Source organism: Lepisma saccharinum, chromosome 12, assembly GCF_977018435.1.
Source record: "Lepisma saccharinum chromosome 12, izLepSacc3.1, whole genome shotgun sequence".
Taxonomy (NCBI): domain Eukaryota; kingdom Metazoa; phylum Arthropoda; class Insecta; order Zygentoma; family Lepismatidae; genus Lepisma; species Lepisma saccharinum.
In genome coordinates, this window is record NC_139240.1 from 43,171,172 (window position 1) to 43,243,260 (window position 72,089).

Consider the following 72,089-nt stretch of genomic DNA (forward strand, 5'->3'; position numbering starts at 1 on the left):
AAATATTTTTGAGCAAGAAGACCCAATTCAATAGGATCCAGAGTAGCTTCAATTCTTCGAGGAGCAACAGGACTAGGTGTATGAATACTGGAAAGTGGGGTGATTGGATAATCTAATATGTTTCTTGCAGCTACAGGTACAAGCTCTGTGATCAAATTTTGATTTTGCTCTGTAACAGTTTTGATAGTTTTACCTAATTCACTAATAGCATCAATAATAGGCTGTTCTGTTTGTTTGTGTTGTTCATAAATTCCTCGGTTCTGTGATTTCCATCCCTTAAATCTTTTTACAAGATAATCTCTTAATTTAAGATCATCAATGATTGGCCTTTTCATGTTTATTTATATATGTTTCAATGTCTAGAAAATTGTTGATTTTATTTCTGTATTTGCCACTATTGGGTTTTCTTGTCATATCAATTGTGACAAACCCATAACTGTCCTGGTTCCAGCACCTACTGCAAAACTTGGAAAAATCATTGTAGCTCAAGTCCCCACCTACATATTCATCATGTATGTGTTTGAGGTTGGTATGATCTTGATGAAACACACATATAAAATTGCTGTTGTCTCGGATCAGCTGCTTCGGTATTTTAGAAAAAGTCTGTGCCAGGTAGAAGCAATCAATGTTTTTGTGTCGGCCCTGTGTAAAGAAATTTCTAACCTTGTTTTGATTATCCAGTATAATGTCATCAAACACAATAACAGAATTATCGAGACATTCATGAAGTGGCTTAACATCTGATTCAAAAGTGGCAATATCCAATCCATCATATAGCTTCATCAACTGCTGATATTTTAATTGTTCCAAGCTCTTAGAAAAGACATACAAGTGCCTGTTTTTCCAGTCTAACCAGTTGGGTGCCAATAAAAAATTATCAACCATTGGTGTAGTTTTACCACAAGTTGATGGCCCAACAATAAGACATCTAATATTTTCAGGCAGCAACTTGCCATTTCTCTTAATCTGCTGTTCAGGTTCTGGCAGCCTTTTTATAACATCCCAGGTGCTCATATTATCACTTTGTCTGCATCGATCCAGCTGTGTTCTGGAAGTCCTAGCCATTTGACAAATAACTTGTTGCCTTTTCTGCGGATGATTTTTTCTATGAGATATGTGTCAGGCTGTTTAGTTTTGCTGAGTTCTTCTTCATAGAATCTGCCTTTGAGAATTTCTCCTCGGTGATCTTTTATTATATATGTGTTAAGGGTCCCAGGTTTAATTTGAACCACTGTAAATAATTCAGTGCTCCAGTTTCTTGTAAAGCCTCTTTTGAATAAGTGCTTATATTTGCTGATTCTTACTTGATCACCCACCTTGTATTTGGCCTTTCTTGTTGTTGGCTGGTATCTAGGATAATAAACAGTCCTGATCAATTTTTGCTCATCAGATGAAGTTACTTCAGAGGGTTTCATGTTGATTGTGGAATGGACCGAGTTGTTATATTTATGTAGAAGTTCTGGAAGAATATTAAGCCATTTATAATTACCTTGAAGTGTAAATTGTTTATACATAAGATTTTTTAGGGTTTTGTTGAATCTCTCTACAATTGAGGCTTTGAGATCACTGTAACTCGAATAATGTTTTATTGACTGGCTTTTAATAAATTGTTGGAACATAGAATTATAAAATTCTTTGCCATTATCTGTTTGCAAATAGCGCGGTGATCTTCCACTCTGATTGATGATTGTCCTGATGGCTTCTGTAACACATTTTCCAGTCTTGGATTTGAGTGGCACAGCCCAGGCAAATTTTGAAAATGTGTCTATGACAGTGAGTAGATACTTGTAGCCCTTGTTGATTTTATCTAAGTTTTTCAACTGTCCACTTGCCATCTCAATCAGGTCCCCTTGCCATAAATCATCTATGCCTTTTGTGACTACTGGCAGTCTCTTATAATTATATCTGGCTTGTCTGTGTAATTCATCAACAATAATTTCTCTAGACATAATATGAAAACAAGAATATTGCAACTATAGGGTGTTCAGCAGCTGATACTACAGGATTTTCTAAATATAATTTGTCCCCTATTTGTATTTTAAATTCCAGAGAGCCATCATCTTCAGCATAGGCTGTTTCTAATGTATTGGGGTCTGTAAAATCCTCTAACTCTACACTGGTGATTTTTGTTTTGTTGTCAGCATTTGTTATTGATAAGGTGGGGTAGTGGTGTGCCTGTGGCTGAAGCCAATATTTGATCTTGATTGGTCTCAGTGTGCCCCCAACAAAAAATTAGTAATAAAATTGTGCAGGGGACAGCATATATATTTTGCCACCTGGTGTAAATGGTGAATCATATTCTTTGTTGGGGATGCTGTACAATTCAAGAATTACTGTATGTTTTGGATTCTCGATTATGCCGGTTATTTCTTTTTCTGCTGTAAGCAATCTGCTTGTTACAGATTCAAGGTGCTCATTGATGGTCCTAACAACATCATCATGGCCTGGCTTGATCTTTATGTCCACAACAAGTTTCTTGTATTGTTGCACAATCTCTTGAAGCTGGGTGGCAAAAACAGACAGAGCATTTGCTTGATTGGATTCCATGGTCCCTAGCTGTTGCTTGATATTAGCTACAATTTGTTGCAAATTTTCAATAACTGCCAATTTTGAATTTTGAGCAGTAAGATCATGGACCTGTCTTCTGATATCCTCAAACAGGGCATGCAGTTCATTAATATGTTGATTGGTTGGTAGAGTGGCCACTGTCTGAGTAAGTTGTTTGATCTCTGTCTGGATATTCTTGATATCTTCTGATTTCAATATGCGATTCACTGCTCTCTTAATAGTTTTAAGTTCCTGTGATGTAGGCAGATTTGTTACAGTATTTTGCAAAGATTCAAGTGCCAATTTCACATTATTTAATTCAGAAGCATCAGCCACATTTTGCATAGCATTTTGGAGCAGGGCTATATCTGCCTGAGTGGGTGTTGATTGTTGTAAAATTTCAAGCTTTGTTTGGATATCATCGATCAAGTGATGAAAATGTGATAGCTCAGATTCAGTGTTGAGGTTTTCAAGCTTTGTGATCTGTTCCTGGACACTAACAAGGGTATCTACAATACCGGGCAGGCGGGATTCTAGAGATTCTTGTATATTTGTCAAATCACTTTGCACTGCTGCTATTGTACCCTCAAGATGGGTTATGGTACTTTGAATTTTTCCAAAATCTTCATATGTTTCAAGTTGCAGCTTGATATTTGCAACACTCCGAGTTATTGCACTCAAAGCATCAGAAGATGGCAAATTGTTCATAAAATTTTCAAGTGTCTCAATTTTTTCTTTAACCTCGGCTATGGCATTGTTCAGAGGGTCCAGATTAGGTATTTGGAGTGATTGAATCTGTTCCTTTAGAGTGGAAATCACTAGATCAAAATCTTCTTGTGATTTTATGCTTTTGACAATTGTTTGGAGCTGTGTCTGGACATTATTTATCTGCTCTTCTAATTGTTGTTTCAATTGCTCAGAGTTGGTGGCCTGGCTCTTAAATTTCGCTTGAAGAGCTGCTACAGCTTCTTCTAAACTTTGAAAATTATCTAATGTGGCCAGGTCAGTATATTTCTGAAGCAGCAATTTGAGTTCAGAATCAATTTTAAGAAGAGGGTCCATGCATTGTGATTGTAAATTTGTAATTTCTAATTGAAGACTGGCATTGAGTGTGGTTTGTAAAGCTTGTAAATCACTTCTTAATTTCTTGACTCTGACATCAAGCATCAGAATCTCATCACTGTGATCTTCATGTCTTGTATGGCCAAATATATCATTAGGCATTTTTTGTTTTAGTGGTTATTTATTATAGAGTATCTGATTCTTAATTCTATAAAAAAGGGTATAAGCTTGTCGTATGACCCAGGGACCTCAATATATAAGCAGTCACCAGCAGAAACAGTATATACAGTGCCAGAAATCATGTTTGAGTGCTTAATTCTATAAATATTTCTCCCCACTGAAATCTTGACATCACCCTCAGGGGTTGTAATAAATTGCAATTGACCACCTACAGGTAATTGGTAATGATTTAAATTATTGTTAAATATGTACAATATTTTACCTGTTTCATCATCAACATCTGTAAATATCCTCTTCAGATGAATAATTAACAAAGCACTCAGTTTAGATATCATATCAGAAGAGGGTTGTGGTGTTGGCAGCTCCATAATAGCCTGTTTTTTGAACCCAAATAAGTTCATAGGCATGTTTATTTATTTCAAATCATGCTCTGTAATTGGGCATTGATTGCCATTTTTCAAATCACAATGCCCCCATGGTAGGGTATGTATGCCACATGACAAAATGCATCTCTTATCATCATGTGGGTCCAGAGCCACTTTTCTTACAATATTGCTAGTCAATAAGTGATCCACACTCTGAATTCTATTTTCTGATGTTCTGATTAAACTCTGGGATTTGAGACAATTTTTGTAATCCTCAAATTCAAGCTCTTTGTCAACAGTTACTCTGCCAATGCCCTTGGCCTTTTTGGCAACAACACCACTACATGTTTCAAAACTATACATCTTGGCTCTTAACCCAGCAAATGCCACAATAACATCACCAAGTGTCTCAATTTTAACTTGCCAGGCACCTTTTTGTTGTGGTGTTGAATTTTTGAATGTTCAGTGGTATCAAAATATTTAAACAATTCAGGCTGTGCAATATCTTGATAAACATCTTCTGTTTGAATATCAAGAACAAAAGTATCTGTATCCATGTACATCAATTTTACACAATCACCATAAAAAGGTTTCAACACATCATAATACAATTTTAACATGTGTAATTTAGCCAATTCCAATATCACAGCCCCTACATAAATAGGCTTATCAAACTTAATATTTGTTTTTTTCATGTTGAAAAGTGCCATATTTTCATCATAAATTCTTCTGTAATTGAAGTTGGGCTTTGCAATCAATTTTTTGCTCCGGCTGGGGTCAGTAATTATTTTAACATCAATATGTTTTCTGACATTTTCAATTGTTTTGCCATACACTGAATTGACCATCAATTTAAACAAAGATTTATCAAATTGGCTCATTGCAGATGTTCGAAGCTCTGTGTTTGTATCAATATATGACTTCAACCATTTTGAGTGCCTGAACCTCAAAACTTTTCCAATTTTGGTCACTTGAACACCATGTTTCATCAGGAACTGGAGGTTTTTGTAATATATGACATAATTCTGTTTTGGCTCCAGAGTCATCATCAATTTCTTCTGTTTAGAGCCAGGTGAGCACTTAACCTCAGGAATTGGGGGCAGATCAGAAAAGTTATTGTGTAAATTATCTGGAATTGTCAGATCAACCTCTAAGAAGAGGCCATAGTTACTGTCATCAAAATCCTTAAGATCTTCAATATTAAAATCTTCAACCCATTCAAGCCCTGCATATGGCAATTTATCCATCATAGCATAACCATAGAGGCTGTTTGCATCTACATACAGTATATAATTTGATGGCAGTGCTGGATCATAATCAGGAATATACTTGTTATTTGCTCTGGCATATCTCTGAGAACATTGCACCATGCCTCCTCTTATACATTGCTCCATAAACAGATACATATCTTGATCCTGGATCAGATCCAATTGTATTTTAGTGTTTAAAAACATTGCAGACCATGCTAGGCCCGGAGCACTGTAAAAATACATTGGATCCAGTTCATAATTTTTCATGGAAGATTTTCTGAATGCCTGCAATATATCAGCTAAGAGGGTCACATCAAGTTTTAAATATGCCATGTGATAATCACCAAATGTCTGGCATTTTAAATTGTTCCACATCAACTGGGCATGGTGATAATCATCATCAGTGATTCCAGATCCTCTGATTTTGCTGTAAAACTGTTGTTTTGGTGGCAGAGAACACTCATCAAATTTAGAAAAATCTGTAACATAATCATATGGATATACCCCCTTCCGCCTAATTAATTTCAGGTCCTGATTTGGAAACAAAGCACATGTGATTTTGAATTGATCATCAGATAATTGAGTGGCCAGTGTAGCCAGGCTAGCCGATAAAATTCTGTAAGAATCAAGAAATCTTATGTGAATATGAACACCATTAACTTTAATTATTTTGCTAATGGCAATATATTTCTCATCATTTTCTGCTACAAAATTTAAATTCTGCTTGTTAAACCCCTCGTACCTGATCAAATGATGAAAATCATAATTGGATGCTCCATGGCAAAATATGGGGACAAATTTTGGTCTCTGGATCTCAATATTACAGCTTTTACACAGGGCCATTAAGAATTTACCATCTGTATGAGAATGGTGATGAACCTTGATATTTGCATCTGAAAATTCAGAATCACATACCGGGCATTTTTCTGCTTTGTTGAAATCTTCAATCTGTTTCTCTGTTAAAGGCAACATAGGTTTTGATTTTAATAAAATATTAGATGCTATGTCATGGCACTCATTTTCTATTCTATGTGCAAATTCTTTGATGGCATCTGGTCCCATGTATAAATATTTTTTACAAACAACACCATCCTGTACAACCACATAATAAAAACTGGAAGGTTCATGTAACTGGTATGGTGTAATTGAAGGTTCATCAGGATCTGGGCTACAGAATGCAAGAGGTTTGAGATTTGATTCAAAATCACAGACTATATATGCTGGGTGTTCCAACAGGGCTTCAAATGTTTTGAATTTTGCATTTTCACTTGGCTTTGGCATCACCATATGAACAGGTTTATGGTTGCCACAGTATTTCAGATGCTCAATTAACTTGTTTTTAGCAATTTCTGCATTTTCTTCCCGAACCCCATTCACCATTTTTCTACCATCAAAAACAGTTAAACATCTTCTGCACAACTTGAATATTCTATGAGTTTTGTCTAGTTGTGTTCTGACTAAAGCTTCAAGATTATGTATCAGAGTGTAATGATTTGTGCCATCCCCTTTAATTAAGAGCAGATCAATCGGAACAGCAGATTCATCATCAAGTGTACTGATTCTGAGAGGATCTATCAAGCAATTGTCACGGCCAGTAGAACAAAAAAATACATTAATAGATAATTGTTTGCCATTGACGTGCCTGGCCTTTTTTTCAAATTTATCAATATTCTGAACAGACATTGGATATTCTAAACCCTCCATTGCCTCATCGAAATTGTGCTCATGTTGCTTATAATAAGTTATTCTCTCAGGATTCCTTGAAACTGGATACAAAGCAGCTAAAATACACCACAAAAAGCATTTCTGGTCATTATTTTTTATATTAACCACGGCTGTTTTGTTTTTGATATTGGCAGGTAATGGCAGATATGTAGATCCTTGTAATGGGCTGAATTCAGAAATATTAACATATAACTTGTGTGGAGATCCGCATAGGCTCCATCCAGACTCTTTTGCAGCAAATTCAGAGTGTTTAATATTCAATTGATCTATCAAACTGCTTATTATTTTGTCTGAATTTGCATTTGAATATACAGGTACAGTTTCTGTTATGTGGGGCTGTGTAAATTTTGTGCCATTTGGCTTCTTATATTGTGTAAACAATTTGAGGGACAGCTTATAAGACCCATTTTGTGCATTTAGAATTGCCTGCACATCAGGATTTATACTGTTCAAAAAAGTCTTAATACCACATCTTGGCTCTGATACAAAACGGTGATCCCTTAATTGACCGTTAAAACTGCTATGGATGGGTTCATAGCGTGGCTGCTTTGCCGGTCCAGCATTAACAGGTGTTTCATGCTTCCTTTTTAGACCAGATGTAGATGGTTGAGGGGGCAATATTGATGACTGTGCAGAGCAAGTACCTTTATGTGTATATGTGAAGTATTGCATACTATATTCTCTATGGCATTTTGGGCATATTTTTGTGGGAGTTCTGCTTTTGTCTGGATTACAAATCTTTTGGTGCTTAGCCCAATTGGGGCTGGATATATTCTTATTGCATTGATTACAATGTTTTTGATTTGGCATTTTTGTCGTTGTTTATTATATACAATTTCCTGGGGTCCAAATCAAAATTCTATGCTTAATAAAAAATATCAGTTGGGTTCAGCAGTGCGTTTTGAATATTTTGTGTGTGTGTGTGTATGTGTGTATGTGTGTTAATATTTTTGGCTTTGGTATTTTTGTTGTTTGTTTATTATATAAAATTTCTTGGGATTCAAATCAAAATTCTATGCTTAATAAAAAATATCAGTTGGGTTCAGTGCAGACAAAAAAAACTGCATAGCTCTATGTCAATTAGTTCTTGAGATATTAATTATTTTGTATTTAGGAACCACTTTGGCCACCCTGCCAAAAATTGGCTTTTATTGTATCAGTGTATATTGTTTCTATGACCTTACTTGGGTTATTCCGCCAAATTATATGCTTCAAGTCTCCTATACTTTGGTGGAGCCTGTTCAGGTTCTATCCCCCGCGATGTGGGTTCCACTGCCGATCCAGCAATGGTGAAGAATCTGCACTGTGCTCTGGCTTATATAGATTTATAGAGCCAATAGAAACCCTGCTTATTTAAACCAATCAGAAAACACCACATCATCACATTATGTCATAGCCAATTAATCAGAAAACAACACATGCCTAATAATTTATTGCATAATATTAGGTAATAATTTGTTGCAAAACATGATGCAATATAAATAAACCAGAAATAGGCCACAAATGGACCGGAAGTGGACCGGAAGTGGGCAGAAATGGGTAGAAATTGCCAAAAATAGACCGGAAGTGGGCAGAAATGGGTAGAAATTGCCAAAAATAGACCGGAAGTGGACCGGAAGTGGGCAGAAATGGGTAGAAATGGCCAAAAATAGACCGGAAGTGGACCGGAAGTGGGCAAAAATGGGTAGAAATGGCCGAAAATAGACCGGAAGTGGACCGGAAGTGGGCAGAAATGGGTAGAAATGGCCAAAAATAGACCGGAAGTGGACCGGAAGTGGGCAGAAATGGGTAGAAATGGCCAAAAATAGACCGGAAGTGGACCAAAAGTGGGCAGAAATGGGCAGAAATGGCCAAAAATGGACCGGAAATAAATATGTGTGAATATTGGTTGGTGTGGGTGTGTATGTGTGTGTGTGGGTGTGTGTGTGTGTGTGTGTGTGTGTGTGTGTGTGTGTGTGTGTGTGTGTGTGTGTTAATACGTTTGGCGTAGTTTTAGGTGTGGCCAAAAAAAATATCAAGAGGGGCATATTTTTGACAGGTTTATGGACAACAATCTCACAGAAGTGCCTTTTATAAGTGTAGGCAAATCAATCTGAGGGGGGTCATACTTTCTCAGGAAATTCCCGAGGGCATTTTTACAAAAATCTTGGATTAGACGGGGTTCCACACTTGAGCAAAAAGCTCATATGGGCATGTTGAGCTAGTTTTAAGTGTAGACAAATCTGCCAGAAGGGGGTTCATACTTTCCGGCACTGGTTGAATCACCAATTACACTACTGACGCCATTTCATAAAAACACAGCAACAGTCATGATGGAAAGTTGGAGCGTTGAATATCGCGTTTTCTGTGTTCGTAGTTATTACGAAACGAAGTCAGTGGTTAAAGTGCAGCGATTGTTCAGAAAACAATTCATTTTTAGTCGACATGGTAACGTACCGTCTCGGAATACCATATTGGTTTGGGTGAAGAAATTTGAAGAAACTTGCTGTGTATTGGATGTGAAACTTGGAGCTCCAACAACAGTGCGTTCGCCCGAGAACTTGCAGAAAGTGAGGGAAGCATTTGAACGTAGTCCACAACGGTGTGTTATCTCTCGAAGTGGAGAGATTGCATGGCCAGCTCGGTCACCCGATCTTTTTGTCAGACTTTTTTTCTCAGGCGATTCTTGAAAGACCGTGTGTTCAGAAGGCATATCACGACTCTTCAACAACTGAAAGAAGCCATTGTTGAGAAAGTAACGGCTATTGATGAGGAACTACGGAGACGTGTGTACGTCTCGTCTGCAACAATGCATTGATGCCGAAGGAGGCCACCTGTCTGATGTAATTTTCAAAAAATGAACTTGTAAGTTGTTAGTATTAAAATTGCATACTTCAATGCACCATTACATACGGGTTTCCTTATTCTCCTTCTTTTTTTCCATCATCTATGAGCATATCAAATGTGTCAGTCGGCTCCGCGCCACCCTGTACATGTAGAGGGACTTACTTAATCCTTTTCGTTCAATCTTACTCTCTCGATCCTGTTGCAGTTATGTCCACGCTTCTCAGAAGCCGAGATTGTGCCTCATCCATCGCTCTCTGTTCCATAGACTGCCCAGTGAATACAATAATCTAGGAAGCGAAATAGATATTTTTGAAAATCTGGACCGTTTTAGAAGAAAGTTAGCTAAAAGTATGTAAGTCTCTTAACCACATGTAATTTTTCTATGTTATTTTTTTTTGTTGTATTATGTTATTTTTTTGTCCTTATGTTCTATAAAATCGTTCCAATGTAAAATGGCTAACACTGTATTTGGAATCTTCTATTAAATAAATAAATAAATTAATTAATTAAGTTAGTAAACTATTTGCATGAAAATATGCGCACGAGACTCTACCCCCACCCCCCCTCCAGCACACACAGGCATTTCAAATTGTTTCACTTTACGATTTTTCGGGTGTTCTCTATTGTGCTCGTCTCAAGATGAGACTCTCATCTAATAATCATTTAACTTCATTGCTGTGTCTCGTAATCAAGGGGTCCCGGGGGTGAAGGCACATGGTGGTTCAAATTCCACTTTAACATGTAGGTCCAGTCCCGATTAGCCTTACTGTGCATAAAGTGGACTTAAAACACCAAATCAACCAATCAACCAACCAAACAACTTTATTGCTCCGTGTAGAAGTGTAGACAAATAGTGTTAAAGAACCAAAGACATTGATTCCCTTTTTGCTGAATTCAGCATGAATTTGTTCGTTTGCCATCCTCAGTTAACTTGAGAAGGTACGGGAAAGCAGTGAAGAAGAACTACATGTTATAAACATTGCTTCCCAAGAGTTATAATCGCCTCTATGAGGCGATAAACTTGCATGATTTTACATGTTATTAAGCGGCCAGCAGCTGAGGGATCCCCTTTTTGACGTCACTCTAGCAGAAGACCTTCACGTGCCGCCGTAGCGCGGGAAGCCGGAATAGCACCCCCTTGCATAACTCGCAGTGCAGATGTAATCTGACTCGGTCACGTCATTTCCACACTCCTTGTTCGTTTGTTTAAAATCGCGGAGATAGAAAGCCAGCAAGACAGGTTGAATATACGTTATGGGTCAGCAAGTTGTTGGTTGAAGTGCTTCTAATGTGTGGAAATGTATGTGTACGAACATTTGAAAATGCAACGTGATTTCTATGGTGAAAAACAAGTGTTTAAAACGTGGGGAAAACAACGAGTACTCAGTTTTATCTACTGATTGTATTTGGCACTGCAGTCGAAGTGCAATTCAAAAGACTTTCACTTCCAGTCCACGACTTCAAGACCGCACTTCAAGACCATACTCGGAGGATGCTCGCTTCAAGTACGGTCTTGCACCTTTGGGACACGGCCAAAGACATTAAAAAAGCTGCAACTTTGGCTAGAAATCGCTTAAAGGCGCCGGTGTGAGCCAATAAAAGAAGAAGAAGAACAAGCATGGAGGCAACTTCAAGATGGCATATAATAAGACACGTCAGGTGAAATGATCTGATTCATATTTAAAAGTATGTATTTCGATTTTTGACATTTAGAGAAGGCCATGCCATATAGTAAAATGTATTGCACAGTTGTTCTTACCAGTTGAGCCTTCTTTAGGAAGGCCACTCATGTGCAAGAATTAGGCCGCTACTATTTTCACCAGGTGGTGAGAACAGCATATGGGGCTATTTTCACCAGCAGAAGTAATTACATGAATCATACCATAAAATTGTATATTATCTTATTTTATTATATTCATTGGCAGTGTTCTGAACTTGCGGTACCAGTTAGATATAGTGAAAACACATTTAACTCGTTTATTTCCGAATTATTTACATTTGTACTTACCTTATATGCATAGCGGAACATTTTTCAACTTGGGATTATGTTTTTTTCACTGAAAAAAGCGTAATTTTTCACATTACAAGTATTTATTGGTCGTTGCTAATTCGCTTACGTTACACACAATATGGCGGGCAAATCTTGATTCACGTTGTCTATCGTCAGCTGATATGCAGTATTTCACAACTTATGAACCGAAAAATGCCGCACGAACTATTCACAAAAGGTTTTTAAGCGAAAATTGATCCACAAACCATTCACGGAAGGTTAGGTTCAGTTAGGTTAGGCAAACTGAAAATTAAATTGGGGAAAGAAAACCCCCTCACACGTTATCTTGTAAAAGTACCGCGTGGTTGCTGCACTAACACTTATTAACTGACAAATGATGGTTTTTAGGCTAACATTGATCCACAAACCATTCACGGAAGGTACATGTCATCTGGTAAAACTACCGCGTGGTTGTTACACTGACAGGGGGTTACATATTCGAAGGCACGGAACATTTGATTCACGTAGTCGACGGTAACAGTGGCACTCGCTATCGTGCAATGGAGATACATTCATGTCAAAAGTAACATTATTTACCGGCCGAATAAGTTGCACGAATGGAAAAAACACTATTCGCAGCTTCCAAAAGTCCAACAGGAACTCAATTCCGTAACTACTTTCCCATCATTTCTCCTGTAAATTTGAAGAAATGTGTTTTCACTATATCTAACTGTTACCGAACTTGCTACTAAGAAGTCATGGTAAAACTGTCAAAGCCGGAAATCTGATTTCTTCAAATTTACAGGAGAAAGTACTTACAGAATTGAGTTTCTGTGTAATTTTGGAAGGTCGTAGAAGTGTTTTCTCGCATTTTTCAATGTATTTGGCCGCTAATTCATGTATTTTTCTATAATAATGTCTGTCCGATGCACGAAAGCTGTTGCTTGCATTTCCACCCATGTACTTGAACCGGATGTTCCGAGCATCTGATGACATAATCCCTGGTAATTTCAAAACACGCAGTTTTGAACCTAACCTTACTGTGATGGTGTGTGGGCTATCGTCAATGGTTTTTGGGGCTATTCGTGGATGGTCATACTATCCCGAATGGTTTTTGGGGCTATGCGGGAATTTTTCTGTTAAGAAGGTTGAAACACTGCTTTGCCGTTTGAAACACAACGCTAGTCAAGATTTGCCCGCCATTTTGCATGTTCAGGAAGCGAGAAAAGAACGAACAATAAGTACTCGATGTATCGACAATAGGTACTAATTTCGTTAAAAAAAAGCGAAATCCCTTGTTAAACAATCTTTCGCAACGCAGAATAAGTAAGTACGAATGTGAACAATTACAGAATAAGCGAGTTACAGCCGATTCTCAGCTTTGACAGTTTCACCGAAGTCATTTTAAATTAAAAATGGTGAGACTGTCGTCAGGTAGTGAGAATAGCACAAAGTACCGAAGACCAATACAGAAGTATATACAGTAGTACTTTTCATGCTAATAGCTCTAAAACTGACGTGCCTAATCTAACAACGAAGGCATTGGGGAACATAATACACCTTTATACTTATGTAACATATTAGCAGCACCAGTCCATATCAGAACACCTTGCGGTAATTTTCCAACTCCATGGCATGTAGAAAAAAGTATTAGTCTCCTGCACGAATACAAATTTATACCGACGTAAGCCTCTCAATGTTACTAATATCACAAATTATGTAAATTATTGTAGAATCCGCAGTGGCCTTTATTCAATCTTATGTATTGTATGTATGTATCAGACCAGGTCATAGATCGTGCACATCTGCACTTTAAAGTTGGTGAAAATAGCTCAAAGCTACTAGCTAGCTTCACCACGTGGTGAAGATAATCACTCCACAAGAATAAATTATTTTTCATCCAATCTTGGGTCAATTAATAAATTAGATGTATTAAGGTTGCATTTCAAAATGTTCAGCTTTATCTTTTTTGGATTCATGACTTTCATGGTGCCTGAATTATTTTTGTGTCTACCCCTGCTTCACATGTGAGAGTTGTGTTATTGCACTTGTTCATTTTTCCTCTACTCTCAGTTTTACCGAAAATTTACTTTTTTTTTTAATTTGCTGTAAAATAATTCGAGTACATATTTCAGCATGTTTACTATATTTTGCAGCAAGTTTTGTAATACATTATGGAGGAATACTTGTGATATTTAATTAAACATATTTGTTTTGTATATTTTGCTGTACTTGTCAAATCGCTGTCTAAAATTCAAAGAATGTTAGACCTTGCGTTACACTGTATTGTGCACAAACCACAAATTCATACTTTTGGCACTTGTTTGTGTTTGTATGAGTGGTTAGCAACTAGCAAATGTATGCTAACAACACCAAACCTGACCTCCGTAACCTATTTACATGCTATTTCTGCATGCATACGTGAGTAGGTTAGGCATGTCAGGTTTGGTGCTGTTGCCATACTGCTATAGTTGTCATTAGCCAGCCACTCGTCTTGTTTGTTCATGTGAATAGCAAGTCTACCATGAGGTGGCAGCATATGTACTGGACAAAGAGCATGGATTTGTATAGTTAGGAGGAAGAAGGAATGACAAGAACTTGTCAAATATTCCGTCATTTTAAGTGTTCGTGTAAGTCAACTAATATTAGTACAGAATAAATAAAGAAATTGCTTATTGTTAATAATTTCTTGAAATTTATCAGCTGCTTTCAGTAATAATAAATCAATACTTTTCAGTCATTGGTAACAGTTGGGCTGAAAAGTTCGTAGGCTGACTCATAGATGGCGTTACTAGAATTAAATCCATGTGATTTTTACTTAGTACTAACCTTCAAAAGATACGTGTATAAATTTCACAGCTGCCGGATAATTAGTTCGTGAGATATAGCATTGTGAGTGAAGCAGCTTTTGTTATTGTGAAAAAATGGATAAAAAAGAATTTTGTGTGTTAATAAAGCATTGCTTTTTGGCGAAAAAAATACTGTTGAAGCCAAGGCTTGGCTTGATAAACATTATTCGGACTCTGCACCAGGAAAATCAACCGTTGAGAAGTGGTTTGCTAAATTTAAACGAGGCGAAATGAGCATCGAAGACGATGCACGCAGTGGACGCCCCAAAGAGGCTGTTACCGACGAAAACATCAAAAAAGTCCACAAAATAATTTTAAATGATCGTAAAGTGAAGTTGATCGAGATAGCTGAGACTTTAAAAATATCAAAGGAACGTGTTGGACATATTGTGCATGAATATTTGAACATGCGAAAGCTGTGTGCAAAATGGGTGCCACGCGTGCTGTTTCATCAAGACAGTGCACCGTGTCACAAATCAATGAAAACGATGGCAAAATTATATGAATTAGACTACGAATTGCTTCCCCATCCACCATATTCTCCAGATCTGGCCCCCAGTGACTTTTTCCTGTTTGCAGACCTTAAAAGAATGCTCGCTGGAAAGAAATTTAGCACTGATGAAGAGGTAATCGCCGAAACTGAGGCCTATTTTGAGGCTAAAAAGAAATCGTACTATAAAAATGGCATCGAAAAATTGTATGACCGCTATAATCGTTGTATCGCCCTCGAAGGCAACTATATTGAATAATAAAATCGAATTTTGTCAAAAAAATATTTTTTACTATGTTAGCCTACGAACTTTTCAGCCCAACTGTTATTATATAGTGGGCCAGCCATGTTTTTTATGGGATCATTCACCCACTGTACCCTCTCAAAAATTACGTTCATTTTTTTTTTTAATCAACAGATTTCAATGTTTTATGTAATATAAAATTGCTTTCCGCATGCAGAAAACAAATAATGGTGATATTTGATCCCGAAGTGTAGCCTACATAAGTAAAAACCTGCCATCTCTGATTACTTTTGCTGCGTTTTATTAATAAAAAGCATTTGCACACTAAAATAGCGAATGAACACATTGGAAATTGCTATTAGCTCCAAACCTAACACTACTAAGCTAACAATGTAAAATTATAGCTGCTGTTGTGGAATGTCGTGTTGGGTGCTATATTTCCTTGTGTGAGGCATTTGGGTAAGGTAACAGACATACTTTACTTCTCAACAACACATCTCTGCAAGCTGAAAACAACTGAAAACTCATAAACAACATAATCTTCATAAATCATGCTAAATATTTCACTTTCTTGAGGGAGTACAGAGGGTCAAGGGTATCATTTTTATTCGTTGAGCCAATTGTTACAATCATGAAATATATAAGGAACTTCTAATTTTCAGGAGGATTGCCCTCTGCTGAATCACCGAAGACTTCTTGGCTGGAAGCAAGTTTGATTGAAGAATGTGAGCACCCGTCATCCATTTGGAAGATACAGAGGCCTGCTTTTACCTGCATGCCTGCAAGTTGGTTCATGGAAGGATGCGAATTGCAGGTATGGTTCTTTGCTAGTAATGGCTTTATTCAAACTAGATTTTTTTTTAAATCTTCAATTCTTTAATATTACTTGGAAAGTTAGTGGGATTGGCGTGATATACAGCAATAACCCAATGTTTTAAAAATATAAATATACCAAAAGCACACAAATTGGTTGATCATATTTCACTATTGAACTTTATTTTATAGTGTGAAAAGTCATGAGAACATTGCAAATATCATTCATTCCAAAAATAAATTTCCCAACAATATTTCTGGCTTTTTTATACAATGTCTCTCGAAATAGTGTTTACACTGTTTAACGTTAATAACAGCAAGTATGAACTTTTTTGGTAATGGTTCCGATTATTTTTTGATTTTTTTTCAACTTCCAGCAGGAAGACTAATTATCGTAGAATTTTGGCAATCATTGTCACACAAAATTTCAACCTTCCTTAAAGTAATAAGCATTGTTTGGTTTCGAAACAAAGTTATTTATGTTGAAAATATAACTTAAAAATTACCTTACGCATGCACGTAAGGACAATGTATTTTCCGTTGAGAAGCGACTGTATGTATCATAGACTAGTGGGAATGAATGTAGAAGTAAATTGGAACCTTAGTAGAATACATTTAGGGACTTGTCTTAATGCTAAGAGAACCAAACCTGGCCTGCTTAACCTAATTATGAAGCATATATTGAACAAAATCTTAATTAATCACTAAAACTCTGCAGTATGTGTCAACAGACGTAAATCGAACCATGTAAAAATTGCATTCGTAGCATGATAAAATCGCAGTAAAATAAAGGAACTTTGGCAACTTTTTTTGTATCATATACCTCAAAGTTATAGATGTTCAAAATGACTGCCATTTTGCAGCAATACACTGTCTGCAACATTGAACAGATAGACAAACAGCAGACATGGTTTCAATGGGAAGGGAAGCACAGGTAGTGTCAATCACATATCTCATGTCATTCATTGTCCGTGGCTTTGTGGCGTACACATTGTTCTTCGCAGTTCCCCACAGGCAGAAATCCAACTGAGTTAAATCGCGAGATGTGGTTGGATGTTTGACACTCATTATGCTTCTCAAAAGAAAAAATGCTCACCTGTGCCATTTTTGTGTACACTAATGCCTACATGTGCTCAAACCCTTTTCACGTAGACATTGCAGCTTCAAATACAAAATGTCCAGTCAAGTCATCTGATCAAGGAGAGTAAACTTTATTATGGGACACACTGTATAAACACTTCGCCAGCTGTTTTGTCAGAGATGAGTCGATGATGTTATCGTGTTCATACATGTTAATGCATCACGTTCCGATGTGACTTATCTGGTTGTCAGGTGGTGTGAATTATCAACAATAATAAAATATTTATGCAAATCTTGTAGAGTATTCCAAATCCACATAAGTCGAACTTTAATCAGCCCTACTGAGAAGTCAGTGCAGGTGTGCATACAACAAAATAGTATTCAGCTGGCAAATTTACTTTTGGCCAGTAGAGCTCTCGTTTCTCATACGTGAGAATCCTATAAGGATTGAAAGATAAACATTGCCGTGGTCTACTTTCATGTTTATCAAAGACGTCAACGATGATTTTTTTCTTTTTTATTACTATTATTTTAGGAAAGCGGATGATCAATGTAAGTTCCTTTGGCCACTCTGCAAAGTTTAATGTTATTATCAGGTTCCTAATCTATTGGCATAAATTGCTTTACACTGTTCCTATCGAAAGTTTCTCTTTCAGTAGGGTAAATATGGGGGGAGGGAAGGTATGTAAACAAGCTCCTTCACACATTCCACAAAAGAAAAAATTGGATGTGTCATGTAAGGAGTAGCTGGGAAACGATTTCAAAAGTTGATCAACAGCAGCAGCATGGCTATCATGTTTTTAGATATTCTCTTATTTTATTTTGTAGAATGTTTGAAAGACCTTGGGTATGTTTGGTATCTGAGCAATGTTCGCTGAGTAAGATGTTTGCTCGTTACTTGACGGTGCATGCTCATTGATCAAAATATCGTGATTGTCGATGTAAAGGTATAGTTGTGCCTAAGACAAGAGAATAGTTCTAGCTTAGTGCAAAACTAATATTATAATTATTGCTTCTCAAAACAATAGCCAGGTGTTTATGAATGAGAAAAAAAACATTATTCAGTTCCAAAACTACAGTGTACGAGGGCCACTATTTATATTTTGAGCCTTGGCAACACTGATTGAAGTTAGGCACGATTTGACGTTTGCACGGAATCGTCTGGCATTATTGACCATAACGTACTTCAAATGTTTTGTCAATAGCTTCATTTGTGTTGTTTATGTTGCCTTGGAGATTGCGTGACAACAATAAAATGGAATTAACTCGTGAACATTTTCGTGCGATGATTTTTTACGATTTTCGACGTGGATTATCAAGACATGAGTGCATCGATCAACTTACTTCCACATTTGGCGATGAAACTCCATCCTTTGCCACTGTGAAACGCTGGTATAACGAATTTAATCGTGGCCGCCATTCGCTCACCGACGAGATTCGTGAAGGTCGTCCAAAATCAGTTGTTGTTCAAGAAAACATTGATGCTGTGCAAAACCTAATACAAGATCATCACCAGCATATATAAAATATTACATGATCATTTAGCTGTGAGAAAGGTATGTTCTCGTTGGATCCCACATAATTTGACAAAAACTCAAGAAGACGCTCGCGTCAATTGGTGCAAACAAATGCTCAATAAATACAATCGTGGGGCTTCAAAAGACGTATATAAGATTGTAACAGGTGACGAATCATGGATATATGCATATGAGGCGGAACGTAAACAGCAGTCGACTGTATGGGTGTTTCAAGATGAACCCCATCCAACAAAAGTTGTTCGCGCTCGAAGCACATCGAAACAAATGGTCGCCTGTTTTTTCGGGAAAACTGGTCATGTGGCAACTGTGCCTTTAGAGGAACGTAGAACGGTCAACTCTGAATGGTACACAACAATTTGTTTGACAGAGGTCTTCGGTCAAATACGGAAAACAAACAAACGCCGTCGGATCATTCTTCATCAAGACAATGCCAGCTGTCACACATCTCGTCTAACAACCGACTTTATGAACAGTCAAAAAATCGAATTGATGGGTCATCCGCCTTACAGTCCTGATTTGGCATCCAATGACTTCTTCTTGTTCCCGAATGTCAAGAATAAATTGCGTGGACAACGATTTTCGTCGGGGGAAGACGACGTTGATGCATTCAAAAACCATATTATGGAGGTGTCTCAAGAAGATTGGAAAAACTGCTTTGACAAATGGTTCGAACGAATGCAAAAGTGTATTGACCATAAAGGAGAATACTTCGAAAAACAATAAAGCAGTTTTCAATGCCAAATTCCTGTTTTTTCATTGTTAGGCTCAAAATATAAATAGTGACCCTCGTATATTTGAAATAAACAACACTTTCGTTTAAATACAATCCCAAACAGTGGAAAATTGTATTACCTTCTGTTACTTCTTGTACTTCCTCTGTGATTACACGAAATCAAATCACAAACACTCGAAATCCAAACACAAAAATTATATATATTGTGTGACAAGCAGGTTCGAGTTCACCCAGCAGGCAAGTGAGCAGCACTTGCCATGCCCCTTGTTTGTATAATGATGATTTCATGCACTACCAAATGTCATGAATTATTATGCACCACAATTATCTCTTTGCTTCGGCAAATAGTTTTAAGCAGAAGTAAATAGTTACAATCAATGGAAAACACATCCAAGTCTTAATGCGCATCTCACTTTAAATAAAGTGAATGGTTATTCTAAACATCCAATCCTGAGAACCCTGATTTGCTAGTAAAATAGCAACATGCGAAGTTATACACCCCCCCCCCCCCCCAAGGTAAAAGGAAAATACTGTATAGTACTTATTTGAGCTGTCATCAGCATAATTACACAACATTACACATCACAACATTATCTTCATAAGCCATAAAAAACTGCACTAAAATGATGTGAGTACTTTGCAACAGTGAACAATAGATTACGTAGTGAATATAATACCTTAACAGGAAGACTAAATATAAATCACTGTTGTGTAACTGCATGCAACTGATTCATACTCTGAATATTTTCCATGTTCAGTAAATAGTTCCTGCATCAATTAATGATAATCATTGAAATAGAAGTGTTGAGGAAAGCCACATCATGGCATAATAACCAATTCAAGTGTAAATTCTACGAACATTACACGAAGTACTTTTTTCTGGAATTTGGTGGAAAGATCAAATATACACACACAATGAAATTTCGTAAGGATGGTTGGGAGCTGACTGATGGCTATTTCGATAAGTGTATCTTAAAAAAACTAATTACTTTCATAATCCAATCTTGTCTTAATTAATAAATTAGGTGTTTTAAGGTCTCATTTCATATCTTTATCAATTTTTTTTTCTTGTGTGTATTTATTTGATAAAATAAATTCTGGTGCCTAAAGTATTTTTTAGTTTTGTCTACCCCTGGTGTCATCAGTAAAATATTGAAATTTTACACTTTTAACATTACTGTGTTTTTTATAGTCAAAAAGTGTTGTCTTTTCTAAAATTGCATTCAGTTATGTACCATGGTTGTGAGCAAAAAAAAAAAGTGTTTTGTCAAATGGGACAATTCCTTGTGAAATTTTTCAAGTGTTGCAAAGGAAGTTATTCACTAAAATATCGACTGGTCAGACTGTTTTCTTTCATGAAGCAATAACAAATATAAAAGAAGATCAATTACAAGTTGCATATTTTTCAGATTCTGCATTGGAATAAATTCACATCAGGAGGTGAAAAAATCAGGTGGCTGCACTGACTCATCTACTTCTGGAGAAACAGACAGGTAAGAGCAAAATGCTATATGTGAGAACTGTAACATGACTTGCTTTGATAATAGCACTTTCTTTATAAAGTCTATATAACCACTGCCGTGATGATGGTGTACTTAAGTTGACTGTGCTCATTTTATTGCATGCATTGTGTCCAATTCTACAATTGGAGTAACCATCATTGAAACAGTGCCATGAATGGTTTTGGTTTGATAGTTTTAACAAAAAATAGTGCTCTGTGTTACCATTTTTTTTCTTTAACAGCATTGTTAATCATGTCCCACAAATGTATAAAGCTGCTTGCTTAAATGTACACTGCAGGCCAAAAGTTTCCGAACAACTCTGAATTTCTGATTTTTAACCCTTATGGACACGCGTGAATATTTGTGACACAACCACACGCATGGGGTGTTTTCCACCCCACACTTTATATTGCAGTTTTTTACAAATGTATGAGTAAAAAAGGTTTTCTGTTGTTTTTTTGTTAACAATTAGTCTTTTCCATAATAGTTAAACATATTTTAGCTATATAAAACAACTGTATAGTGGTTTGAATAATTGTTGATTAGACAGTTACATTTTTCTTCTGTATTTTAAAGTTTCGTTAAACCCCAAAAAAAATAGTTTTTTACTTGCATGTGGTTACAAGACAGGGCAATGAAACAACTGAAGGTATTTTAGTCATAGGTTTATTATACAAATTTATTAGTAAATCACCATCGAGTATTGGTCAATTTAGCCAGCTGTTTATAATATCATAAAAACTTTTACCCAAACCAACAAAATTTTTAGAGTGCTTTTTTTAATTTTTGATAAAATCTAAACAAGAGTATTATTTAAAGAGATACATTTAAAAAAAATTATAAAATTTAAATCAAATTTACAACATGTTACTTAGCTACTGACAAAGGTTTTTGTGAGTGAATGTTGAAATTTATTCTGGGCAGCATTCTTCGCAGTAGATGAAGGTGTGCTCTTTACAGTGCTGTCTATTATGCTTTCGTCTATCATACACAACCACTCATCAAGTGGGGTTTTTGGCTTCTTTAGCAGCGGCTTTTACAGTAGGATGATGTGTACTTACAATATTATGAGCTCTTGTCCTTGCGTTTTGTGGTGGTGTTTGTTTCTTCCATACAGTAGTTTAATCTTTCCCTATATAAGTGTTAAGTCTGTGAGCCAATGGTAGTTTCCTGTCACTGTCACTTTCTTCACTTTTACCACTGTCACAGTCTTGTTCAGTTTCTGTATCATGTTCACTTTCGTGTAAACTGTCTTGTTCTGCATCACTATCTTCGCCGACAATTGATTCATTATCACTTCCACACTCATCCAACATGGACAGAATCCTCGCTTGTTTGCTACCCAAATTATCCATTTTTGGAGTTTTTTTTAAATATGCAACTTAAAACACCATCTAGACTACAGTTTATAAAAAAACGTAACAATTAGTTAAAACAAATAACAGAAACTAAAAAAGCAGCATTTTGGAAATGTGTAACGTAAGCACACGCGTGGGGTATAAAGCACCCCTGGCCAAGTTTGACGATGTTCACTGAGTGACAGCTGCGTGCAAACTGATTGACCTTGAGTCAATGACTAGAGGGGCAAACAACGGAAAGGTACCTGGAAGGCCACCAACAGAAACAAAACACTTTTAAACGTAGTAAAGAAGAGAGACTGTCTGGGGTGGATTACACCCCAGCGCGTGTGCATAAGGGTTAAAGGAATTAGAGGGGTGAAAATTTCAAATTTGTAAAATAGTAACTGGTATCGAAAAATATTGGTTTGAATTTATTTACGAATACCAGCTGATATTTTTCAATCATTTTAGTCTTTTACAGTGTCCATTCACGCACACTAATTATCCTGGAAATTATGCAAAATTCGAACTTTTAATATTCTGATGTTATTCTTGAACGTTTTAAAGCAAAACTCTTGGTAATTGGAGGCGTATAATTGGATATAATATACACACTAATATTCATCAATATTTTGAACAACTTTTAATCATTACAATTGTCCAAGAATTGGTGGGAATTGCTAAGGATATCAGCATCAGTTCAAAATTGTGTCAGTTCAACCCTGAAGTAAACAATCAACACACTTTTGTTTCATGCAGAAATCATCTCTTGGTGACCCTTTGTGTACCTTCGAACAAGAGACAGTACACCACAGACTGTCACTAATAATACATCTTACGTGTACTGAAACATAAGAGGTGTGACACAAAAAAACAAACTGATTGTGGCTGTATTACTAAAAATAATTAACTTGATGCGTATTGCTTTTGCAGGGCTAAACTACCATACCTGCCCTCCCTAGCACCGTGAATTGGACCCACCCGGGCCAGCCAGTCGCGAGATAAGCATCACTGTAAACACGTGTGTCAGTGCATTGCCGGAAAATGATGAGCGTGAAAGTAGAACGAAGAGTTAACATCAAGTTTCTCGTGAAACTTCGGAAATCTGTTACCGAAACATTTCAAATGTTGAGGGAAGTTTATGGTGAAGTGTGCATGTCAAGGACCCAAGTTTTCGAGTGGCACAAAAGGTTTTTGGAGGGTAGGGAGAGTTGTGATGATGATGAACAACCAGGTCGCCCGCGTTCTTCTGTGACTGAAACAAACATCGAAAATGTTTGTCGTGTTGTGAGAAATTACTGCAGATTGAGTGTTAGAGCAATTGCTGAGGCTGTGAACTTGGACAGGGAGTCAGTCAGACACATCTTAACGGAAGAATTGCAAATGAGAAAAATTTATGCGAAGGTAGTTCTCAAAGTGTTGTCACATGATCAAAAACAGTGCCGAAATGAATTGTGTATGGACATCGTGGAAAGGATTGACGACGACCCAAATTTGTTGGATTTGGTTGTAACTGTCGACGAAACTTGGATTTTCACCTATGACCTAGAAATGAAACGACAATCCATGCAGTGGAAGTGCCCCTGATCCCCCCGACCCAAAAAGGCTCGAATGTCAAAGTCCAAATTTAAGGCAATGCTACTAGTGTTCTTTGACATTCGTGGGATAGTGAAGATTGATTGGGTTACTAACGGACAAACTGTAAATCAACATTACTACCTTCAGGTGTTGGGGAAACTTCATGAAAAAGTTCGGAAAAAAATACCTCAGTTGTGGGAAAGTGGATGGATCTTGCATCAGGACAATGCACCCGCCCACAAGGCACTATCCTTACAGCAATTTTTGGCTAGAAAAAACATTGCAGTGATAGAACACCCGCCTTTCTCACCTGATTTGGCATTTGTGACTTTTTTTTGTTCCCAAAAATCAAATCTCAACTAAAAGGAACACATTTTACCTCCGTTAATGAGGTTAAAAAATGGAATACGTACTAAAGGCCCTTGCAGAAGATGACTTTCTTGGATGTTACAAACAATGGCAGCGGTGAATGAAAAAGTGTGTTGAAGCAGAGGGGGGACTGGACTACTTTGAAAGTGACACCACCGACAGGAACCAATAATGTAAAGTATTCTGAGTTATTACGTCAGTCTGGTATTTTTTGTGTCACACCTCGTATTTTACATTCATGATGGATGCAGTAAATGTGGTTTAAGAATTACTTATGTGGAATTTCGTATTTCCACGTTGCACAATTTAATGGTTATTTCCGATTAATTTTGAAGGCTCGCTTCGCGGTGTAAAATATGCACTGAAAAATCTGTTTCATTTATAAATGCTGTATATTACAAACTATGAAAGATTATATGTTAGGCAATGAATATGCATTATTCTGAATGCTCATTTGCTACACAGATTTTTTTCAATTAATATGGTTCTGCGTTAAATGAAGCACAATACACTACAGATCAAGATCATGCTTGCATTTGATAACAACATGGCTCAAATTTTCGAACTTCAAACTCTTGTTTTCAGCTAGAATAGTCTTATATTCAGAAACATACAAGTGGACTTTATTTTAGGGCAACAAATTCAAACACATCAAGTTCCAGATCATCCACACGTTGTCCATTTGTGATAAGAAACTTATACAAGGTGTTGCCAACTTAGTTGATTGTTGAGGTGAGAATGACGTACTTGCCACATTTCATACAATCCAGGAAAAAGAAAAGAAGAAAGACAGAAAAGATAAAGAAAAGAGAAGAGAGGAGATGAAAAATAAATACAGTATGTGCTCGGTGTTGGTTGTGGGTACAAAAATATGCACAACATCAAGTTATTTTCATACAAATATGCACCTGCATATAAAATATGCATTTTTAGTCAAAAATCCTTAAATATGCATTTGCATATGCAAAATGCATTATTATCTGAGCCCTAGTTACTAGTGTGTATGGATATCACAGTGACTTTCTAATGTCCAGTACCCAACTGGGCCTCGTGGACGGAGTGCAGGGTAGTGACACACTTCTCGCTGAAGTCAGTTGGTAAGAACTCTTGCAAAATAATGTGCCAATCCACATCTGTAGGCAAGTTTCGTTATGTGTCAGATTTACTTGGTCATGTACGTAATGTTCTACAACATATGAGCATGAAATACAAAAAGGTAATGTTGTCTGGAAACTCAATCGGCAGTGCGTGTGTACTTTTTGCCATCTTTTGAATAGCATTCCTCTCTTCTTGAAGACTTAATTGCACCAAGCAACAACACAACGAATTCCAACGAGGATGGTGGCAGTGGCTACCGAAATTAATAGAAAATAATGTAAAACAGCTTCGCGGAAAACGTGAGTACCTTAATTATCTATTACCGCATCTCTCATTCCCATAGTATGAATTGAAGACTTACATATTCATACAGAATGTTGAAAAAGTTCGGAGACCTTTAAAAGATATTTCGACAGAATGAAACTGCTCTATAAATATATGTCTAAATCTCTCAACTTTTCAAAAAAAAATATTAGACTAGTAATAGCAACAAAAAGAAATAAAGTTGCTTCCTTGTATCACAATACATTTGTGAAGTTGTCTCAGAAAATTATTGACAATGGTTGCACGCTGTTCAACAGTAATTTCATCCCAAGTGCATCATAAAGCTATTTTGAGTATGTCCACTGACTTGTACGGAACACGAGAAATGTTTCCAAAATTGACCACATGGAGTAACTTGTGGCATTCAAGTCTTGTAGAATAATAAGGGGATATGCCCTTGCCCCTCAAAACGATGAAACCGCTCTTCACACATTTGCAATTGTTGATCAAGCTGAATGCACTGGAGCCAGTCTTGCTGAAGCATGAATCTGTCTTCGCTGAAGAGCTCCACTGCCCATGTGCTTCCAAAATGTTGATAGCTATAGCTCGACCACAAGGAAAGAAACCTTCCGTTCAAAGCGTTCGCGCAACTTCCCTGCCATTATCGGTGTTTGGGGCAGTGTTGCCAGGTCAGATTTGAAAAAATCGGGAGATTGTTCCTTGGGAAACCAGAAGATCTGCTACAAAATCCGATGATCTAATAGTAGCAGACGTTCTTGGGGGCTGAGGAGCGGCATAGTCGTGCGCACTGGGGGGGGGGGGGGGAGCAAGGGGAGTGAAGCTGGAGTGGCGTGCATTGTTTACGGTGTAAACGTCACAGATACTTTTGTAACAATGGTGCTAAACCCAGCACCCTGTGTTTGGCGAAAATATACCGAAGATCTCCATTTCAGGAGTGGACATTTTTCAAACAAAAGAAAGTAAACTGCCCGAGGGAACCGACCAATATCTTTCATCTCTTCCGCATTTTTCGGTTAGAGGGTGCGTGGAAAACACCCTCAAATTTGCCCTTTCTCAGCACCGACACAAGGGGTTTGCGATGCCTCTATTATCGCGAGGAATTTTTATGACAGGAAATGGTAGAAAGTTGTGTTCACAGTTGAATCTAACGTGCTGCCTTTCGTTGTCGGCGATTTTCCACAATCTTTCAAGTCGAATGCTAACAATAACAAATCAATTTGCCTTCTGCTGGTGTTCGGTGTACAGCTATCGATAGGGGTGGGCATGCATCCTTCACCATAATGAGAAAATGCATTACGTATGTGAAATATATTTGGTGAATTAGACAGCATGTCTTCCTCAATAATTCAAGATAGCAACGCTTATGCTAGGGTGCCACCCATCCTCCCCATCTGCTAGAAATACACCCACACACCCACAAACACATACATGTATAACATAATTTGCCCACGCTACGAAGTCAGTGTTTCTACCTCGTAAGGCAAGGACGTTCACTGTGTTTGTGTCACATCATCCATTTCATCAGTTTTTCATTCATCCATATTGTCGTACTTACCCGTAGAGGCACAAAAGCGACGTAAAATAACTAAAATAGAAATAGAGTTTAGGGTGGGATAAAATACAGCCATCTAAAAATAGTAATGTAGTAAAAGTAATAAAATAATGTCCTAGCACAATTGAGTAGCGTTTGACATAATTTCACAGTTCAAACAGCACTTCTCACGGCTGAGTGGAGTTCCACTCCACATCTCCCCTCCATGTTCAAGTAAGATGAGCAGGAAACGTGTTTTTAAGCTGGCTGTTGGAGATTCCATAGCAATAGTTTATTAAGGAATTCTTCTGAGAAATCAATAGGCCTGGCAACGCTGACGTGAGCCAGCGCAAATGTTGCTTCCCCCTGCCCTTTCTTGCACCCGCCGGCGCGATGTGCTTCTGCACAGGTTTTTTTTGCTTGTGGTTCCACTATAGCAACATTGATTTTGACATTCTGATTGATGACCATGAAAGGTGTCAACACAATTCTTCTGTCCCTTCTTCAGTAATTGACGATGGTTTTGACAGTTGTGCTCACACTCCAGGATGAAAATCTTCTCATTAGTGAAAAACAACTTTTTGAAGACGGTCACCAGTTACCAACTCAAGAAAATGACCTGCTTTTTCCAGCTGCTTTTGTTTCATCTCATCGATGTGTAAAATTAAAGAAGAAAGAAAATAAACAGCATGAGAAATATAGCTCAAAACAAAAGTCTCAGAGCTTTTTCGCCACACTGGATGTTTATGCATTTTAGTTTCTGTTCCTTATTTTGTTATAAGACGTAAGCGAGTTACTAAAGATATATCCATGAAACTTACTTGTAAATGTTCTATTAATTCGGTGGCCTCTGCCACCATCCACTTGGGAACTCTATGCTTTACTGTTAGCTTGACTTTCGGTTCCTGTTGTTTCCTTGACTACCACTAGGGGTGCTGGTGTAGCCATTTTGTCTGCTGCGCGTGATGGGTTTGAGCTGTTGTCATAGAGGGAGCCAAACATGATGACCGCTGTCGATGTTCAGCTCATGCAGAAAGTGCATAATTGCTGCCGTCTCTTTGATTTTGGTGTCGATTAGGGTGTGTGATGTATGCCTAACAGAAACTTTTTTGGATCCTGTGTTTGTTGAACTTGAGGTGCCTTGCTAGTCCGGTAGTGGGTTGGGATTCTTTTTCATCCATTAACAGGGTGGGGACAGACCTGGAAAACCGGGAAAAGTCAGGGAATTTGAGGTGTCAAAAAAAGTCAGGGAATTTCATTCTTTTTTTTTTTCTTTTTTTTTTTTCATGAAAGATATGGTTATGGAACTCTGCACGGGAACAGGAGCAACACAACCACGGTGCCAGAAACTAGTGATGGCAGGAGGAAGGGAGAGAGAGAAAGAAATTTCTCTCGCCCGGGGTTCTCGGCAAGAATTTTAAATTCGAGCACTCTTTGGAGGAAAATTGTTATAACTCGGGCACTATGGGAGCAATCTGCTTGGGATAACTTTTGTTTTGCAGCTAAAACATCAGAGCATGCAGCCGTGTACAATTCAGAACACTGGACCGAGGAAGGGGAGCTTGCGAGGAAGGGGGGGAACGTACCCCGAATTTCAATGGAAAAAACAATCTGGAGTTTGCTCCCTCTTTTCCCGTTATTTTGGGGAGAAGGCGCGAACTTTAGTATTCTTTTCAAAGAATGGACACTTCTCAAGAGAATGAAACATGTTTCATTTTCTTGAGTGCCATACAAGTTGAATAATGAGCCAAAATGTGAAACTCTGTTCGGAAATGTGGCATGGATATGTTGCGGAGAGTGGGAGAGGTTGGTCATCAATATGAATTTCCCAGGCTTGCTCCAGACCTGTGTCAGAGTTTCCACCCAAACGTAAGAGTATAAAGGTCCAAAAAGCACATTCATTTCGTAAACAGCACCATGATACCATATGGTATCATCGGGCCAGTACGACCTTACTCTGACGATACCATATGGTATCATCGGGGAGTAAAGGTTAAGCCTCTAAATATTACGTGGAAAATGCATTGAATTATCATTTTTTCTTGTGCGTATGGGAGTAGTAAGGGGACTTGTCAACAGATGGAGGGGATACGAGCGGGTGGGGCCGTCCGATAGTTGTCGGACGTCATAGTAAGGCATTTTGTTGGGCAAATTGAAGGAACATTGATACATACGATTTTTGTCTAATATCGCCACCCGACAGAGTATCTCACTATAACATGCGACAGAAATTGCATGGACTGCAACATCGAACAAAAATCGCATGGATAAACAAGAAGAGCTTTAAACTGCAAATATGCTACTGGAATTGTATTACTCTTCTGGCTCACTTCGCCTTATTTAATGTAGCAGTGCTTACGAAGGTTTTCTTTCATCATCCTGACGTATTACTGGTTTTGCACAAGTTAACATACGTTTACAATGACATTGCACTATTCTTAGATATCAAGAAGAATCCAACCAAATGATATATACAGGGTGACTGGTAATTAGATGTATTCCCTGAAAGGGGTTAAAATAGAGACAATTTGCAATAAATTTGACCATATGATACCCCGTCCGAAAATTAGTAGTTTTCGAGATAATAGAGTTTCTATTGTTTTTTCTAAAAATGACAATTTTCCACATAAAAAGATGAATTGAGAAAAAACTGATAATTGTAGGGAACTTATTTAAGCATTTTCTGATAGCTAACAAACAAGTGGTTCGTTTTAAAAAAAGTTTTTTCCAAATAACAATCACATGTAAGTACCGGGTGGGTCTAAACTTACAAGTGATGATAAAAAAATGCACACTTAGTTTACTTGGCAACGTATTAATAACAAAAATGGTATGACACAAAGCATACAAATTACTGAAATTACTTCCTTGAGTCATCAGCTATCCAACAAGGTACAAATGTTGCTAACATTTACATTTGTGTACAAGAAATAATACTTCATTCATCTTCATGTGTATGGAATCAATGAACAATACAATTAAAGAACATTACACGTCTTGCTCAAAGTGGGCACCTCCGTTACGAATGCAGGCACGCAGGTTTTTACGGGTCATTTGGTCTCTTAACTCGTGATGTGATGGTGGCCTTGACGTGTTGACCAGCTGTTAAGATCCTCTCCCTGAGCTCTTCTTGCGAGTTTACCGGTGCCTTGTCATGTGGCTCCAAATGTAAAAGTCGCAAGGCGTCAAATCGGGGGATCGAGCCGGCCAGGGAATCGGCCCACCTTGGCCAATCCATTTCTTTGGGTACTTTTCATCCAGCCACTGTCGCACGCCCAGGCAGAAGTATGGATGGGCGTAATCAACAATCATTTCATCGAGCCATTTTTCCTGCCCCAAATCTTAAATGGCATCACTTATGAACATTTTTTGCGGAACGGGATGGCAATGTTGTTGGAGGATGAGCCTCTAGCTACAAGACGTGACATGATTTATCAGCATGATGACTGCCCAGCTCGAGCAAGACGTGTAATGTTCTTTAATTGTATTGTTCATTGATTCCATACACATGAAGATGAATGAAGTATTATTTCTTGTACACAAATGTAAATGTTAGCAACATTTGTACCTTGTTGGATAGCTGATGACTCAAGGAAGTAATTTCAGTAATTTGTACGCTTTGTGTCATACCATTTTTGTTATTAATACGTTGCCAAGTAAACTAAGTGTGCATTTTTTTATCATCACTTGTAAGTTTAGACCCACCCGGTACTTACATGTGATTGTTATTTGGAAAAAACTTTTTTTAAAACGAACCACTTGTTTGTTAGCTATCAGAAAACGCTTAAATAAGTTCCCTACAATTATCAGTTTTTTCTCAATTCATCTTTTTATGTGGAAAATTGTCATTTTTAGAAAAAACAATAGAAACTCGATTATCTCGAAAACTACTAATTTTCGGACGGGGTATCATATGGTCAAATTTATTGCAAATTGTCTCTACTTTAACCCCTTTCAGGGAATACATCTAATTACCAGTCACCCTGTATATTGAATACTATCATGAGAATGTGAAACATAAATCTGCATTGATGAACGTTATAAAAATTGGCTAGTGCATGCTCCCAACCTCAAATTTACTGCAACACTAGTATTGCAATGAAAATAACACCACTCTCTGTCCTGTCTTTTTTAACTCGTGAGAGATGGTCATTAATCTCTGACTGAGTAAGGTTAATGTCCAATATTATGAAATAAAATACTAATAATAAATACGTAAATATTTTAATATCATACTCGTATTTACTCGAATCATTCAATCATAAAAGCAAATCACTTTCTTCAAGAATTGACTTTTCTCTGCCAGCCTTGCTAAATTTTCACTTTCCATCTACTGAATTATATGAGGGGTGGCCAGAAAGTAATATCCAATTAGTAGGGACATTGATTTCTCGCAAACGCCTAAACTGTGAAAAATTGTAATTGCTGCGAAGTTATGTTTAGAAATGTGCAGTGATATCTGGACACATTTTTCGCCCGTTCGAAATATCGAAATAATGCGAATTTGGCATAAAATGCGAATTGTTGGTGTTTTTAGCAATTTTTTTAAAGAAATGTCCTAAAACAACGAAAAAATTCCATGAAATCCAACATCCTTGTCTTTTCTAGGCCATGTTTGTGTACATAGAACATGCAAATTTCTCAACATTTTACTCAAGAGTAAACTATAGAGTTATACGTACATGGAATAATTCCGACAGCTACATTAAATCATGTATTTCCCACGATGTTTTCAACTTTTATCAAAACCATTTGCATCACAGAGCAAAGTGGCAGGGTTCTAACAGGAGATCGAGTGCGTATCTACCGTCACACGGGAGCCATATCTTTGTATTTGTCGCACGAGATATGTTTTGAATTACCAAGCTAAGTGCTCACCATCGGCATTTGTCGAGCGAGTAATAATGCAGCTCAGTCGTTAGGGCATCTGGCTACTGTGAGAGAGACCCGCGGTTGATCCCCTGCGGGGGAGAAGCTGGATGTTTTCCACCTATTCAAACTGCTCCGGTGCCCACCCAGCATCATATGAAGCTTGTACCTTGAGGAAACTTGGAGGGATAATGGTAGCCAGGAGTGTGGTGCTGATCACATCACCCCCACATTCAGCCGTGATCAAGAAAATGTGGGGCCCTAACTCCACACCCCTATACACTGTCATGGAAAAGTGCAGGTGAGCACTTTACCTTTACTTCCTTAAAAAATCTGTTCCAACATATCAAACTGTCACAAAAATACGTAGACCATGTGACCTACAATTTAAAATAATTGTTTAAAAGCAGATATATATTTGTCAGATAAATGTTCTAAAATAAAAATGCGAATTTTGGGAAACTTAACACTAACAAGTCAAGAAAAGATAATTCCAATTTTTGGTGCCATAATATATCGGTATCTGTCACGTGAGATTGATTGATTTTAATTTTTTGGGTGCGCCGCCACTTATGGTCATTATGCACCCTTCAGTATATACGGGGAAAATTCAATTATCTAAAATCCTTACCTTAAAATTAAAAAGGGGGTATGGAAAATAACTTTCCCAAAATAACTTTCAAGATATCAAACTCTCATGAAGAGGCGTAAGCCATGTGACTTACAATTTGAAACAGTAGTTTAAAGACACCATGAAGGTATAATTTCATATATTTGCCAGAAAATGTGCTAAAATGAAAATGTTAATTTTGGGGAAAATAACACCGTATAGAAAAAAATTTTAAAAAAAGAAAATACACCAATTTGAAAAGAAAAAAAATTTCAAGGTCTCTACCGATTAGGCATAAATAAAACAAGAATATCAGTTGTAATTTATTGCATTAGTAACAGTGAGTCCTAACCTAATTTTCGGCATAATCACCACCGTTGTTCTAGCATTCGTCGTAGCATGGCACTAAATTTTGTATGCCCTTGGCATATGTGTCTGATGGCAAAGACTGGAACTATCTCTACCACAGTGTAGCTGTCAAATCCTTCCCCTGCCAGAAACCTATTCAGTTGAACGAAGAGATGAAAGTCTGTACATTCAAGGTCAGGGCTGTACAGGGAGTGGTTCAAGATCTCTCACCTGAAGTGATGCAAAGGACCCGTGTGTACTCAGCTGTATGGGGTTGTGCACATTCAACTGGTCTTCCGTGAATTGTCTGCACCATCGTCTGACCATACTATCCGGTCTGCACACCTCACTCGATTGCTGGTGGCTCTGTGCCAAATTCTGAGCGTGCAATGTAGGCTACATCGCAGTTGGTGGGAGACTGTATGAGATGCAATATTTAACCTAGAACTGTCCTAAAACGGCTGCATTGCAACTGTACCAGACTACAGCTACATGCCACTTCTTCCTGCCTGCATGTGCGTGTGTTGCTCTCCGACCACTAGTGCTGCGTATAGGCACCATTGGAGCTTTTTTCAGGATGCCCCTCGTATATGAACTTTCAGAAGCTTTTATTATTAGAGTGTTCCTGTTTTAATGTGTGGTTAGCTAAATCAGGTACCTATACAATACAATTCTATAAATTCCTTGCGTTAAATTTCTAATACCTACATACCCTTTTCGTCAGCATTAATGGTATAACTGCATGTTGTCAGTTTCACAGTATTTCACTTGGATATACTGTACTGAAGCAGAAATCCCTTTGATAATGTAAGGAAATATGACAGTTTATTTTGTTCGATTCAATTGTTTAACTTATATGCAAGAGTTAAGTTGTTTGCTTTACAGAGAAGAGAGAAGTAGCTTTATGCATTGAAAAATGAGTCCGCATTCATGGTTCTTGCAAGCAGAACATTCCAAACCTCAGTGGAAATATCAACATATAATACCGAGAATGGATAAGGAGACTGATAAATTACAAATTGTATTTCTTAATCAATCACTCATTAATTCTCATTTAGTCGTAACTTTAGAAATAATAAAGTATTTTATTTTAAACTTACTGCGTATGATAAAATTCCGTAATCCTTCTCTAGCTTGAGAATTGTAATAATTTTCCAAATTCACTATTTTGCAGTTTGAATTCAAATCATAGAGAATAGAGAAATTAAGTCAATTTCATAGAAGATGATATCGGTACTTAACAAAACCATACGTGGATCTGTATGAGTTTATTATTTCCATTTTGCAAAAACATCGAAAAATGTAAATTTTGTCCTGGAAAACCTGGAAAAGTCAGGGAATTTCATTTCTGCTTGTTTGTAGCCACCCTGATTAAGTGCTGTTGTATACGCTCGTTGACAGATCTGATGGATCTGCGAATGTAATGTGAGTTGCACTCACACTGGGCATCATATACACCTGGGTTGTTTAGTGGGGAAAGGAATGATCTCTTGGCTATTTTGTTCACTGGTTTGCGTACGAGTTTGATGTCGTATTGTTTCAGTGTCTTGGCTAGGCAGTTTGATGTAGTCTGGTGGTAAGGGAAGGCAAACCATTTAGCGTTATTGCTGTTGGCTGGGTGGTGTAGGGTAGGTTGTTGTATTTGCATTTCCGCTTTGCTGCACCATGTAGAGAGTTGTGTATCCATTTTAATGTCTGTAACTATGGTAACTTCTTCCTTCAAATCTTCTTCACTTGAACAGTGCGAGAAAGCTCTTCTGTAGACGTTAAGCCATACATTGGCTTTATGTTGGGGTGGGTGGTTGGAAAGGGAGTGGTTATACTGGTTTTCTATAGACCGTGGTGGTGAATTTGTTGCCCCTCCTTTTGATGGTTAGATCTAGGAAGTTAATGATACCTTGGTTTTCCCATTCTATTGTAAATTTCAACCTGGGGTGAATGTTGCTGAGTTTTTCCATGAGTAGATCTATTTCTTCTTCCCTTTTGTAAATGACCAAAGTGCCATCTGCATATCTGCCATAGCGTATGTATCGGAGTTCTGGTGAGTGAAGGATATCTTTTTCAGGTAGGTGCATAACAATGTTGGCTATGGGAGCGGACAGGGGGCTGCCCATGGCCAATCCTTCCGTTTGTATGAAATACTTGTCTTGAAATTGAAAATAGTTGTGCCTGAGGCAGATTTCCAATAACTTGGATACCTCAGACACTTCCACTGGAGAGATATTATTGGCAGAAAGCCATGTTTCCACCGAGGTGAGGGCTAGGTCAATTGGGATGGAGTTATACATGTCAACTACATCTATGCAAGCAATTTTGGCATGGTTGGCTTGCACTATTGAGGTTATTAGTTCTTTGGCATCTGTGATGTTTCGGAAAATGTACGTCAGTTTGTGATTGTGCTCAGAGATTTTCTTTTTTAGTTACTTTGTGAGGTGGACCGTTGGTTGGTTGAACCCTGCGATGATGAGTCGCATTGGAATCCCCTATTTGTGCATTTTTGGAATGCCATAGGCTATGATGGGTGATGGGTGGGTGTTGAGAAGTTCGCAGTCTTGCTGGTTCAGCATTACACAACTTTCAACTGCATGCTTGATTATGCATTTGCATTTTTCGGTTGGGTCCCTGTCGATGGTCTTGTATGAATCACTATTTAGTTTTTCATGCATTTTACGGGAGTAGTCACCTTTATACGATCACATACTGGTTTGTTTTATCTGATTTCATGCACCAACAGTTGTTGGATTCCAGCCAAGATTTGAATTCGGTTAGCACTGACCTGATTTTTTGGTGGGTTGGGTGGAATTTGGATGCTTTCTGCAGGGCCGCCTTTTGCAAAATGCCTGCTGTCGTTGTCCACGTGTTGGGTGCAAGGCAAACCATTTATTGCTACTGGCTGGGTGGTGTAGGTTAGGTTATCGTACTTGATTTTGAATTTTCAAAATTTTTATTGTTTTCAAAAGGTGGGGCTCAGGCACCACATATGATCAATAATTTCAGACTTGCCTGACACTGCACAGTAAATATAAGAAATGTGGTTGAGGTGTTTTGTGCCCTAAAAATGAGAAAGTGTGAAAAAAATATAAACCTTGTTCAGTGTAGTGTAACATGGGGTTAAAAATGGTAATAAACAAAGAGCATTTAATTCTGAAGAAAGTGTTTTTTTAATCATTACATTTTGAATTGGAGAACATAAGTGACAGCGATTTTAAAAAAGTCTGGAAACTCTAAAATCACTGCACATGAGTAATTAAAAACGGCTGCCAGATAGATCTAAATACAACCCTGAAAGAAAAAATTAGTGCTGGTTTTGGACAATTGAAGAATATATAAATAAATGATGAAATTATCAATGGTATGGAATGACCTGATATAAATGTACAAGGTGGATGGACCATATGGATAGGACACATTTCAAATGGACATTCCTAGGCCAAGATACAGAGAGTTCCCAGCATTGTTTGCTAGAATATAACATTCTTGGTCTCTTGATACTGCCCTTATCTTCCTCCGGATATTACACTTGAGGTCGACAATGGTTTGGAGTCTTGTGGCTTACATCCAGTGAAATGTTGTATGTCTAGTGGCACCATCTTGTGCAAGACATGTCGTGGTGCTCAGCCTGTGTGCTGTAATGATGGAGCTTCCACTAATGAGGAATGCTTCCACAACAAGGAATTTCAACAGATGTCCACAGCACCATAATGCATTTAATTTTAATTATTACCTACGTGAAGTTTCGTATTTTTGCATTGTACAAATTCACTAGGGTACGGTGTCTGGAGCGGATCTAGAAGCCATACCCTTAGTGAATGAAGACATTGAGCCTTCAAAATTAATCAGAAAAAACTATCCAATTGTGTGTGTACCATGGAAATACTTACTGTGTTTACATCCATCATGAATTAATTTTAACTTCCAAATATTACTAAATAAAATGTATCCCATCAATATGATCCACCCTGTATAAATGGAAGATATTCGGTCATATCAAAAATTGAATTAAAATTTTTTGACACTAGTACATGTATTGTGCATTATACCGGGTGTTCTGTTCAAACCTCCCTAATTTCAATTAATCGTAGAAAAGAAAGTATGAATGATACAGCAATGAAATTTCAGAGAATTGAAGAAAAGCTCATAAATTTTATTTTCCACACACTAATACACCTCCACATGTGCCCCATTGGTAGCACGAACAATATCCAGTCTCTATTCAACTTCTTGCCATGTCCCCTGTTACTGTTGCAATCGTATCACGTATGCGGGTTCGTAACTCTGGGATGGTATTCACTGGAGTCGCAAACACACGATCCTTGACGTAACCCCAGAGGAAGAAGTCCAGCAGAATGAGGTCAGGTGAACATGGCTGCCACTGTATCGGTCCATTGCATCCAATCCAGTGATTAGGAAATGTCGGAATTGAGGGACCTCCAAACACCCAGACTCCAGTGTGGGGGAGCCCCATCTCGTTGGAAGATGATGTCCGGTTGTAGAGTAACTACCTGAGAGTACACAAACTGCTCCAACATGTCCAAGTACACAGGGCCTGTTACTGTATCTTCATTGAAAACAAACGGACCAATGATCCTGTCCTTCATTAGACCACACCAAACATTCAATTTTGGGCTATCGCGGACATGTTCTCTGTACACATGTGGGTTTTCAGATCCCCAGATCCGTACGTTATGCCAGCTGACAATCCCCGACACGTGAAACGTTGCAGCATTTCCATACCAAATTATTTGCGACGCAGCTTATCATCTGGCTTCAATTGTTGCACAATCTGCACTTTATACAGATATAACCGAAGCCACTTGTGCAGAACTCTATGCATTGTTGGGAGGCACATTGAATTGCCTAGATGCCTGGCAGATGGATTTACTCGGGCTTCTCTGAAACCCTGCTCGAATTTCTTCAACCTTTTGCTCCTCCTCCGTACACTCGTCTGAAATTTCATTGCGTTCCAATCACAGATTATGTCTCACCACACCACTGCCTGTGCGTATTGTTGAACAGTCTCCATTTTTATCTACGCGATTGTGGCACTGCATAGTGAGCAAACTGACAACTTCAAGTCATAAAAACAAAATTTCAAGATGTGTCTTTTCATTTCATGTTAGTTATTTCACAGTAATTAATTGAAATTACGGAGATTTGAACGGAAACCCCCCCCCCCCCAATTTACTTTGTTGAAATATGTTTAATTTTAAGCTACTGATCATTTCTTTTTAATTTTTCAGATTGAAGGTTCCCTTGTGCTAGCGTCAGTGGATTTTGGAAGAGAAAGTTTGCAAGTGAAGAAATATCCAAAAATGTTTTCGCCTTCAAACTGGGTAGTGTGGATACCTGTGCATGTTATTCCTGCTGGAAAACTATTATTGCTATTCTGTATTTTATCAATTTTCTTTAATAAATTACATTGAAAACAAAGAATTTAACTAATATCAGGTTTTGAAGTAGAAAATTGGACTTACATGGTAAAAAGTATGCACAATTCTAGAAAATTTACCAAAAAATATGTAAATGTTGGTAATTTTTTGGCCAAAATATGCCTTAAAAATCACCATAAGTCCAACTTAAGAAATTGTTTAACCTTCCCCCACCTGAACATTTTTGGCCAAATGTTGATAAGAATAGACTGGGGTATTGTGAGTTAAATTTTATTAGCAATTTAACAAACATACAAAGTAAGAATAATGCAAAGACTCCTCTTTAACTCTTTCCAAATTCACCACTTTATGTAAAGTCCAATTTTGGCAATGATTAAGTCAGTTGGTACACCAAAAAGAAATGTTCAGAATTCTGTCCCAAACATTTCCTTTGAATGTACCAACATATTCAATCATTGCCAAAATGGGACAAGAACTCTTTCAAATGCACCACTTCACCTAGGGGGAAAGCACCATACAAAAAAAACCATTTTAGGTAACTGCAATATACATGGTTTACACAAGTTCCACTGTGCAAGAATAAATTTGCACTTTTACATGAAGTTCAATGTTTGTAAGTAACACTAACACCATGTGGTTTATTTAATGTCCTTTGTTTCACTTTGAATAATTCTTCTTGCTCTGTGGCTGCCTCCATAGGTTTCCACATAGTCCAACCATCTTGACATCAATCTACCTGGCCCAGTTACAGGACACCCACAATATCTACAAAAACAAAGAAACTATGAGAGCAGTGACACCATGCAAAAAGAAACTCTCTACCATGCACACAAATACGTAGGTCGTAATGTATTCTCAAAAAAGCAGTATCAGAAATCCACAATTAAACACAGCTAGAATCCATGTGCTTTCAAGCTGTGCCTACTTTGGCATTCTGAAAAAAGAAAAAAAATAGTACACTTCAAGTGTAGGCAACAATTAAATGTTTGGAATTGAAATGAGCTACAATGGAACCCCAATTTTACATCTTCCGGCATTATACATTCAATCTTGATGGTCCCAACATTACAAAAGATTATAAAATTTTACTGTTTCACACATTTTAAGTTTTTTCAGCTTGGTCCCCTGAAAAATGCAAAATTGAGGTTCCACTGCCTTTGCAGAATTTCAAAGTAGGCACAGATTCAGTGAAAGTTGTTACAAATCACATGCCTTCTTACGCAAGCAGCTCCAGCACATTACATTTTTAAAACTTAAGTTATAAAACATATAATTTAAGGGATATACAGGGTGATTCAGTAAAAGCATGTAAAATGGGAACAGGAAATGGCTGATGCACCACTGAACAATTTGAGGTTGAGAACCTGTTCAGAGAAGCCAGTGTAATGAGAGATTGGCTGAAACATGTCAAGCTCTAGTGTGTACAATCATCCATATAAATGACATGTACAGACAGGTAGTGACATAGCTGACATACAATGACAGGGTGGCCACTCTAAGACCATGATAAAATTCAAGTATAATTCCTGGTTTTTAAGGTGAACTTTCCAAAAATTCAAGGCTGCAAGAAGATGTTTTCTCTATTTCAACCTTGTGAATTACTACCTTTCATCACCCCCCACCCACACACACACACACACACAAATACAGTATATTAACAATATAAATGGTTTTTCCATTCCAATGTATCTAAAAATTCTGATTCAATTCAATTAAACGGTATATAATTTAAAATATTTAAGGTGCGGAGTTTACATTTGCCATGTCACATACTCAGACTCGAAAAACATCTACAAACTCAAATTACAAATATTACGGGATATACTAATTACGAAAAATTGTTAATTATATAAGAATTTCAAAGTCAAATTTACCTAATCACCTTCAAGATATCTTGCAATAATCTTCCGTCTGCCAGATAGATTGTTCTGCAAAGGACACTAACAAACTAAACGTATTGAGATAATTCTGTTTTATTTTCCATGCAGCTTTCTTTTCTTTACTTGATAAAAATAAAAGATAAACTGTGAAATACTTGCCTAAGGGAATTTATAAATATGTATAAACTCAATTGGATTTGGATTAATGAAAGTTGCAATTTTTCACGTCTACGGAGAAAAATTCACGCAGAATTCCCAGAGCCAAAAAAATTCAAGGAATTCCCAGCAAGTAGCCACCCTGAATGAGTAGCAACATTTATTGAAATTGATTTACACATTTGAGTTACATGCTCAATTTTTGAAATCTGGTGTCAGCATTGACAAACAGGTGTTAACATACCAATCGGTACCTCACAACAGGTGTTCCAACGAGTGACCAAGCAAGTATTACAGCAGTGTACAAGATTCTGCCGCACCCATTAAAATGCCCCTGGCATGTTACAAATCACATCATAACCAGTGACAATCCTGGCAACTAATTCCATGTTCACTGGGGCATCTCAAACAAGTGATCTGAGATGTAAAATCGAGTAGATTCAGGTTGAGTGACATAACAGCAGGCCAGGGAATAGAGCCTCCCCCATCCAATCTAGTAAGCAGAAAAGGTAACATCCACACTGAAGTGAGGAAGTGCTCCGTATCTCTGCACGCTGGATTCTCCAACCCTAGGATCCCTATCTCAAATTCTCCAGTGGTGCATCACCTGTTTCCTTTTTGCATGCTTTTTTCTGAATCACCCTGTATACAAGAATAAGAAAAAGTGTGCGCTTGACCACGTTTCACCTGATTTTTCACTGACACTGTTGTTGGGAAGTTGTCCACCAATACTACAACAGCATAGCTTGCCTTTTCTCAAAGCTGTACAACAGTAGTTCTAAAGATACTATATGTTTTTTTGTACTTTGTGCCAACTTTGAAAAGCATGCTTGTGGAAAGTATTCATCTGGAAGAGATTAAATGCAAGAGGCTATCATCTCCTGAAAGTTAATCAAATTCACTGGCTCTAATATCTATTTCAGTCGAGGGTGTCCAGGAATGGAGTTTTACCACAACTACTGGGTTCGACACAGTGTTTGCATCAATTTCTTGGCCATTTTTGGCACAATTTGAAATAAAGTACTACAAGAAATAAAATCCAGTAGAATTACAAACTGTAACTTTTGTTGAGTATATATTCTGCATGTTTTTGTAATTAGAAGAAATTGGGGAGGATTCCATGGAAAGTGACCTTTACCGATGCCCATTGCATTTGTTCCAAGAGAATAGCATATGTGAGCGGGTGCATGACAGAGGTGGTAGGCACCACCCAGGTCATGAAACCTGCTATTGTGAAATCACAGGCAAAAAAGCCTGTGCAGACCCACGACTGCTGTGCACCGTACATGGCAGGGTGAACCATGCTTCCTTATGGCCAGAGATGAACAGATCGAGGGGAAGGTGCATAAAGGATTTTAGCCGAAGGTTCTTTTGTTTGTGGTCGCTCTATAACACTCGATGCACTCGTAGGAATCTAAGAGTTCGGCGAGGAATGGAGCACATCAGAGGGAGGTAACTGGGGAGCACTGAGACAACCTGTGTGCCTAGGTACGTAGTCTCCATCTGGGGTTGTAGCACTGACTTGCAAAGGTTGAGAGGGATTTCATTCCATTGAACCTAAGCTGGGATAGGTTAAATAAAAGCAGTCTGGAGGGCCAATAAACAAAATATCATCATGGTATACTGAAACATGGATGTGGAGATCAAATGCAAGCTGTTCTATATATTTACATGTATACATTTGCATTTGATAAAGGACCCAAGTCCATCCCATGAGCAGCTCGCAAAAGCGAAAAAGTAGACCTTGAAATCGAACACGAAAATACAGTCAGGTGACGGAAGAGAGAGGGATGTGATAGAATCTATCTGTAGACCTAGTTTCAAAAGATGAGTGTGATCTGTAGGAAGCTCCCGGAGGTTGTAGGGAGTCTGCAGATGAAAGCTTAGTGTTGTGTCCAATTACTGCAGTCATAAATGACACGATAGGTTCCAGTTTGACTAACTCTTTAGCCTTCTTAAACCCGAAGGTTCATGGCTGCAGCAACACAGGCCTTCCATCTATCCCTATCTTGAGCAAGATCTATATACTCTTTTCCATCTCTACCGATTTCCTTTAGGTCCATCTCAACATTGTCCCTCCATCTTCGTCTTGGCCTTCCTACAGGTCTCTTACCATCAGGTTTCCCAACAAGAATCCTGTGAACTCCTCTTTCCTCTCCCATTCATGTAAAATGGCCAAATAAGACTGTATCTGAAACTCTGAGTAAATAAATAAATAAACATGGCCTGCCCACCTAAGTCTTCTTGATTTAATTATTCTAATAATATCTGGACATGAATACAAATTATGTAGTTCTAAATTACGTAACCTTCTCCACTCACCTGTCTCCTCATCCCTTTTAGGTCCAAAGATTTTCCTAAGGATTTTATTTTCAAATACTCTCAATTTATGTTCCTCTTTCAATGTAAGGGACCAAGTTTCACACCCATATAGTACTACAGGCAAAATTACTGTTTTGTATATTTTAACTTTTAGTTTCTTAGATATTAAACGATAAGACAAAAGTTTATGAAGAGAGAAGTAACATGCATTTCCTGAATTAAGCCTACTTTTTATTTCCTCTTTAATATAATTGTCATTTGTTAATATTACTCCTAAGTATTTGAATTTGGAAACTGGTTCAAACGAGTTGTTATCAATAATTAGATTTTGATTATTACCTAACACTTGGTTTCGGCCTGTAAGCATATATTTAGTTTTCTCTTTGTTAACTTCCAAACCTATCTCTTTAGCAGTTTTGAAAAATATTTTAGCATTATTCTTAATTGTATTTATATCATCCCCTAATAATTCTACATCATCTGCATATGCTAACAACTGAGTCTTACCATTTAATTTTAGTCCTTCGTTAATTTCTTTTACCTTCCTTACAGCATATTCTAAGGCAAAATTAAAGAGCAATGGAGATAATGCATCTCCTTGTTTTAACCCATCATGAATTGTAAATTTGTCAGACACATTAATACCCACATGAATTTTACTTTCTGTTTCACTGGTGCATACTTTTATCATACTAACAAGCTTCTTAGGTATTCCAAACTCAACTAATATATATAATTTATCTCTTTTGACCGAATCATATGCTTTTTTGAAATCAATGAATAGCTGATGGACATTTTGAATATATTCCCACTTTTTCTCAAGTGTCTGTGTGATGTGTTCCAGTTTGGGCACTAAAAAAAAACAAAACAGAAAGGCATTAAGAACTGTATCGCATGGTTCCAAAATGCCAGCCATTACAATGTTCCGGCAGTGATTGGACACGACACTACCCAAAATTAAACTTGTGACTCCCTACAAACTCAGGTTTGGAAACTGTATTGAATACATAATACCAAGCTTCATGTTGAAAATAGCAACTGCACATTGATAAGTGAATTGCTCTCCATTTCCTATTATATCATATGATCACATGGATGCATTCGAGCTTGTTAGGAGATTAATTTTAACGTAGAATTGGTTAAATTTTAAATTGGGTAAATCCTTGCTTGTATTGTGAAAATGGGCACAGAAGGGGATCCTGTGACACTGGAGTCACTTCTAATGTTTATAAAGGATGGGAACGAACAGCTGAAAATTAGCTTAGGAAAAAGTAATGAGTCACTTAGGACAGAACTTAAGGACAGCTTAGAAAGAACTAATGAATCAGTAAGGGTTGAACTTCAAATGTATAGTGAGAGGCAAGAAAAAATTGCCAAGATCTCAAACTAGAGTTGAAATCAGACATGTCTGAACTCAGGCAAAGGGGGAACTTCGGTTAAGTTTATCACAGTATAGAGTTGAGTGTATGTGTAGAGCAGAAGCGATGGAAAGAAAATGTGAATTGTTGTCTGAGAAATCTGTTCACTACATATGCATTAATTTTACGGGCAAGTAATATTAAATCATGTGTTTATTTAATTACCTCGAATGCAATTACGACCTATTATCATCATACAGCGATCATTTCCATGTGCATGTCGACACTGTCATGTACTTTTTTCTTGGGGGAGGGTGGGGGAACCAATTTTTTTTTCCGAAATTTTTGGAATTTTGAGAGTTAGCCCCCTCTCCCCGCCACATACACGCCGAATTTGCACAAATTTCATATAGTCTGAATCTCTGGTTCATTCCGCGTACAACGGTATATCACTCATCTCTCTAGGGCAATTAGTCTCCGATCTACACTCATTTAATTGAAACTCTGCATTTTGCTCAAAATCGGCTCGGGACAGAGGGGCATATATGAAAAGTTCAAAATGCACATAGAAATTATCGCTGGCATGTAAGAAACAGAAAAATATTTTCATCATTGTCGTATGACCAATGTAACTTGAGTTGTACCTCCAAAAGGAATGGTCGGCACGCCACTGATTCAAGCTTCAAAATGCAGCGGTACCTTGAAATGACTATAGCTCAGAAACTAAATGCCCTAGAGATATGAAAGATATACCGTTGTACGCAGAATGGATCACAGATTCAGACGATATATAATTTATGCACATTCGGCGTACATATGGAGGGGGGAAAGGGGGGAAATCCCATCAAAAATACTTTTCTTAAAAAAAATGTTGTTCCCCCCCCCAAAAAAAATGTCAAAATGCAAAATTTATGCAAATTTGGCATATATATGGAGAGGGAAAGGAGAAAACCCCCAAAAATTATTTTCAAAAATTGTCACTTCACTCAAAAAAATGTCCTCGCACTTGGGCACAAAACGACACCTATGCACACCATTCACGGACGAAAAGCTAGAACGCAGTGAAAAATGAGCGCCGATTCTTGCAGCTGCTTGAAATTCTATTTTTAGACAATGCAGGGTAACCACTGTCGCAACTTGTGGACACTTGTGCTAAAAAACAAAGGTTTCCTTCAGCGTGCTTCGAAATTCCATTCTCACAAGGGAGATTCAACAACCAGTCTTCCCCCTCCCCCACCCCCTGCTTGCGCCCTCACGGAAAACTTTCATTTTGACATCGGATACTGATAAACAAGTTTCCTTCGAATGCAGTTCACAGGCGGGAGTGAAAAGCATTGCTTTAGAACAACAAAGCCAGTCTGCCTTTGTCGGCAAAAATTTTCCCTTGAAGAGAACCAAAAGAGAAGTCCCTTTTCCCCTCCATTTTCATGAAGACAAAAAAGAAAATGCAAAAAAACATTTCTGTTAAATACATGTGTTAGGAACAATATAAAAAAAATCAAAATTCTAGCCAAAAATAGAAACGTTATAACTTAAAAACTACGACCTCGACACAGCGTCTTGATTGAGATGCTTGGGACCGTGAGGCTTACTTTTGGGTATCTCGATCGAGACGCTTGGAACTGAAAAGGTCAACCAACGGACAGGAGCCTCTACAAGCATGCTTTTCAAACTTGCGGCAATGTACAAAATAGGATGAAATCAGTTTTACTTGCAAGAGCAGGGCTTTTAAGAGAGGTGAAATTTGTGTATTTTTACTCCCAATAATAAAAATTAAAGAAAATCAAAGTTTTACACAAAAATTCATATTCATCCTGCCCATTGTCACCACAATTGACTAAACTGATTTGACAAATGTAGTATGTAGCAGTGGTATATTCCTACAACAATGCAAAAGTCACGTTGATTGAGTTGGTGTTTAAAGTCCACTTTATGCACAGTAAGGCTAATCACAACTGGACCTACAGTTTAAAGTGGGATCCAAACCACTATGTATCCACCAAGTATCGAACCCGGAAAAGTCATGTACAGAATAGGCAGTTACTTCTTGGTGGGTGTGGTAATATTGTGTAAGAAAAGCAGTATTGTCATCTTGTGGGAAAATTGCTTCTAGCATTGGCCCTATGGACATTGGATGGGGCAAAGTTGCGTGCAAAACACTACTCTTCGAGGACATATCTGTTACCCAGTTTGGGAATGGGAAAGAGGGGGGGGGGGGGCAAAAATATGCAACTCATTTCAGTTTGAAAATTTGATGTTTCTCGCTGGGCCCCTAATCTTCACACATTGGGAACAATTTATTTTCATTATTATTATATGTAAAAGTAAAACATACTTTGGTCTATGCTTGGTCACTTTGTTCATACATTTCATTAAAGGGGGGCTGAATATCGATAAAAAAATTCAAACAATTCAGTAAAGTGCAACAAAACTTGGATCGTTGCCCTCTTACGACGACTGCAGAAACCACAATATGCCTGATAGTAGCCCAATGAAACAGTTAAAGGTGCTAGCCATGCAAGGCCCATCTATGGTTGCCAATTATTTGGCCCTTAAATTTGAAATGCATCTTGAATATACAAAAATCACTTTTACTAGTCAATCACCCATAAGCATGAAACAGTTTCTTGAAATTCAAATGACCAAAGTAGGGAAGTTTTAAATAATAATAAAAATACCTAAAACAAGACAAGGCCTTACTTAGGAATTCTGATTTTATAAAATGAATGGTCAACAAAACTTGGTCAACTATGTAAATCCACTTAAAGCTCAAGATAGAATAATTGGGTCTAGTCATACAGTTTAAGAAATCCAAACTACAGCAAAGCAAAAGACACACCACTGCTGGCACAGGGACAAGTCGGAGAAAGGCAAAGTACATGGCAGAGAGAACAGGCAGGTCAGTGAGGTACTCACACAAGGAACAACATACCATCACCCTAATTTTTCTTTGTTGGGGGAAAAAATGCACAAGGGTTTGCTGATAATCCTGATATCCAACGTCATGTTAATGCAAGGTATTCCAGAAAGCTATTTTCGAGACCTATTTCTGGCAGTGGCACCATAGTCTCTCCAAGTTTCAGAAACACAGTATCCGGAAGTTAACAGCAGCCACCATTGCACAGGTAAGAAAATTTTGTAGTATGAGGAGACTGAATTTAGTATTAAATTGTCATAAAAGCATCAAGAACTAGTTCCAACAATTGAGGCATTGTGTATATACAGGGTGTCCGGCTTAAAAGTATAATAAAAGAAAAAATAATAACTTGAGAAGTAATTGAGATATTTATTGGCGGTTTTCTTCTACAAGTATGTTAACTCAAAATGTTTTTTTACATACCTAATACACCTCGATATGTGCACCATTAGTGGCGCGACAGACATCTAATCTGTATTCCACTTCTCTCCAAGTGTTTTGCAGCATTGCAGGCGTAACATTAGCGATAGCTGCACGAATGCGATGGTGTAGATCTCGTAGATCACGAACTGGTGTCTGGTACACTTGATTCTTGATAAACCCCCACAGAAAAAAATCAAGTGGCGTAATGTCTGGACTTCTAGGGGGCCAAGCAATCCATGGACTACCTCTCCCAATCCAGCGATCTGGGAACTCATGATCCAAGAAATCCCTCACAATGTTCGCAAAATGGCATGGTGCGCCATCTTGTTGAAAGATCACTTCACGAGGAAGTTGTGGCACAACATACAGCTCCAACATGTCGATGTACGTTCTTGCATTAACTGTAGGCTCCGCGAAGAAGAATGGGCCTATAACCCTGTCCTTCAACAATCCACACCACACAGTCACTTTCGGAGAGTCACGTTCCCACTCCATCACTACGTGGGGGGGTTCACTTCCCCATATGCGGCAATTGTGCGTGTTTACCTTGCCGGAAGTGTGAAATGTAGCCTCGTCCGAGAAACAGATGAAATCGAGGAATGCCTCGTTTTCATCAATTTTTGCCAGAATTGTTTCCGCGAAGTTCTTCCGTCGTGGCCTGTCCTCGGGCTTGATTTTGTGACGAAGCTGCATTTTGTACGCCCGTAGGCGCAACCTTTTATGGACGACATCGTGTACTGTCGAACGAGGTAACTGTAACTGCCTACTTGCTTGTCGGATTGACTTACGAGGGCTCTGCTGGAAGGAGGCTCGGATTAATTCAACAGTAGCCTCTGGAACTGCGTGCTTGGCATGGTGGCCCGACATCGAAAGCAAACTTCCAGTTTCCCGAAGCTGCTTGTCCCACTTCTTGATTGAAATGTAACTAGGAACATCGTCGGTTGGTCGCAGTCCATATTCAAGCCGAAAACGACGTTGCACCAGTGTAACAGACTTTAATTCCGCGAGAGAAAGCACACAGAACACCTTCTGCTGTGGAGTCCACATGGCTACTGACGCGCGCGTTTACGTGAACAAAGCAGTTACGTGCAGTTACGCGCATGCGCACGCGGTACCAACTGCCACAAGCATACGTAAAAAAAACATTTTGAGTTAACATACTTGTAGAAGGAAACCGCCAATAAATATCTCAATTACGTCTCAAGTTATTAATTTTTATTTTATTATACTTTTAAGCCGGACACGCTGTATAAAGGGTGAACCAGACAAATATATATTTTTCTTTATTGTTGTATTGCATTCAAGACTGTAAGAACTTGTGCAACGTCTGACAGGCACCATGCCTATAATACTCTGAAATTTGCTTTAAAATAAGACAGTGCAGAAGCCTTAGAATAGGACAGACATTTGGAAAACTGCTGATTCCCACAACTTGTACTTGGCGAGTTTGCCCATAATATTCAGAATGCCTCAATATAACTAATTACAGCCTGCACGTCGACTGTATACAGCGGAACCCCGATTTTATGCTTCCGGAATTTACATTTTCCCCGCATTGCCAACATAGCATTGTAAAATTTTCATACATTTTACTTTTTCCTACATTTAAAATTTTTCAGATTGGTCCTCTTAAAAATCTACCAAATTAAAATAAAATTCACTTGCTCTTCATGAGGTCATAAACAAGGGAAATATAAAAAGAACTCTTTCATGCTCCAAAGGCATATGAATTTAGATACCTGGAGGATTGGCAAATGGTGCCAAAGGAGTGACAACCAGCTTAATCTTTAGCAGATGGAGCCTTGTACATGCGGATAGCCTCTCCAGACAGGACCTTCCAATTGTACCTTGCATTCGTAAACTCCAGCCAAGCCACCTACAACTATTGACGTCACGGCAACGTATCAGACTTACTTCACCTGTAAGATTTGAAAGCCGCTCTCAATGAAGCTGAGTTGGCTGATTGGCATGAATGCAGAAGAAACTGGCAGAAAACACGATGCAGCAGCTTTCTTTAAACGACTATCCTGGCAATCATTTATTTGATGCCTTCATAAGTAGGAGAGAACTGAAGGAAAAGATGTAGTTAATACTGTCTTATAATTCCTTAAGGATTTTTGTATGTAAAAATATGTGAAACTGGTGTCTGAAGAGAAAAAAGTATAAACCAATGGGAAAAGGTAGTTTTGATCTCAACTGCAATGGTGGGTCAATTAAATTTAAGCTTCTACAGTTCCCTTAATTCAATATTAATAGTTCGTGTTAATACACGGCCCGGTGGAGTCACATGGTGGTTCGGATCCCACTTTAAACTGTAGGTCCAGTCCCGATTAGCCTTACTGTGCATAAAGTGGACTTAAAACACCAACTCAATCAAACAAAGTCTACGTAGTTTACTAGCAAGCATTTTTCTGAAATATTGACACCATTTTTAATCTCAAATTGTGGATTGAATAGAATATCATGGAATTTCTTTTCTGTATTGACAAAAACTGACTTAGTTTTTAAAACTGATTCCGAAAACTTAACAAAAAGACTATTTCGGAGTATTTTGGACATGTAACGCAGCCCAGCATTGAATCCAATTTATTCCTTGACAAGCTGAATACCCTCATGTTCGAAATAATCTCTAATATATTTGTCTTTGTCATGTTCTGTGCTGCAAGTGAAAGGATAACCTGAGGACTGTTGTTTCTATCTAAAAAAAAAGTATCTACATATTCTCTGAACACATTATCTGTTTTTTGTGCTGAAGGAAAATCCCATACTTCATAAATTTTTAGTATTTTGTACCCTTTCTCTACAGACAACTTGAGTTCTTCTGATACCCAAGTGCCATATAAGTATCTTTGTTTTTCTGTGTGAGGGCACTCTTCCCGATTCTCACTTTGTGCACATGCACGGCAGAGAGCAAACTGTTAACTTGCTATTGCACGACATGCCCAGCACAGGTAAGTATAGGTCTTTAGGCCAGAGAACATTGCACTTTACAACCTGAAATATGTTCCAGTGGTGGAAACTCGGAGGTGTAATTCACAAGTTTGCCCGTAGGCATCTTTCGCGGTTTCATCATGGCCGGGTAAAGGGAAAAAACATCTAAAAGTTTCATACGTGAATTTTCTCCATCTTGGTGTTTGTATACTGCCCTGAAAAGTTCTCTACGACAACCATTGAAGACCTATTTCGGGATAAAGGGGTTGTCAAGGGAGTAGCAGTTCTCACCAATAAATTTGCGTAGTTCTGCGTTGGTTTTGATTTAGTCATGGAACTCTCATTCCCATTTTACGATTACGGTGTACCCCATTTGCTCCAGCAACGCTTTTCTTGTTACTGTGCGTTCATACCTCTGATTTAATGTTTCGTGTGTTTCATTAAGATGCGGATTCCTATTTTCAGGGGAGCATGTCTTACAAGTGTGAAAGTAGCAGCCTAGAAAACTATACACTGTTTTATTCTCTTCATGGAGCCCGTCCAGCTTATAACGGTCTACTTTCTCTTCCCCTAGATTACCAGCATGCCGCATACCGCCAAACAGATATCTTTAGATACAGATAGTGCATTTATGAACTGTTTCACACACACTGGATTTACGGCCTTCTGTTTGCAAATGATTTTGGAAACATATTCCAGACAGAAACGTATGGTTACATGCTTCACATTTTCATTGGACCGAGTTAGTGTTTTCTTCCGCATGACTACCCTCACATTTAGAACAAAGTAATGTACACTGACTATGTTGATATTTGTTATTATACCCTATTTGGCATTTGGGACAGTAGCAAATTTTTACAAGCAGTTTTCGAACTTTATTGACTATGTCAAAGTGTTCGTTGTGGTACAACAAATTGATTTGTTTGGAGGGCGAAAGGAGTAGCCCGAATCACCTCGTAGTCCCTTTCCCCATCTTTCATAAGCAAAACAACAATCTGGTACTCTGGCGGCCCAAGATTATTCTGGAATTTAATAATGTCTTTCACAGTACAGTCATTGGAAGGGTTGACGCTTGCTTCATGGCACACGCATAGCGGCTTCTTTAAATTGAAAATAATATCGTGTAAACAAGCAGATCTTGTGTGTGTCTGTATCAATTTTAGCCTTGCCAAGTGTAATTGCTCTAGGGAGACAAAGATTGTCTCCATTATTGATTACACTGATAGACCGTTGTCTCTGATTGGGATTAGTCACTGTAACGGAGCATACTATCTGTAGAGAGACAATTTACCCCTGCCACGTCTCGGTTCCACAATATGCGGCGTGCATTTAATAGTATTCCCCACAAAGAAAGACTCGTTACTATTCAGCACTTTGGTAACATGATGCTGAATGTCAGTATTTAGTGCTGAAAGGTGACACCAAGCGATATAGATATCCCTGTCGTTATAATAACACCAACTTGACTTTTGGGTACACCATCACAGAAAACCCTTCCCATCAGGAACTGGAACATCGAACTAACATAAGCTTGGGGGTCCCCCACTACCTGCGTTGGGATATCAATAGAAACCTCTCTCCTGAAAAGCACCTGAAATACCTCTCCCTTTCCCCAACCACCAAAAAATTAGGTTCCCCAGCCTCAATTTGGCTCAGTATGTTGTGAGCAGTCTCATAAAACAAGGTCGGATCAGAATATGGATAATCATCACAGAAAACTAACCTCTCGCAAAAGTTATAATAGGCATTAATAACTTCAGCTGGAGAAGTGTATAATCCATGGGTAAAATTGGATAAAATGGATTTGGCAGTATTCACAGCACTGTTACTGGTACTGAGCTAGAAGCCATTCTTCGTTCAATGTTGCTGGTACTGGAGCTAGAAGCCATTCTTCGTTCATTGAAATCAGAGAGAGAACCTGGAACAATAACAATACATATTGTTAGTGTTATTTTTTACTCTTCTTTGTATAAAATTTTCAGAAATAATGTAAAATGCTTAAAATTTGTTTTTAGAGCAGTAAGAAAAACAATGTTAGATTTAAACCTCATCCCCCATCTTAAAATAAAATATAGTACACAAAAAACTTACCAAGCTAAAAAACCTTTAGTGGCACTGCAACAACTCAGTCATGCTAAAACCAGTATGTCTGTTGTCTGCAGTTGCAAAGACTTGGAAGCAGATTTCTGCGAAACGTGTGGCCCCCTATGAATGTTTTCTCCAATATTGAGGAATTTATGCATTACATTCAAACACCAAAAGAAGGATTTGAGAAAATTGTGTGCATAGCACATCATACGGGACGCTACAATTCCCATTTTATGCTAAACTATTTGATCAATAAAGAAAATATTATGCCTTCACTAATTATGAGAGGATGTAATATATTATCGAAATGAGCGTGGGTAAGAAAATAATTTTTTGAGCTTCACTGAATTTCATGTTAACGAAATTAAAAGACTTGCCTAGAAGTCTGGGTCTCAGGGATGAACTGCGTAAAGGCAACTTTACCCTATATTTTCTCTATGCCTGAGAACCAACATTATGTGGGGCCATACCCTGATATTTCTTTTTATGATGTGGATGCGAAGTACACTAAAGAACGCGAAGAAATGTGCAAATGGCATGAAGAAACTGTTTAGGCTGGGAAAATATTTTATTTCCAACAAGAGTTGTGAAAGTATGGTATAAATCCTTGCAGCTGCGTGTATTAAATTTTCAAATTTAATTGAACAATTGTCGGGAATTCAGTGCTTTCTGAGATGTGCCACACTTGCTTCTTTAGCCCCATTGATATTCAGGGCTAAATTTCTAAAAGAAAACATGCTTATCAAATTTCCACTGTTGGGATTCAGGGACCAGGATAATTGTTCATTAATTTCGCTGAAATGGATGAAATGGTTAGAGTATACCAACAATATCATATTGCGGCATGCTATCACATTGGAGCAAGCTGGCAATCTCAGGGAAGCGAAAGTAGGCCGTTATAAGCTGGACGGGCTCCATGAAGAGATTAAGACCGTGTACAGTTTCCTGGGGTGCTACTTTCACGGCTGCAGCTCATGCTCCCCTGAAAATAGGAATCAACCCCTTAATGAAACAGACGAAACATTGAATCAGAGATTTGAATGCACAGTAAGAAGAAAAGTATTGCTGGAGCAAATAGGGTACACACTAATTGAAACATGGGAATGTGAGTTCCATGATTAAATCAAAACCAGTGCGGAACTATGCAAATTTATTGGTGAGAACTGCTACTCCCTTGACAACCCTCTTATCCCGAAACATGTCTTCAATGGTGGTCGTACAGAACTTTTCAGGGCAGTATATGAACGCCAAGATGGAGAAAATTCATGTATGAAACTTTTAGATGTTGCTTCCCTGTACCCGGCCATGATGAAACAGCGAAAGATGCCTACGGGCAAACCTGTGATTTACACCTCCAAGTTTCCTCCATTGGAGAACATATTCAGAGTTGTAAAGTGTGATGTTCTCCAGCCTAAAGACTTATACTTACCTGTACTTGGCATGTCGTGCAATAGCAAGTTAATGTTTGCTGTCTGCCGTGCATGTGCACAAAGTGAGAATCAGGAAGAGAAACACAAAGATACTTACATGGCACTTGGGTATCAGAAGAACTCAAGTTGGCTGTAGAGAAAGGGTACAAAATACTCAAAATTTATGAAGTATGGGATGTTCCTTCAGCACAAGAATCAGATGTGTTCAGAGAATACGTAGATACTTTTTTAGATAGAAAACAGTCCTCAGGTTATCCTTCCACTTGCAGTACAGAACATGACAAAGACAAGTATATTCGAGATTGTTTCGAACATAAGGGTATTCAGCTTGTCAAGGAAGAAATTGGATACAATGCTGGGCTGCGTTACACATCCAAAACACTCCTGAACAGCCTCTATGGAAAATTTGGAGAAAATATTTTGAAAACTAAGTCAATCCACAATTTGAGATGAAAAATGTTGTCCCTATTTCTGAAAAATGCTTCCTAGCAAACTTTGTAGACTTGGAAACTGCCAATTCGCCGCTAGTATTGTGCAATGTGGTTGTTTCTGCATTTATCACTGCTTATGGAAGAATGCATTTATATTCCTTTATGGATTGAGTAAAAGAATCGATCCATTATGTTGACACTGACTCGGTATTCTATGTTCAAAAGCAGGGTGAAACCCTGTTACCTACAGGTTCCTTTCTCGGTGAACTGACCGATGAGATTAAAGACCCGTATGAAATCTCATGTTTCCTTGGTGAAGGACAAGAATTGTGCACATAAAATGGAAAAGAAATATGATGCAAACGATGAGAGACATGTCATTAAAGTGCACGGTATTACCTTGAACTACAGGACACAATTGCAAATTAATTTTGATTATTTCAAGCAACTGGTTAAAGGAGAAATTGGAAAGAGAGTGGGTGAAAACCCTCGAAAAATTAAACATAAAGCTAATTTCAAGGTAGTCTCGGAAAAGGAACAAAAAACTTGCTAAGCAGTTCACATGAAACGTCGAAAATTGGAGAACTGTCTCTCCTTACCCTACGGGATGCAAAGAAAAGATAAATGTCATTTTTTTTTTCAAAATCTATATGTAATTTAAAATAAACTAAAATAAATATATACATCCTCACACTTTGATATTGTTTTTCACACATACGAGGAAATATTCTGGTCTCACCTGCTTTTATATTGTCTTTCACACATACGGAAAATATTCCTGCCGCATGGTGCCTCTGCGAAGGTATCTGGCATCATCTTCTTAGGTAGGGGGGCTGGAGTAGATATAAATGGCGTATTAGCTCTCTCATCCCCCTAAACCCTTGAATATCACATATTGTGCACTCCTGCTTCATTTCCTACTGAAAACAAAATGTACCATGTAACAAAAAATATACAAGTGAAAAATGCATTTTGTTAAAAATATAGCAACTGAAATGAGTATGTCGAAAGGATGCATATTCTGATCAACAGAAATAATCATAATTTTGTTATACCAACTTTCAGTTATTGATACTAATTTCTTCTTTAAATTTAATATTTGTAATATTACATTTTTTATAACAACAATTTATATTAATATTGTAAGAAAAAGTTTCCATTATGGACAAGTTAGATTTCTGTTGTAGTGTTATTTCCAGACATTATACCAACTTTTTTATGGGTGAAATGATTGTTCATAGTTATTATTTGTTACTCCAAGAAATGTATGTTTTGTAACTAGTATCTAGTTCACTAAACTAATATAAGTCTTTTTCGTTTAAAGTAGTTGAGAAAAGGAATATGCATAATCCATTTCAATAATAATAAATAATAATAATAATTCAACATCACTGAGAATCAGAATTCTTGCTACGTTTAGTTTCTGTAAAGTCTAGTTCAAGTTCTAGTTAGATCTTTAACGTACTTGAAAGGAAATGTTTGCTTTATCTAGTTGGAACATAATTACATACCTCAAACACTGAAATATTATACTCTGACAGAAGGTTGTGGGTTATCTAATATCGAAATTTTCAAGCATTCTCTCATGCATAAAGTGGCTCTAGGAATCACCAAACCTCAATAAAATGGATACATGGGGTAAAGACACTTGGAGCAAAAACAACTCCAAAACATGCAAGAACAAGAATACTCTACCTTATATATTTAGGAAACTTTACCTGCTTTTAAATAAGAAAATACCAAAGAAACTCTAAAATAAACAGCTTTTCCTATGTATCGTGAATAAACTGTTCTGTATATCTTTATTTTTTACCAACCATTAAAATTGATTTCATGGGGGGGGGGTCTAATTCAGGACGGTAATGTAACATTAAAAAATTTATTTTGTTTTGCCCCCCCTCCTCCGCAGTCACATGAGTTATTTATGGTGAATTTGATTTGATGATTCAAATTGACAATAACTATGATGTATATTTTGATTATAGCAAATATGCCTTCAGTTGAGAGTGTCAGCCACAACATCGGATCACAATACGAGAGCTGTTATCAATTTTATAGGATTTCAAGATAATGATGGGAAATATATTCCAAAAGAAATAGCTGTTGTGGATCCAAATTCTAATTGCTTGCAATCATGGGTGATAAAACCACTGTGCTCATGGGCAGATGTTCATACCAGAATACAAAATGAAAATTCTTGGGAAACTCAAAATGTGCATGGTCTCTCTTGGCAAGCTGGGAAGTGAATTTTCCCAATATTTCCACTATTTTATCCCACTGTACTGAAAATGGCTCCGCCCGCCATTTATTCCTTTGGCACAGAAAAATTATTCCTTTGGCACAGAAAAATTACATTTCCTTTCTACCTTACTTACTTCACTGCACTGTGATTAACTTGGAGCACCTAGGATGCCCTAAATCATCTCTACTAAGTTTCCCTGCATATAGTTGCTGTGAGAAGAACCACCGCATGAGAAAAATATCTTGTGCTCTGAGAAACGCTCACCTGTATGGACAGTTTCTACATCACTACAGTTTCATTTAGCATGTTGTACCTGCATGTGCATCAACCCAAGGCGAGAATAACTGAGACTACAAAGAAGGAAGCATCTTGTCGTCAGACAAAAACTTATATTTATTGATTCAGCTGCAAAATGAATACCATAAGCATTGCCATGATAGTACATAAAGTAAGTGTTCTATGTGAACATTTTTTTTTTTTGGAGTGATTACATACAATAAGTTATAGAAAAATATCAAGTTTCCAACTTCCCTGACAGTGATTCTGGGTCTTGAATATATTTGGACTGGAGTAAACATTGACCCGACTTGCCATGGAACATACTTTGACAGTTTTTGCTGAAAACCCAAGTGCTACTCTAACATAGTTTCTAACCGGACTTGTATTTCTGGGTGTATAATCAGAACAGTTATTCCTTGTCCAATGTGTGGATTGTACTATATTATGTTCCTGTATTATTCAAGCAGGAACCGAACTATGACATACTTTCTATCTTTCTTTGGGAGAGATTTGAAAAAGAATCGGGGTATAGTGAGAAAAAATTACAAATGTGTTTTCTTGACTTTCTTCGCAGCGTGGATGCTGCAAGAGCCTAATCAGCAAGCAGTGCCCCGTAGAAGCTGTGGCCCAGACAATAGTGACTATTATCCTCATCCTGCTTGTGCAGAATGCGAACATGCAGAAAAAGAAGAAAATAATCATAGATGCCTAAATCTTTAGTGCATAAACATAGAAAAAATTAAGCAGTTGATCAACAAATACAAAGAACATGTCTGTGGCCTATTTCAAACCAATCACAACAGGATATTTGAAACAAGCAAACATTCGAAACAAAAATAGAAAATCTGGATATCACATTTGTGAAGCGATTATACACCAAAAAGCTATCTGGTCTTCAGCACAGCTTTGTTAAACAAGGCAATCAATAAAAGGCTACTTACATAGGATAATCTGCTTTTGTACAAGATTAAAATATAATCCAGATATACAGTAGTTGGATTCTCAAGTAATAGCCAATCAGCATTCTTGCTACATTTAGTACCTGATATAGTATAAATCGAAGTCTAGTTAGTGTTGGCCTGTAAATGCTTCTGATTCATGTAGTTACTTGAAATAGCAACAGGGTGGCTACAAACAAGCAGAAATTAAATTCCCTGACTTTTCCAGGACAAAATTTACACGTACCTGACAATTACAAACTAAACTAAATCGATGTTTTTGCAAATGGAAATAATAAACTCATACAGATCCAGGTATGGATTTGTTAAGTACCAATATTATCTTCTATGAAATTGACTTAATTTCTCTATTCTCTATGATTTGAATTCAAACAGCAAAATAGTGAATTTGGAAAATTATTACAATTCTCAAGCTAGAGAAGGATTACGGAATTTTATCATATGCAGTAAGTTTAAAATAAAATACTTTATTATTTCTAAAGTTACGACTAAATGAGAATTAATGAGTGATTGATTAAGAAATACAATTTGTAATTTATCAGTCTCCTTATCCATTCTCGGTATTATATGTTGATATTTCCACTGAGGTTTGGAACCCTCTGCTTGCAAGAACCATGAGTGCAGACTCATTTTTCGATGCACAAAGCTACTTCTCTCTTCTCTGTAAAGCAAACAACTTAACTCTTGCATATAAGTGAAACGATTGAATTGTACAAAAGAAAATGTAATATTTCCTTACATTATCAATGGGATTTCTGCTTCAGTACAGTATATCCAAGTGAAGTACTGTGAAACTGACAACATGCAGTTATACCATTATTGCTGACGAAAAGGGTATGTAAGTATTAGAAATTTAATGCAAGGAATTTATAGAATTGCACTGTATAGGTACCTGATTTAGCTAACCACAATTTAAAACAGAAACACACTGTTAATAACAGCTTCTGAAAGTTCATATACGAGGGGTATCTTGAAAAAAGCTCCAATGTTGCCTATACACAGCACTAGTGGTTGGAAAGCAACACACACACGCAGGCAGGAAGAAGTGGTATTAGCTGTAATCTGGTACAGTTGCAATTCAGCCGTTTTAGGACAGTTGTAGGTTAAAGATTGCAGCTCTCATACAGTCTCCCACCGACTGCGATGTAGCCTACGCATAGTAATCAGATTTTTGAACGCTCAGAATTTGGCACAGAGCCACCCTATATGTTATATATCGTTGTAAGCTACAGATACTGAATATGGCAACAGTATTACATTCAAGATAGTAATACTAATGTGCATTGCGATTGAATAAGCTCATCACAAAATGAAGGAACGTTATGATTTTTATGGTACTTTGGATGAAATAAAAGATAAGGAGAAAGAAAATAATAATTAAAATGTATTACTGGCCAAATAATATGATATGGAGTGTGTAAATGCCTTAATGGAAGAAATCTTGTGCTGCTAACTGCTAGTTTGAGGGTCCTGAATGTGCCTCGTATAAATGTTGTGTTAATCATGGAAATAGTATGCATTTTTAATTATTTTTTTTTTTATAAAACGTATAGATGGAATGAGCAAAACCATGCATGAAAGTTAAAAGGTCATTTCCCACGATTTTTCACTTTGTAATGTAATGTCCTTTGACACCAAAAAAAGCAGTGTCATTCTGACGAAATTCATGAATGCACCTCCCCTCACATGGGATGTGTATCAGCATATTTGTTAGGCAAGAAATACTAGAAAATAACTTCCTAGCAATGCAAAGCGATAAGGTAATTTTGATCTTGCTTTCTACTATTACAGAATAAAAAAGCCGATAAAAGAGTGAAAGCTTTCGGGATGCTAAACACAATGGAGGGAGAGGGGGGAGGTGGCATGGGTTGGTGATTGTTTACACAAGAGGATATTCTCCTCTTTTTCCACATAGCAATAGGTGACTCATTGAATAGGTATGATGTCATTCACTCTAGATCGGCATAGCAACAGCTTTACAACCTATTACCAAGAAGCAATTTCTTGTACCTGAATTGTACTGCGCATCATATACGAGATATAATTGTTTGTCACTTTTCACCATCAAAAACCAGGTTGCGCATTATACATGCACGCACATTATACATGCATAAATACGGTACTTCCTGTTTCTTCTGCCATCATTACAATGTCACACTGAACTTAGTCAAGAATCAGATGACGAGCTTTCTCACTACATAAACACGAGCAATGAAACCTACTGTCCCACTCACTCCCTTTCCATCCCTCTTACAATGCTATAGTACCACGGCCTTCTTTGCAGTCAACACATGCATACAAGTTTACTCTTTCACAAATATGTCAGGTTAACAAGGCCTGTATTAATACATCGTTGACCATTAATGAATGAAAAATGTAATGCAAAACAATGAACATAATTGCAACATTATTGCACATTCACAACACACTGCAGCAATAGCTCATATCTTAAACAGTAAATAAATGTTAATTTGTTATATTCTGTAACTTTTGACTGCTTGCTGTGCTAATCATTCTGCCATGGAGGCCCGCACCTGCCGAAATGGAACTAGAACCTGGCAATTTTGGAGGAGATCGAAGCCTACCACTTTATGCACTAACCTGCCCACTTGTTCAACTGGAAAATCATTATGCCCATAATGGCACATTAAGTATTCAGTGTGAATCAATATGCATATGAAATATCACAATCTCTTTTAAACCGGTACACACAATGAATAATGGAAAGCAAGGTCATATTAACCTAACTTAAATCAGCATGTACATGCAAAGACAGTATCAAACTGGCAAATATTTTTTTTTTCCTTACCTCTAACAGGAACAGCAAAATGCTTCTGTTTACGCAGCAACACTGCTGGCATTCCACACATACTGGAAATATGGGGCCCAACTTCTGGATGTACCATCAGTGCCACAAGTGCAAAAATCTAAAAAAGAGACATTAAGGGCATCAGTGTAATAACACAAAGATAGTTATTAAATGAAATATAATAACATAGAATAATATTTTATCATGTAAACACCTCCAGAAAAAAAAACTAAAAACTAGTGACCTCAAAATTAAGTGATAAATTTTGAAAAAGTAATTTCAATAACTTCATTTCTTGTATCTTGCCTTATAGTCGCTCATATTTAGCAACAAATAAATCCTTACATTTTTTTTAAGTTGTCCATATTACATTATGCATAAAGTTACATCATTTAAGGACTGGATTTTTTAACATTTGCAAACTACCAGTTGAAGTTTGCCACTAGTCTTAACCAGCATCAGTTTTTTTCAATGTGAAAGTAAGCAATGGTTAGCTGAGCTTAGGTTTTGTGTATAACAACCGGGAACTGGCAATGTTTTTGCAAGGTATCATATCACACTGGATCAGTGTCTGGATATCACACTTGTGATGCGATTATACACCAAAATGCTATCTGGTCTTCAACACAGCTTTGTTAAACAAGGCAATCAATAAAAGGCTACTTACATAGGATAATCTGCTTTTGTACAAGATTAAAATATATTCCAGATATACAGTAGTTGGATTCTCAAGTAATAGCCAATCAGCATTCTTGCTACATTTAGTACCTGATATAGTATAAATCGAAGTCTAGTTAGTGTTGGCCTGTAAATGCTTCTGATTCATGTAGTTACTTGAAATAGCAACAGGGTGGCTACAAACAAGCAGAAATTAAATTCCCTGACTTTTGCAGGACAAAATTTACACGTACCTGACAATTACAAACTAAACTAAATCAATGTTTTTGCAAATGGAAATAATAAACTCATACAGATCCAGGTATGGATTTGTTAAGTACCAATATTATCTTCTATGAAATTGACTTAATTTCTCTATTCTCTATGATTTGAATTCAAACTGCAAAATAGTGAATTTAGAAAATTATTACAATTCACAAGCTAGGGAAGGGTTACGGAATTATGTCAATTTAACGCAAGGAATTTATAGAATTGTATTGTATAGGTACCTGATTTAGCTAACCACACATTAAAACAGGAAGAAAAAAAGCTTCTGAAAGTTCATATACGAGGGGCATCCTAAAAAAAGCTCCAATGGTGCCTATACGCAGTACTAGTGGTCAGAGAGCAACGCACACATATGCAGGTAGGAAGAAGTGGCATGTAGCTGTAATCTGGTACAGTTGCAATGCAGCCGTTTTAGGACAGGTTAAAGATTGCAGCTCTTATACAGTCTCCCACCGACTGCGATGTAGCCTACATCAGAATTTGGCACAGAGCCACCAGCAATCGTGTGAGGTGTGCAGACCGAACGTCGTGAGTGATAGTATGGTCAGACGATGGTGCAGACAATTCACGGAAGGCCAATCGAATGTCCACAACCCCATACAGCTGAGTACACACGAGCCCTTTGCATCACTTCAGGTGAGAGATCTTGGACCACTCCCTGTACATCCCTGGCCTTGAATGTACCGACTTTCATCTCTTTGTTTAACTGAAGAGGTTTCTGGCAGGGCAAGGATTTGACAGCTACACTGCGGTAGAGATAGTTCCAGTCTTTGCTGTCAGACACATATACCATGGGCATACAAAATTTAGTGCCATGCTACGACAAATGCCAGAACAACGGTGGTGATTATGCCAAAAATTAGGTTACTAATGCAATAAATTACAACTGATATTCTTGTTTTATTTATGCCTTATCGGTAGGGACCTTAACATCTTTTTTCTTTTTTCAAATTGGTGTATTTTCTTATTTTTTATTCACATTTTCATTTTAGCGCATTTTCTGGCAAATATCTGAAATTATACCTTCATGGTGTTTTTAAACTACTGTTTCAAATTATAAGTCACATGGCCTACGCCTCAGAAGATGGGAAAATACTTACTGGATATTAATTTATTCATAAAGACGCTCAGCTGTTGTTATTCTGTCATTTTTAATTATGATTAATGGTTTTTGTTATTTCTTATCGAGGGTGAAGCTATTGTTAATTAATCAAGCGTCACGTGTCGACGGTGGAGGAGGAGATGAGTCATCGATGACTCATGCACACGTCTGAGTTTGAAATTAATGGTTTTCCATTAGTGCACAAAAGATACTATTATGTATTCCGTCTTTACCCTAACCTAACCCTATTGTTGTACTTTATATATGCGTTTCTGCTGGATATGAGTCATGGACGATTCAGGCTGGCGTGGGAGCTTGGAATTAATGGTTTTCCATTAATGTACAAAATACACTATTATGGAGTTCGTTCTCGGCCTATTCTAACCCAAGGAACTCAGTTCCGGCCTATTCTAATGCAGTTTATTCTTTTCTTATACGTGTTTCAGTCGGATATGAGTCAAGGCTGATTCAGGTATTCGTGGGAACTTGAAGTTAATGCATTTTTACGACACGTTTTTTTGACTATTCTAAGGCGTCACGAGTGGCCATTTTGGCATCTGTGGTGAGTCATATTTGGTATACTTGAGGAGCTCGAACGGTCCTGGGTAGAGGCTAGAAAATATTAACCAATGAGAGAAGGTTTTTAATAAATGAATCAACCAATCAGAGAAGAGTAATGAAAAATAATATTCATATTGACGGGCCTTTTGTCTAAGAATCCATAAATATCGAGTGGAAGACGAAGCGGCCCAAGAGAGTTCTCAAGTGTTTGGTTTGAAAGACGTACTGATTTTCTAGCGTGATTGAGTTGTTGCAGTGCAACTAAAGGCTTTTTAACTTGGTAAGTATATTTTTTTTGGGTACTATTCTTTATTTCAAGTTGTTTTTTAACTGTCATGGAAACAAAGTTTAAGCGTTTTACATTATTTTTGAAAATATTATACAAAGAATACTCGAAAATAACTCTAACAATATGTATTGTTATTGTTCCAGGTTCTGGCACTTTCTCTCTCTGAATTCTACATATAAGCGAAGAATGGCTTCCAGCTCCAGGTCCAACATCAGTGCGGTGAGTACAGCCGAATCCATTTTAACCCATTTTACCCAGAGATTTTACACTTCTCCAGATGATATTATTAATGCATATTACAACTTTTGCGAGAGGGTGGTTATTTACTATGATTACCCATATTCTGATCCGACCTTGTTTTGTGAGACTTCTCACAACATATTGAATCAAATTGGTTCGGGCGAACCCCTTTTTTCAATAGCGGGGGAACGGAACAGATATTTCAGGCACTTTGCCATGCTAGGCCGGGAGGTTTCCTTTGATATCCCAGCGCAGGTAGTCGGCGACCCCCAATCTTTTGTCAGATCGATGTTCAAGTTCATGATGAGAAGGGTTTTTTATGATGTTGTACCCGAAAGTCAAGTTGGGGTGATTATTTCTGCGGGAGGTAACGACAGGGATATCTATATCCCTTGGCGTCGCCTTTCAGCGCTAAATGTGGACATTATCCAGCATTATGTTGCCAAAGTGCTCAATAGCAACGAGTCTTTCTTTGTGGGGAATACTATTAAATGCACGGCGCATATTGTGGAACCGCGGTGCAGAAGAGGAAAGAGCAAAGTTCCTCTCTACAGAAAGTACGCTCCGTTACTAACAATGAACAATCCCAGAGACAGCGGGCTATCACTGTAATTAACAATGATGATAATTTGTGCCTCCCTAGAGCAATTACACTTGGAAAGGCTACAATTGACAAGGATACTAAGAAAATCGATATTTTTCGAAAATATGACAATACATTTAAAGAAGCTGCTATGCGCTTGTGCCACGAGGCAAGCATTGACCCTTCCAACGGGTGTACAGTGGACGATATTATGAAGTTTCAGAATAAGTTAGGGCCAGAGTACCAGATTGTTGTTTTTGCAATGAAAGACGGGGAAAGAGACTACGAGGTGATTCGGACCACTCCATTCGCCCCTAAACAAATCAATTTGTTGTATTATAACGAACACTTTGATATAGTCAATTCAGTTCGGAACCTTCTTGTGAAAAATTACTACTGTGCCAAATGCCAATTAGGTTATAATAACAGAAACCAACATAGCGAGTGTACATTGCATTGTTCCAAATGTGAAGGTAGTCATTTAGAGGAAAACACTAACTCTGTACCGCGAAAATGTGGAGAATGTAACCGTACGTTTCTGTCTGGAAAATGTTTCCAGAACCATTTACGTACAGAAGGTCGTAAATCTAGTGTGTGTGAATCCATTCACCAGTGCACAATCTGTTGTAAAGTAGTGAATATGAGAAAGCGTAATTCAGAACATAAATGTGAAGAATTCTTTTGCAAAAGCTGTAATGTTTTTGTCGACCCTACCCACAAATGTTATATTCTCCCGGTCAAAGTAGATCCAATTACTAAATTTCTGTATAATTATTTTTATGATTTTGAATGTATGTTGGTTGAAGGGGAAGATGCACAGAAACACGAAGTGAATCTGGCTGTTGCCAAGCAGGCTTGTCACGCGTGCAAAAAATCTGAAGCAGATTTCTGCGAAACGTGTGGCCCTCGTATGCATATTTTCCCCAATATTGAGGAATTTATGCATTATATTCAATCACCCAGGGAAGGATTTGAGAAAATTGTGTGCATTGCACATAATGCGGGACGTTACGATTCTCATTTTGTACTGAACTGAATATTATCCCTTCAGTAATTATGAGAGGCCGTAATATTATTGAAATGAGCGTGGGCAAGAAAATCATTTTCCGTGATTCATTAAATTTCATGTTAATGAAATTAAAAGACTTGCCTACAAGTCTGGGTCTCGGAGATGAACTGTGTAAAGGCGACTTTCCCTATCTTTTCTCTACGCCGGAGAACCAACATTACGTGGGGCCCTACCCTGATATTTCTTTTTATGATGTGGACGCCAAGTCCACTAAAGAACGGGAGGAAATTCCCAAGTGGCATGAAGAAACTGTTCAGGCTGGGAAAATATTTGATTTCCAACAAGAGTTGCGACAGTATTGTATTAGTGATGTTGAAATCCTTGCAGCTGCATGTATTAAATTTTCAAATTTAATTGAACAATTGTCCGGAATTCAGTGCTTTCTGAGATGTGCCACACTTGCTTCTTTAGCCCCATTGATATTCAGGGCTAAATTTATAAAAGAACACACACTTATCAAGATACCACCGATGGGATTCCGGGAGCAGGATACTTATTCACTAATTTCGTTGAAATGGTTAGAATATACCAACAATATCACATTGAGGCATGCTGGCAATCTCGGGGAAGCGAAAGTAGGCCGTTATAAGCTGGACGGGCTCCATGAAGAGACTAAAACTGTGTACAGTTTTCTTGGTTGTTATTTTCACACTTTCCGGTTATGTTCCCTTGAAAATAGGAATCAACCCCTTAATGAAACAGGAGAAACATTAAATCAGAGGTACGAACGCACAGTAACAAGAGAAGCATTGCTGGAGCAAATGGGGTACACGGTAATTCAAAAATGGGAATGTGAGTTCCATAACGAAATCAAAACCAATCCGGAACTACGCAAATTTATTGGTGGGAACTGCTACTCACTTGACTCCCCACTTATCCCCAAACAAGTCTTCAATGGCGGACGTACAGAACTTTTCAGGGCTCTATACGAACGCCAAGACGGCGAGAATTCATGTATGAAACTTTTAGATGTTGTTTCCCTGTACCCAGCCATGATGAAACAGCAAAAGATGCCTACGGGCAAACCTGTAATTTACACTTCCGATTTTCCCCCACTGGAGAACATATTCGGGGTAGTAAAGTGCGATGTTCTCTGGCCTAAAAATTTATACTTACCTGTGCTTGGCATGGCGTGCAATAGCAAGTTAATGTTTGCTTTCTGCCGTGCATGTGCACAAAGTGAGAATCAGGAAGAGTGCCCCCACACCGAAAAACAAAGATACTTACATGGCACCTGGGTATCTGAAGAACTCAAGTTGGCTGTAGAGAAAGGGTACAAAATACTAAAAATTTATGAAGTATGGGATTTTCCTTCAGCACAAGAATCAGATAATGTGTTCAGAGAATACGTAGATACTTTCCTTAGACTGAAACAACAGTCCTCAGGATATCCTTCCACTTGCAGTACAGAACATGACAAAGACAAGTATATTCGATATTATTTCGAACATGAGGGTATTCAGCTTGTCAAGGAATAAATTGGATACAATGCTGGACTGCGTTACATATCCAAAATACTCCTTAATAGCCTCTACGGGAAGTTCGGGGAAACCATTATAAAAACAAGTCAGTTTTTGTCAATACAGAAAAGTAATTCCATGATATTGTATTCAATCCACAATTTGAGATTAAAAATGTAGTCCCTATTTCTGAAAAATGCTTGCTAGTAAACTTTGTCGACCTGTAAACTGCCAATTCGCCGCTAGTACTCTCCAATGTCCTTGACTCAGCATTTATCACTGCTTATGGAAGAATGCATTTATATTCATTCATGGATCAAGTAAAAGAATCTATCCATTATGTGGACACTGACTCTGTATTCTATGTTGAAAAGCAGGGTGAAACGCTGTTACCTACAGGTTCCTTTCTCGGTGAACTGACCGATGAGATTAAAGAGCCGTATGAAATCTCATGTTTTCTTGGTGGTGGACCCAAGAATTAAGCATATAAAATGGAAAACAAATATGATGCAAACGATGAGAAACATTTCATTAAAGTGCACGGAATTACCATGAACTACAGGACGCAATTGCAAATTAATTTTGACTATTTCAAGCAACTTGTTAAAGGAGAAATTGAAGAGAGAGTGGTTGAAAACCCTCGAAAAATTAAACGTAAAGCTAATTTCGAGATAGTCTCGGAAAAGGAACAAAAAAACTCACCAGGCAGTTCACACGAAATGCCGAAAATTGGAGTACTATGTCTCTTTACCGTACGGGATGTAAACAAAATATAAATGGCATTTTTCAAGAAAATGTAATGTAAAATAAATACTTACATTTTTCTCACACACACACGCACTTTGATATTGTTCTCTTCTTATTCGCTCTGATATTGTATTTTATATAAACATAGAAATGTTCCGCCAGAGGGCTACCTCCCTCCTTTTCTTCTTCGTCTTCTTAGGTAGGGGGGTGATGTAAATATACATGTTGCAAGTGTTCATTCATCCCCCTAAACCCTTGAATGTCACAGAAGGGGCACTCCTGCTTTATATCTTCCTGAAAACAAAAATGTACCATGTTTCAAATATGTACTCTGACTGAAGGTTGTGGGTTATCTGACATCAATTTTTCAGCTCATGCATAAAGTGGCTCTAGGACCCACCAAGCCTCAATAAAATGGGAAAATAGAGTAGAAAACTTAACCTGCTTCTAAATAACAAAGAAACCCTAAAATAACCAAGTTTTCCTATATATTGAGCATAATCTGTTCTGTATATCTTTATTCTTTTACTATCCATTGAAACTGATTTCAAGGAGGTATTATCGTGACGTATATTTTGATTATAGCAAATATCCCTTCAGTTGAATGAGTGTCAGCCACAAAGTCGGATCACAATATGAGAGCAGTTATTGATTTTATAGGATTTCAAGATAATCATGGAAAATATATTCCAAAAGAAATAGCTGTTGTGGATCCAGATTCTAATTGTTTGCAATCATGGGTATTAAAACCACCGTGCGAATGGGAAGATCTCGATATCAGAATACAAAATGAAAATTTATGGGAAACTCAAAATGTGCACGGCCTCTCTTGGCAAGCTGGAGAGCCATTTCCTTTCTACCTTACTTCACAGCACTGTGATTAACTTGGAGCAGCTTGGATGCCCTAAATCAGCTCTACTAAGTTTCCCTGCCTATACCTGCTGTGAGAAGAACCACCGCCTGAGACAAATAGCTTGTGCTCTGAGAAACGTGCACCTGTACGGTCAGTTTCTACACCACTACAGTTTCATTCAGCACATTGTACCTGCATGTGCCTCAACCCAAGACGAGAACAACTCGACATCAGACTGCAAAGAAGCCAGCATCTCGTCGTCAGACGAGAACTTATATTCATTGAATTCAGCTCCAAAATGGATACCATAAGCATTGCCATGTCAGTGTTCTATGTGAAAAATTTTGTTGGTCTGGTACAGACAATACGTTACCGAAAAATATCAAGTTTCAATAAAGACAGAGATTCGGGGCCTGGAATACATTGGACTTTCCCTGTACATTGATTCGAATTGCCACGGAACATACTTTGACAGTTTTGTTGAAAACCCCAGTTTTTTTAAACTGAACTGTAAGTGTATAACCAGAATAATTATTCCTAGACCAATGTGTAGCAGGAACTGTTACACAATATCTTTGCGAAAGATTTGAAAAAAAATTACAAAGGTGTTTTTCTTGACTTTATCAACAGTGTGGATGCTGTGAGAGCCTAATCAATGAGCAGTGCCTCGTAGAAGCTGTGGCCCGGACAATAGTGTTTCACTATCCTCACCCTACTTCTGTGGAATGCGAGCCATGGAGACAAAGAAGAAAGCAATCATAGATGCCTTAACCTCGAGTGCATAAAGAAAGAAAAAATGAAGCAGTTGATCAACAAATACAAAGGATGCGTCTGGAGCCTATTTCAAACCAGTCACAACAGAATAGTTGTGAGAAATAAACAAGCCTTTGAAACAAGAATAGACAGTCTGAATATTACTCTTGTTATGCAATTATATACCAAAATGCTATCTGATCTTCAGGTCAGCTTTGCATATACATGCAATGATCTGTGGCAAGGAAACAAATCAAGGACTGAGCAAAAAGGAGTAAGGCACATAAATAAATTTGTCACCAATGATGATAAAGTGTACTTTTCTTGTACCTCCATCCAGACATTACGAACAAGGGAGTTGTACGGTAATCCCGTACACCACTGTTTGTTTAGATATAATGAAGTTCCGTCAAAAAAGTTTCACTTTTGTGGCCAGGGACCAATATATGTACCCGATTCAACGTGTGCATTAGATATGCACCCTGCTCACATTCATGATTGTTCTTTAGAGGATGAGTTCTGGGAGGCAATTTGCAACAATCAATCCAAAAACTAGCAAAAAAAAAAGAAAAAAAGAGGAGCTCTTTCTCAAACAATAATGTAATGTTTACAAATGTATATTTGAGATTAAAAAAAGCGTTGTATAATGCTACTTTGTAGTAGAATAGTATTCTCTGATATGTAACAATTGAAAAAAGCTTGATGTATTACATACTTTGCAGTAGACTAGTTTGTGAAAATAAAAATTTCTTGTGTAGAAACCATTTGTTTCATTTAAAAAAGTGGTATTGAGTTACTAAAAAAGATATCTGAAAAGTAAATAAACCACCACAGTATTAAAAAATATACTTACAATACTCATTGGCAAAGAACTCATCTTTGGCTAGAACGCTCTTCTCACCACTCCAAAGTAACAATTTGGTATCAGATTACAAGAGGGAGCACCTATATACCCCCAAGCAGTGGCATAGCGTTAATGAACGCCCATACGCCCGGCGTTCCCTTTATTTCAAATGAGGAAAAAAATACGTGCATCCTGTAAATAAAAAGTAAAACATTATAATAGTACATATGTTTGACCTATGTAGCATTATAATAGCTATTTATCTCGGTTCGCCTACAACGCTCCGCTAACAGATCTCTAGCTAGCATTTTTCCAATGCCTTTGCTGGCTGGACGCCGAGTAGGTTTGGCGTACAAGACTCTGCCTTACAGATTAGAAGACTCTGCTGCCTGGAGGGAAACCTTGGATCTCTACAGCACGTGCAAAATGCTCCCTTTTACGCTGGCGTACGAGCCAGGGTTCATGCGACCCTTCCTGCAATGCCACCCTAGCAGAAGAGGAAAACCGATTTTCTGCTGTTTTTTTTCTCGCACGGGGAAGCAGGGAGGAGTTGGCCTGTGTTGTTTTTCTTTCTTTGTGTGTTTCTGTGTTGTGTGGTGCTACAAAAAGCAATATGACTGACTTAAACATACTAAATTTCTTAATGACAACTTCATTGGGTAATTTATCATATGAACAGCGATGCGTATTAAAATCTAAAAGACCAACACCGCTTTTGTCGATTAAAGAAGTCGGTAAAAATCGTGTTCGTAGTTTTCAGTACTCGTGGTATGAAAGATTTCCTTGGTTAGCAGGGTGCGCTGAAAAAAACAAAATGTTCTGCTACACATGTATTAGGTTTGGGTTCAAAGACTCTGAATGGTGTAAGGAAGGTATTTCTGACTTAAGTAATCTAATTAAAAAAGCTATGAAACACCAGTCTTCCAAAAATCATTTGTTGCATAGTGAGGCATTTCATTTGCTGGGCAAAACATGCATTGATCATGCTTTATCGGAAGCTGTCCGACTTCAGGCAAAAAAACACAATGAGATTGTGTTTTCAAATAGACAATACTTACGGCGACTCATTCAGTCTGTAATATATTTAAGCAAACAGGAGCTAGCCTTCCATGGGCACCGAGAGGACGGGAGTGCTGCCAACAAAGGAAACTATTTGGAATTGTTGGATCTGCTAGCTCAAAATGAATCAATTGTTAGAGATCATTTGCAGTCAACTTCATTATTAAAAGGAACATCGCCAGACATTCAAAATGACCTGATTGAGGTAATAACTGATTCTTTAAATGAACGAATCAAAGCTGAAATAAATTAGTCTCTTTTCGTTGCTATTCAAGCCGACGAGACTAGATGTATCTTGTAAGAGCCAAATGAGCATAATATTTAGATATTGCGTGAAGGACAGAGTAGAAGAAAGGTTCGTTGGTTTTTACGACGTTTCGAAGGACAAATCTGCTTCTGGATTATCAGAAATAATACGTCAAGTTTTACTTGAGTGGGATGTGGACGGAAAAAAAGTTGTAAGTCAGACATATGATGGCGCCTCTGTAATGGCAGGTAGACATGGAGGAGTTCAAAAACTGGTGAAATACTTTTGCCATATGCTCTTTTCATCCATTGCTATGCCCATCAATTAAATTTGGTGCTTTTACATGGATCGAAAAATATAAAACAAGTTTGTTTATTTGTATGTGCCTTGACTGCTTTTCACTATTTCTTCAGTAAGTCTTCAAAAAGAACAGTTTTGTTAACTGAGAAAGGATTTAAGCTCCCACAAGCCAGCAGTACAAGATGGAATTTCCACTCGAG

General features: G+C 37.7%; 1 long non-coding RNA gene across 1 annotated transcript; it reads left to right on the plus strand.

Annotated features, from left to right (window-relative positions):
• Nucleotides 1-11,568: 11,568 nt before the first annotated feature.
• LOC145996452 (uncharacterized) lies at nucleotides 11,569-38,638 on the plus strand. Its single transcript, XR_014442773.1, has 4 exons — nucleotides 11,569-11,641; nucleotides 16,191-16,342; nucleotides 21,102-21,185; nucleotides 38,463-38,638. It is a non-coding gene; the product is annotated as an uncharacterized LOC145996452 (long non-coding RNA).
• The last annotated feature ends 33,451 nt before the right edge of the window (nucleotides 38,639-72,089 follow it).